General features: G+C 36.5%; 5 protein-coding genes across 11 annotated transcripts; 3 read left to right on the forward strand and 2 right to left on the reverse strand.

Annotated features, from left to right (window-relative positions):
- Positions 1 to 13645: 13645 nt before the first annotated feature.
- Positions 13646 to 32377, forward strand: LOC121256104 (ADP-ribosylation factor GTPase-activating protein AGD3). Of its 2 annotated transcripts, none has more exons than XM_041156746.1 (19): positions 13646 to 14337; positions 15033 to 15109; positions 15669 to 15769; positions 15975 to 16045; positions 17509 to 17571; positions 18343 to 18387; positions 19191 to 19256; positions 19365 to 19412; positions 19537 to 19632; positions 19713 to 19754; positions 27453 to 27668; positions 27776 to 27916; positions 28020 to 28247; positions 28509 to 28595; positions 28670 to 29008; positions 29856 to 30001; positions 30105 to 30198; positions 31032 to 31525; positions 31800 to 32377. In XM_041156746.1, the coding sequence occupies exons 1-19, from the start codon at positions 14293 to 14295 to the stop codon at positions 31912 to 31914; spliced, it is 2514 nt and encodes an 837-aa protein (XP_041012680.1). In that variant the 5' UTR covers positions 13646 to 14292; the 3' UTR covers positions 31915 to 32377. The 2 variants fall into 2 exon arrangements, with proteins under 2 accessions (XP_041012680.1, XP_041012681.1); XM_041156747.1 differs by having other exon boundaries at positions 27785 to 27916.
- A 2913-nt stretch (positions 32378 to 35290) lies between these two features.
- On the forward strand, positions 35291 to 38034 carry LOC121256106 (inactive leucine-rich repeat receptor-like protein kinase CORYNE). The gene is given in 3 exon segments (XM_041156754.1): positions 35291 to 37049; positions 37570 to 37673; positions 37676 to 38034. Coding segments are annotated over 3 exon segments (1179 nt in total). The 5' UTR covers positions 35291 to 36177; the 3' UTR covers positions 37879 to 38034.
- Positions 38035 to 42433: 4399 nt separating this feature from the next.
- Positions 42434 to 44282, reverse strand: LOC121256107. 2 transcript variants are annotated; one of them, XM_041156756.1, is made up of 7 exons: positions 44013 to 44282; positions 43805 to 43922; positions 43648 to 43691; positions 43440 to 43550; positions 43087 to 43179; positions 42890 to 42992; positions 42434 to 42762 (listed from the first exon to the last, which is right to left on the reverse strand). In XM_041156756.1, the coding sequence occupies exons 1-7, from the start codon at positions 44102 to 44104 to the stop codon at positions 42736 to 42738; spliced, it is 588 nt and encodes a 195-aa protein (XP_041012690.1). In that variant the 5' UTR covers positions 44105 to 44282; the 3' UTR covers positions 42434 to 42735. The 2 variants fall into 2 exon arrangements, with proteins under 2 accessions (XP_041012690.1, XP_041012689.1); XM_041156755.1 differs by having other exon boundaries at positions 42890 to 42996.
- Positions 44283 to 47752: 3470 nt separating this feature from the next.
- LOC121256105 (auxin response factor 2A-like) lies at positions 47753 to 53430 on the forward strand. 5 transcript variants are annotated; one of them, XM_041156752.1, is made up of 15 exons: positions 47754 to 48127; positions 48310 to 48425; positions 48591 to 48686; positions 48814 to 48888; positions 48971 to 49129; positions 49224 to 49308; positions 49485 to 49575; positions 49762 to 49926; positions 50972 to 51091; positions 51206 to 51281; positions 51356 to 51524; positions 51645 to 51794; positions 51894 to 52486; positions 52570 to 52757; positions 52894 to 53430. In XM_041156752.1, the coding sequence occupies exons 1-15, from the start codon at positions 48091 to 48093 to the stop codon at positions 53036 to 53038; spliced, it is 2265 nt and encodes a 754-aa protein (XP_041012686.1). In that variant the 5' UTR covers positions 47754 to 48090; the 3' UTR covers positions 53039 to 53430. The 5 variants fall into 5 exon arrangements, with proteins under 5 accessions (XP_041012682.1, XP_041012686.1, XP_041012683.1 ...); XM_041156748.1 differs by having other exon boundaries at positions 47753 to 48127; positions 51645 to 52486; XM_041156749.1 differs by having other exon boundaries at positions 47754 to 48181; positions 51645 to 52486.
- A 512-nt stretch (positions 53431 to 53942) lies between these two features.
- Positions 53943 to 59723, reverse strand: LOC121256108 (aspartokinase 1, chloroplastic-like). Its single transcript, XM_041156757.1, has 13 exons — positions 59069 to 59723; positions 58899 to 58981; positions 58728 to 58768; positions 58432 to 58586; positions 58190 to 58339; positions 57961 to 58056; positions 57671 to 57787; positions 56258 to 56377; positions 56080 to 56172; positions 55864 to 55980; positions 54883 to 54999; positions 54643 to 54705; positions 53943 to 54548 (listed from the first exon to the last, which is right to left on the reverse strand). Exons 1-13 carry the CDS (start codon positions 59495 to 59497, stop codon positions 54393 to 54395), a joined length of 1737 nt encoding a protein of 578 aa, XP_041012691.1. The 5' UTR covers positions 59498 to 59723; the 3' UTR covers positions 53943 to 54392.
- Positions 59724 to 68045: the final 8322 nt, after the last annotated feature.

The following is a 68045-nucleotide window of genomic DNA, read 5'->3' on the forward strand; positions in this document are numbered from 1 at the left end:
AAGTAGGAAAAAGTTCCAATTTAATAGAAAATTTTAGGACAATCAAAAATAAAAAAAAGACAGTCATCACAAATGTCTGGTTACCTTGTCCCTAGCTTATAACGAACTTTTTCAACTCGACTCGACTCACTATCGATCTAATCATTATAATTTTTTTTAAATTTTTAAATAAAATATAATAAAAAATTCAACATTTTCAAATCATAAAATAAAAATTATATTCTAACAATATTTTATTCAATTTTTAACTCTCATCTCAACTCGACTCGACTCACTATTCAAACCTTCCTTAATTGATCTCAACAATTTTATTTCCTCTATTATTTTCATATAGGTGACATGGTAGCACCGATGTAAAATAATATTTTCATATTATCAATATTTTCGTATTGGTAACTCACTTTGCTAATTATCATTCAGAATCCCATTTATCTCTTACTGCATGTCCATTAAAAAAAAGTAAAATATATTTTGAAAAAAAAAATCATTTTTATGATAATTCATATTTTCTTTATAGGAAATTTGTATGTCCAAAATTTATATCTAACAATACCCGCGAACGAAAAGCTGATGGACAAAAATTTTTGTTTCCAAGGTGAACCCATCAAGGGTAACCATAGCTCACAGCAGAGCTCACATGCAACCTATGGTGACACATTATAGATACATATGTGACTTTGGGAAGATATGCTAAGAACTAAGAAGATATAGCAATCATATCAGACAACACTGAATGCATAAATGTGGCTTTTGGGTACAACCATTGCTCTCTGAAGCATAAAGATAAATTAATTGCTCAGTTTGTCAAATCCAAACTCCATTACAATATATATATATATATATATATAATCTATACTTTGTGGGTTGAATAGATAATTGATTTGCTTTTTTTTTTTTTTTTTTTTTTTTGGTTGAAATCTGAAATGTGGTGCTTACTCCCACCAAAATGAGAGTATTACAATCATGAATCACAGTACCTGTTTGATTATAGAGCAGTTACCAAGTTCAAGTGATAAAACAGATTCCAAAAGATACGAGATTTATGAATGAAATCTGACGTGTACCATCATCACTTAAGCCCGTCTGAACTCCGAAACATTAGATTAACCTCGAGAAAGAATCATGGTCGACATCCGACTGGGATTTTAGGAAACCAACGGCGTCTCTCTATCTGCTAGGGGTGGGCAGCAGGGCCCCGCACCCCGTTGACCCGCCCCGCCCCTGCCCATGCGGGGCAGGGGTTTCAGCCTGCTCAAGCGGGGTGCGAGGGCCCCCGCCCGCACCCCAGGGAAGCTTCAGAGGCAAGGGACGAAGGGGGCGAAGCCCCGCTCCGCTTTTCCCCCACCTCGCTTTATATATATATATATAAAATTATAATTATAATATATATATATATATATATATAAAAACTCATAAGTAAAGTGAAACGGCGCCGTTTTGTCATGGACAAAACGGTGCCGTTTCACTTAGGGACTTGGTAAGCCTCAACTAAAAGTGAAACGGTGTCATTTCACTTTTAGTTAAGGTTCTCCCCCCTCCCCGCGCCTGTTTCCCTTCCCATTCCAAACCTTCTCGAACTCTCCTCTCTCACTCTCTCTGAGTCTCTTGCGCTCTCTCACTTCTCAGTCTCGCAGTGCCAGTCTCTCTCTCTCTCATTCGAATCTCCGTCTCGCACGAGTCCACGACTGCACGAGCAGCACCACTGCCGCCACTTCTCCGTCTCCGTCTCTCACTTCGAATTCGCCGCCATTCAAAGGTAAGAAATCAGAAACCCATTCTTTTTTTTTTTTTAGTTTTGGATTGGAGATTGGAGGAAGGTTGGGTTGAATCAAAAATGGAGGATGGGAAAATTGTGAATTTGTGTACTATGAAGAAATTTGTTCATGTGTTTGATTCATGTGTTTGTTTGTTTGTTTGTTTTTTTTTTTTTTTTTTTTTTTGTAGATTGGAACCCTAAATCAATTTAGGGGTTCAATCCAATACCCGAACCCCTAAATTGATTTAGGGGTTCAATCCGAAACCCTAAATTGAGTTAGGAGTTTCAATTGAAACCCCTTAATTTTCAATTTAGGGGTTCAATCCGAAACCCTACAATTTTTGAACCCCCTAAATTGAGTAAGGGGTTTCAAATCCCCTTAATTTTCAATATAGGGGTTTCAATTGAAACCCCTATGTTTTAAAAAAAAATAGATAAATTTGAAATTCACATTAAAAAGTCCATAAACTAATATGATTGCTTACTTATAAAAAATAAAAATAAAAAACTAATATGATTGTACTACTTCATTAAAAAGTATTTTCAATCTTACATAATTATTTTACTATTTAAACATAATAATACACCTATAGCTTTTTTATAATTCTTTTACTATTTAAAGGTCCATAAACTAATATGATTGATTACTTATAAAAAAAAAAAAAAACTAATATGATTGTACCACTTCAGTAAATAGTATTTTCAATCTTACATAATTACTCTTTATTTTAAATAGAATTATAAAATAGTTGTAAACTATTTGTAGGTTTATCTTTAATGGCCCAAAAAACGCATATTATAAAACAGTTATATATGAATATGGCTTGTTTACGTGAAGAAAGATATGTCTATTAACTATTAAGTTTATTTAGAAACCAATGTTAGTGGAAATAATAATGTGATTGATAAGTGCATGTTTAGAATTATGTCGTGTGTTGATTGATTTTATTATTTTTTATTGTGTTGTGAAATCAAGAATGTCTTCTCAAAGAGATTTCACTGATAGCTCTCACACCTCTACCAGTACCCCTGCCCCAAAACCTAACCCTACTCCAACCCCTGGGAGTGAGAATACACCTTACCCCGCCCCTAAGCCCCCACAAAGCAAGAAAACAGTTTCCGTAGTTTGGTCTCATTTTACCAAACTAAGGGTGGTAATCCCAATAACCCCCAAGTTAAATGTAATTATTGTGGGAAAATATATGGATGTCACTATAGGAAACATGGTACATCCCAGTTAAATGTCCATTTAGAGGAACAATGCAAGAAGAGTCTAATATTAAGATCCTTACTAGAGAAGAGTCAATCAAGACTAGAAATTGGACTGAAAAAAAATGACTGATAGGAGTAGTGGGGGTCCAACGTTGAAGGGGTTTACAAAGTATAATGCTGATGAGTGTAGAAGGAAGTTAGCTCGTATGGTTATCATAGACGAGCTACCTTTTCAGTTTATGGATGGAAAAGGGTTCAAAGAATTTGTTCAAGAATTGAAACCTAGATTTACGCTTCCTTCTCGCCACACTGTGGCAAAGGATATTAAAAAGATGTACTGGAAAGATAAAGATGTTTTGAGGGGCTAATTGGCGAGTTTGGTAGTTTGCCTCACTACCGATACTTGGACTTCTATCCAAAATTTTAATTATATGTCTTTGACTGTCCATTTCATTAATTCTAATTAGATTCTTCATAAAAAGATTATTAAGTTTTGTCAAATAACTGATCACAAGGGTGAGACAGTTGGGAATGCCTTAGAGGCCGCAATAAAGGAGTAGGGGTTGACACGGATTTTGACAGTTTCGGTTGACAATGCCTCGTCTAATGATGTCGCCTTGGGATATCTGAAGACTTATCTTAGAGAGGCAAATAAAACATTATTGGGTGGTGAATATTTGCATGTTAGATGTTCTGCACATATCTTGAATCTAATTGTGACTGAGGGGTTAAAAGATGTTGATAACTCGGTTGCACGAGTTAGACTAGCTGTGAAATTTGTGAGGTCTTCTCCTTCTAGATTGGAGAAATTCAAGATTGCTTCGAAGAATGTGGGCATAACATCAAAGAATAGTCTTTGTACTGATGTTCCTACCAGATGGAACTCAACCTTCTTGATGTTGGAGGCGGCCCAAGAATATAAAAATGCATTTCAATTATTGGATGATGAAGACATTCAATATGTCAAATACTTTGATGAGCATGGGGGTTTAGGATTGCCTAATGATGATGATTGGGAGATAGTTGCTACATTTGTTGATTTTCTCGGGCTTTTTTATGATGTCACGTTGAAGTTATCTGCTTCTTTGCACCCTACATCCTATGAATGTTGTCAACAAATATGTAAGGTGAAATAAGAATTAGACAATGTGTAGGGGTTCCAATCTAAGGATGAGGGGGATGGCATTGGCCATGAGGGTCAAATTTGACAAGTATTGGGGAGATTTGACTTGACTAAATATTTTGTTATATGTGGCTACTATTTTTTATCCCCGTCTAAAAATTTCAGGCATGTTATATGGTTTGAGACTTGCGTATGATCAGGCATGGACTGATCTTATTGGTGAGATGGCCCGAGATACCCTTTATAGATTTTATGATGAGTTTAATGCAATTAATGATGGTACTGCATCTACTACACCTATACGTATCTCAACACCTCCTCCAGACATCGGGGCAACAAAGAAGCGTAGATTTGCATGGACTAAGATCCTCGCACATAATCCCACACTAGTCCATCAATCTATAGAGGTGGTTTCAGAGTTAGACAATTATTTGTCAACGGATCTTATTCAAGATGATGATGATTTTGACATATTAAGATGGTTTAAGGCAGCATCAAAGAAATATCACATCCTTTCTAAGATTGCCCGTTGTATGTTGGCCATCCCTATTAGCACCATTACCTCGGAGTCTGCCTTTAGTATCGGAGGGTGCATATTAGATCCTTTCTGTAGTTCATTGTCTCCTACAACTGTGGAGGCATTGATATGCACATAGAGTTGGACGATGGGAAATGATATTTATGTTCCGGATGTTTTAAATTTTAAAGAGACCGACGAAGAGGGTGGTGATCAGTCTGGATCTGGAGCATCTGGTAATTATTATTATTATTTTATTATTTTAATTTATTTATATTCATTTCAATTTCATCAGTATTAATTTTAGTATTGATTGTTGTAGCAACACATGAGACGACTCAGACGATATTTACCTCCACTGCAATATGAATATGTGCTCAAGCCTCAAAAGAGTCAAAGACTACCCATCCGGCCGCCCCAAATGTCACAGTCAAAGACCCAAACAGCTCACCTTTTTTTTTTAGATTATTAATTTCTTAGAATATTGAATTTTGAATCAGATGTATGTATTATGTATTTGATTTGTAATTTTGTAATGTTGATACAATGTCCATTTGACACTTTATTCTTTGTAATTTTGTAATTATTTAGACTTTCCATTTTATTTTTGTAATAACTTAGTTATTATTATTATTTATTAGTTTATTAGGTAGTAGACTTGTAGTCTATAGTAGTACTTCATTAGTCTTAATTATATAAAATTGTGTATGTATATATTATTTTCATTCATGATTCATGTAACTTTTTTTTTAAAACTCTTTTTTTTAAAAAAAAAAAATTCTATTTTTATGGGCCCAAAATGGCCCAGAAGCTGTTTATGGGCCATTTTAGGCCCATTTCAACGATTTCTGGGCCTTTGGCCCAATAGGGTGCTGGGGGGCAGATGACGGACCCCCTCCACCCGCACCCCGTCATCCAGGACGGGGTCCCCCTCCCCCGCACTCCGGGGGCGGGCGGGGGCGGATTACCAAATTGACCGGGCCCATGCCGGGGTGGGGTGAGGGCTACCCTACCCCGTAGGGAGCGGGTAGCACCCCTACTATCTGCTGCATTTTTGTTTCTAATTGATCCTCGTCCACCTTCCATTGCACCAACTTCATGTCATCTATGGATTCTGAGGAAGTCATTGTAATTTTTTGTTTTAAACAACGTCATTGACTCGTTGTAATTTTGAGGCTCTACCGTTTGCGTGCGATCCTTTAAATGAGCCAAGATGGCACTGCACACTGCACATTTTCGCTTGCCGGTATTCTATGGTTTCCGCGGGATGTTGTGGTATTTTGCATTCTTGGGCCAGCAAGGCCTTTGTTTAGAATCAGATTGGACCCAAAGTGTTTAGGAAACCCACTAATCGGTTCAACATAACTCAATTCATCTCAAATCAATTATTGATAGAACCATTATTTTTTTAATTTTCTATAAAAAAAAAAATTAAACTCATCTCAACTCATTTCATATATTTCAATTTAAAAAGTTAAACTCATCTCAATATAAAAATTTAAACTCATCTCAAAGAGATCTACAAAATATTATTATTCATAACTCAACCCAACTCATCTCAATATCTAAATAATAATTAGACTTTTATAATTTTTTATTTGCCCCAAAACTTTACTTTAATAAATTAAAATTTTATGAAATTTGTGTACGGAACCTCTAATCTTATATTATGATTAATTCATTTCGAATGTTTTAAATTTTAAATATAATTCATTGAGAATTAAATGAGAGAATGAAAAATTATCCCTTATTTATATGGAAAAATAATTTATACAACCATGGAGTATGTAAATTTTGCATACTCTCTTTAAAAAAATTAAATAAATATGAGAGTTATAAAAAAAAACTCATTTTTTAAAATTAAATTTTATTTTTTAAAAAAGAATGCGTAAAATTTACACACTCTAAGAGTGAACGTAATATTATCCATTATATTATTTCTCCCAACCCTTCTAATCCTAAGAATTATACCCCCTTAAATTCAACTTTAATAAAAACAAGATTAAAAAAATTAATAAAAAGAAACAAACAAACAAAACACCAACCAACAGTTTGGCAAACTTGTTTTTTTCCCCTATGATACAGCAATGCATTTTTGCTGATCGAACGAAACATCAACATCAATCAACCTCTCAATTCGCAATCGAATTTTAATTCAAGGGAAGAAAGCCGATCTCTCTCTCTATTTATTTTTTTCGAAAATAATTATTTATTCCCTTATCAGGCATTGTAGCCTTTGCCTCGATAGGTAGGTGTACTGTCCGAATTAGCAAGCATCTCACACCGCCGGCATAAGCGGGAAGTATGAGATTAATAAACTAAAAGCAACTTCTTCGCTCCTAAGAGTAAAAGCAAGACAAAATGTTTTGCTTTAGCTCCTCGTTCATATGAGGTGTCTCTGTCTGTCGGTCCTTTATAGTTTCTTCCTTTCTTTTTTAACTTTTCCTATTTTCCTTCTCTGTTTTTTTCTTTGTTTCCTTTCCTTCTCATACTGAATAGTTTATTGTAATTTGCTCATCTACTGATTTTTTTGGTCTACACTGAATCTTTAGGTCTTGGTTGTCGGTTAATGCTCCGCACGTGTTGTCGAGTTCCTTGTGCGTATGCTTGAAACATTAAAAAAATCAAATGCTATGAATATAAAATCTCATTATTCTTAAAAGATTTAAGGTTATTAATAAAATTAGAATTATCGTCTTTTCAAAAAATATAATCTCTTATGTCAAGCATACGTGTGTAAAAATTATAAGAGAAATATTTTAATTACAAAGTAATTATTAAAAAATAATCTCACAAATTGACGAACTTGATATTGTTTGTCAGATTGTAAAATTATTTTTATTGTAAAGTAAATATGACAGATCATATAAAATCACATTAATTTATAAAATTATTTTTATATAACCATTTCGTGACTATACACCTCAAATTGTAATATGGTGGGTGAAATTCATTGGTCAGAAAAACAAAAAAAAAAAAAAAAAAAGTAAATGAACAGAAAGTTGTATGGTTAGTAGATGGGGGACTCTTGCCAAAAGAGTGGTGCATGATGGAATCCAACATCATGTGCACAGTGGATACTTGGACCACTAGGCTGATACAGAGCGTCATAAGTATAGTTCAACTTTCATCGAAGCCACTATCCACAATTGCAGCCCTGTGGAACTGGCTGTCGTACCAAAGATTCCAAAAGTATTTCGTGTGCTACAAGGGAGCTCTTGCGTCCCAGTTTGCTGGAGATTTTCGATTTTTTTTATCAACTTATCTGGTACAACTTTTATGATAAATCTAGCTGTATAAAAACTCAACCCGATTTAATTAAAAACTCGATTTCACAAATATTTAGATGTGTATTCTTAAATTTTACATCGAAATATGTTCTAACAAAAAAAAAATTGAATTTTAAATTGTTTTAAACTGCGTTTAAATGTTGAGGTGATCTAGATAGTTTGAGTCGATATGTGAAATAGTAGTAATTTTGTGAGTCTCATTAATATATATTTAAATGTAAATAAGTTGAGATATGTTGTTCAGTTTTCAAAGTTGTTAAGCAGTGTTCTTGAATCTTTTATCAAGCCTTCTATGATTTAGTCTGAGTTTTGGCATGAAATTTTCAAAGCTGAAATCATCGCTTGGGAGTCACCTTCAATAACAATGCTCTTCTATTCTTTTTTCTACTGCCAGATAGATTCCTATGAAGGCTGCTAATACCTATCCACAATTTGAGTTGCAATTTATTGTAAATTTAGTTACACATCTAACGATTTTTCCTAAATAATCCTTACACAATGCAGTTGACGTACTGCCTGACTGTCGAACTGCTACATCCAAAGACACTGGGACCTAACCTTTGGGAGAGGGATTCCACATGAGACTTTCAATATTGTTCTTCATTTCCCAAATCCTGCTATGTTCTTGGTAAAACCTAAGGACCTTTCCCACAAACTGATTTATAGGAATTGATTGAGATCCATGTGTAATTTGATTTCTATAGAACCAAGACTATGCATTGTTAGAATAACAAAAAATTGAAAATTTCGGGATTCACGAGGAGGAATATACAATTTAGTGACTGGTTCCAAAATAGCCAAAATCCAATTAGAGATATCCTACCGTACAATGGTTTGAATGTCTAAGGGCCACGACGATTGCCTCTAGAGAATTCTTGAGTATGGACAAGTTAGAAAGAGATGAGAGATTGTTTCCTTACAAGAATGACAAATTGGACAAAGGATTTGGTCCTCACTAAATGAGATGAACTGTTTTAACAAGAACCGAGTGAGAAGAATATTGTTTAGCACCTTCTAAGTAAATAGCTCAAGACGATTCTAAATGTGCAAGGACCACAGATTCTTCCAGGTTTGAAAAGATTGATCATTGCCTTGATTATGGATTTGAAGAGTTAGAGTAGCATAGGCAGGCTTAACGGAGAAATTTCCCCTTGAGTGATGGAGCCACTTTACACTATCCCTCGAATTATGAAAATTATAATGGGCAATGGGAATTTTTTCAAATTTCTTTGGTCATTTTCTCAAAGAAGAGGGCCTGAAACATAAGAGTATTCAATTTTCTTGGCTCTCAGAGACTCTTAGGATAGGATCTTTATAAATATTCGGAGAAGATGAAATAGGGATGGGTGGAGATAGAGAGGGGATCCAAGAGTCATTCCATAGAAGAGTACTTGCTCCATTGTTAATCTGATGTCATAGACTAGAGGCAAAGAACTTTCTTTGTTTTGCTATCCCTTTCCAAATTTTTGAGTCGCTCAATTTGATTTGAGCATCTAACTAAAAGTTATTATTCAAATATTTGTTTGAAAGAACCGTTTTTCAAAGGCTCGTGTCATTGTATGAATGTATGAATTAAATTGAGATGAAGTTAACTTTTTTTATAAAAATATAAAAAATAATAAATTATATTAATGATTAAGTTGAGATGAGTTCAACAACCAAACATAGCTAAAAATCAAATGAAATAACATCGAGACTATTGTGTAGATGATCAAATCCTTTAAAAAACAAATGGAAAATAAATAAAATGTTGAAAAAATAATAAATACCATTAATGATAGATTTGGGATGGTCGAACTCACTCTAACAACCAAACATAGCCTAACCATCGCGTTGATAGTCAGATGGATGTGCCTTCCACACCCAACCAAATAGATAAATAAAAGATAATTTAATTGCAATTTTGATGGTTTTCTCTTTGGATAGTGCTAGCGGGCCGTACCGCTAGTCTATTTTTTCCTTTCTTTTTTTTTTCAACAATTTTTTTATATTTTTAATCATTAACAAAAATTAAAAAATTAAAATAATTAAACAGTAACCTTGAGGGACTCAACTAATATTTTCCTTTTCTCTTGATACAAAGCAAACTTTGTAACATTATAAAAAAATTAGAAAAGATATATATAATGTGAATTATAAACCACCGTGTAATCATTTTGAAAAAAATAAATAAAACATGAAATTCATATGAAAAAAAAAAATTTAATTGTGAACCCTATATTTTTTAAAAGTGATTACGCGACGTTTATGCACTTCACATCTATATGTAAAATTACTCTAAAAAAAATCCTCTTTTCTTAGGTAGTTGTTTTATTCATGCTCCTAATAATCACACTCATCCTGTGTCCACTTACCCCTTGGATACAAATTGAAAAATTGCCATTTTTTCCTCCGACAACTAGACGTCAATACCAAAGAGTCGAAGTGGCAATAGTTGTAGAATATGCCATTTCAGCTCAATGATTCCTTACTTTACAAATAACAACGCATGCCCTCCCCCTCCCTAAAAGGTGAAGGCTTGGCCAATAAATTTTGTTGAGGTTGCAGAGATAAAGAAATCACAATTGCAAACAGTCAAAAAGTAAACGACATTGGCCATCCGCCATAGGCATTAGTCGTCATCATAAAGTTAAAGTTCCTTCTCTCTTCGTTTATTTCCTTTTCCACTTTTTCATCTAATCCCCAGAGCCCTTTCCTCTTCTTCCTGATCATCTACATTGATCTACGTACGTGCCTCCATTCTTTAGTCTTTCCTTTATCTTTTGTCCAAGGAATTTGCTATGCATACATACGTGGCTATTGCTCCATGTCCATATTAATTTATGTCTGTCAACGTCGAATGCCAGCTTCTACCTCAATAAATATACTTAACTAGAATATGCGTTTCTATTCCTTTTTGGGAACGACCGGAGATTGATGCGTGAATAATCAAAGACATCCCTAATACCGAAGAGCAAAAAAGAAAATGAGGGGAAAGGAAAATAAAAGATAAAAATGAAACAGAGAGAATGAAATACTACGAAGGGGAATGAGAGTTTCTCACCCTTTTCCCCTCACACCTTGTAAAAGTATTGGTAAGTCTAAATTTTGATTAAAATTTGAGGTTTTGGACTTTAGCCAAAATTTGTGAAGAGGTAATTCATATTTGATTAGTCATTTTAAAGTCAAAATAATAATATAATATAAATTTTTTTAATTTTTTTATATTTTACAAAGACATTTTATATATTAATTAATAATTTAATTTTTACTGTCTAAATAAATTATTTAACATGAAGAATAAATGAAGATAAATGAAGAAGAAAGAAAGAAAAAGGGAATACTTTTTAATAAAATATTCTTTTGGTTGGTGAATAGTAACTTATTAAATATGATTTTGATTTTCTATTTACTGTAGCTCATAACTTGACTTGAAATGATTTGACTAGTCTAATGCAGCTGATTTTGAAAAAAATTAGTCAAAATTTAGATTTAACTAGACCAATATCAATGCTTAATAAGGAGAAAAATAGTAAAGCTCTTGAAAGGGATATCCATTTCACTAGATTGCTTTCGTTTTCATATGATATATAAATGTGAGTACTTGGGTTAAGTCTGTACATTATTATTTGTTATTCAAATCTATTTATGGTTAAATTATTAGTGCTTTAAATGTTAGTTTATCTCCCACCATTAAAACAAAATTTCACCTTTAGTAGAAAATGTATACAAATAACGAACATCTAAGTTATCTCTCAATTGGATAATAATTCCATCATGACTTGATAATATAGAGGAGTGTACCTTTTACGAAAACAAGTTATTGAATTATTAAAAGATTTTATAAAATAAACTAATGACATAGTTTGATAAATAATTTTATAATCTCATGTGATGTATCACAACAAAATATATTAGTTTATAAATTTATTCTTAAGAAATTGTTTGGTGACTAAAATATTTTTCACTATAGATTTTTTTTTGTTTTTTTTTCTATTCATATTTTTTTAATATATTTTAATATATTTAAAAAATAAAAAAATACATCAATATATTTAAAATTACTTTCTTAATTACTAAGTGAAAAAAAAAGAGTACCCGAGCGGTATATTTAAGCAGTATACTTGAAAAGGCAAAATAACTTCCCTTGTAGCAAAATAATACCTCATACAATCGGTTTGAAAAAAAAAATATTTATTAATAAAAAAAAATTTTTTTATATAAATCTCATATTTATTTAATTTTTTTTAAATAAATACTCGGTTACCACTTACCACCTGTGACTATCATTTCTATTCGTAGCAAATGACACGACCAAGACGACAGATGAACCATGATTGTACTCAGACCCAGGTGCTGAGGAGCATCCTCAAGGACCTGGGCATCAACTAGAAAGACTTCAGTTTCAGGTCCCACCCTAGATTTTTGTTTTCTTTTGTAGTAACATTCATGAAACATTATGGACTTTTTTTTTAAAGATATATAATCATATTTTTATTTTACTTGTTTTTTTTTATTACCTTTAAATTATTCATTTATTTTTTTAAAAAATAATTCAAAAATTAATGGGTAATGCAACCTCACTAGGAATGGAATGATGATGTAATATATATAATTTTCTATTTTTTTAAATGGTAAAGAGGTCATAAACAAAACCTTAAAAGTGATATAATTTGATTATAATTCTCTTTAATTGTAAAATAATCTGACATATGAGAATTTATAAATTTCTTGGGTAAGCTATATCTAAAACATCTTTAATTAATAAAACTTATAATGTTTTTTCTTTATATGTTTTTACTGCAAGACGGTACACTACAGTCTACGGGGCAAGTGACCACCTTGTCTAGTGGTGGGGTATGGAAAATGGAGGGAAATTTTAGTTTGGGCCCACTACAGAAGGTGCTTAGTAGGCGTGACAGAAGCATCTCTCCGATTGATTTCCAATGTCGTCCACGCGCTGGAGCAGCGTCTTTTCTTATCCGTTATGCTTTTATTATTGCGTATTGGAGGATAAATATTGAGATATTTATGAGCAGAAATCGAGGGAGATGAAACAATTTTATTTTATCTAATTATAATTAATAATTTTATTATTATTTATAAATTATCCTAAATTATTTTCTCTCATTTCAATCTTAAACATTTAAGTTAATAAAAAAGTTCAAAATATTTAGATTATCAAGAGAACCCTTAAACGATACGTTGTATTATATAATAGACTTCACATTTGAAGTGATTATGATCGATTTAGATATAAAAATAGTTTTATTTTACCTAAGGTTATTATTATAATTTTTAAAAATTTTTATATAAAATATAATAAATAATTTAATTTTTTTTAAATTTTATAATAATAATATTAAAAAATAATATTCTAATTATAATTTATTTAATTTTTAATTTTATTTTTTTTAAAAAAATCTTGATGTCATCTCGTTATCTAAACGTCTTATGTATTAATTGATGTCTATGATTGATATTTTTGCAGGCGCGCCGAATAACGCGGTGGCAAGACTGGTCTTCCTTGCTTCTCAACATCCTCTCCAACAGGCAACGTCTGTTACAGAGACTCCAAAAGAGTGGGTTTCTGTACTAAAATAAACACCGTTCCGCATAGATAGCTCCGTTCCCTAGTCCGTCCAAAATCAAGTACGTCAGACGACGTCGTTTCTCAGTGGTTCCACCTCAGATTTCTGTTACAGTGACTCCTCCCGTACACAAAAGCAAGTAAGGTAAGGAGAAAACTTTGAAAAAAAAAAAATCATAGAAAAGAGAAAAAAGAAAAGAAAAGAAAAAGAAAAGTGTTGGGTGCGGGGGTGGACGATACAGGAAAAAGGCTCTCTCTCTCTCTGCGTTTCACTTTTATCTATGTCTGTGCCTGTCTCTCACACACATGGTTTCGACATTTTCATGTTAATGAGAAATTTCCTACTCGATGTCCCCATTCAAGTCCCAATAAACACTACCTACTAATGTGCAGCTAATCCAAGCTCCATGTTTTTTGCCCTTCCTAGGGTTTCTTATTCTGGTCATTTTTATCTCTTCTTCTAGGGTTCCAAAACCAACAAACTGGAACGATTTTAAAAAAAGAAGAAGAAAAAAAAAAAAGGGATTTGGCCCTCCCGAAGCTTCTTTTCTCGTTGGCTTCAGTGGCCGTGAAATTCATGCGAATCGAAGTTCATATATGTCTCAGGGCTGCGTTTCGAGCGTTGGAGGTGATTTGTTTTATTTACTATTCTTTTTGTTTGTTTCTGGTTTGGATGGCGAATAAGATGGGAGTAAAATGCGAGATCTCGCTCGGATTCGCGCTGCTTCGTGTTGGTTATATGATTTGACAAGCGAAGATCGAACTTTGGATTTCACGGCAAATATATAATTTGCGCCGAGAATAGCAAGAATCGTGGTCTCAAAAATGCATTTCGCAAAGCTCGATGACTCTCCTATGTTTCGCAAGCAGGTCCTTTATCTCTATCCCCCGTCTGTCTCTCGTTGCATGTTCAGCTGAATATATTGAATTCTTTAATTGAGAAGAGACCATCCCAATCTCTGTTTGGTTGCTAGGAAGATTCGAGAAAAAAAAAAAAGAAACTTTGGAATCTTCTCTTAATTGAAGGGTAGCCGTATGCCTATGGTTTAAGAATTCAAAAGTTTGTCGGGAAAGTTTTATCAATTCGACGGATAGGACTAATGTGAGAATTATGGCTGAAGAGTTTTTAGTTTCTTGATATTAACTATGGGTAGTTGCCAACTTGTTTAGCAATTTAAGAAAATTTGATTTTCATTTATTCGTTTGTGAAGTTTATAATTATATTTTATGATAAAGAAATATTAAATGCTAACGATTTTAGGTTGAATAATATTTTACTTCTTTGAAGCTTCAAATACTATGCAATTTGATTTCGAGTTGGTTAATTTCCTTGTACATTTTTGTATACTGGTAACTTGGTCCGAGTATTGTGGCTGACCCCTGTGGCTAATATTAACGTTTAGCTGAGGAGTCGAGTCCACTGTGTCGAGGAAACACTTTTGATTGTGAGAGAACGAAGCAAAAGACATATGACCTTTGTGCCATCTTTCCTGTTTGTATTGCTCCACACTTGAAGCAAATTGTTAATGATTACTGTGGCTTATCTGTGAATTCTTTGTAAACAGATACAAAGCTTGGAGGAAAGTGCTGAATCATTAAGGGAGAGAAGTTTGAAGTTTTACAAAGGATGTCGAAAATACACGTATGTCTACATTTACATATGTGTTTCTATAGTTACTTATCAAAAAAGTTATCCCTCAATCGTTTAATTCCACATCTGTTTTCACATTTTAGAAAGTTGTCCAAATTGATATATTTCTAGCTATTGCTAGCATTTTGAATTACAATGCTGGAGATGTAAATTAGAATATCTACAGTGATTATTTTATGGAGGTTTTCACTTCTTTGTGAGTGAAAGATTTGTACCCAAAAATAGGCCTCGTTTGTTTTCAAGAAGTATCTCAACTCAACTCATCTCATCTAATCATTACAACTTTTTCAAATTCTTAAACAAATACAATAAACAATTCAATTTTTTCAAATCCTAATACAAAAATAATATTAAAAAATAATATTCTAATAATATTTTATTCAATTTTCAACTTTCATATCTTCTCATCTCATCTCATCTCAACTCATTATTCAAACCTCCCCTTAAGTAGTTTCTATGACCATTTATTTTGGCATGAAATCTGTCCATGTTATCCTATGGACCTTTAGTTTGTGAGGAGTTTCAATTGTCTTTTTTTTTTTCCTCTCAGTGAAGGGCTCGGGGAGGGATATGATGGGGATATTGCTTTTGCAAGTGCACTGGAAAATTTTGGTGGTGGGCATAATGATCCCATTAGTTTGGCTTTTGGAGGTATGTGAATTTGTTCATGCTGGAAGTTATTCTATCTTTGTTGCAAAATGGTGATTAACTTTTGTGGGTGCCAATTATCTCTTGTTTCTTTTGATGACGTTTAGAAATTATGCTTGATGACTGGAGTATGCAGGGAATTCATGGCTCTCAAAATGCAGATTGTGGTGTTTACTAATTTTTAATGAATTTCTTTCTGCTTCTACAGGCCCTGTTATGACCAAATTTACTATTGCCTTGAGAGAAATTGGGACATACAAAGAAGTTCTTCGGTCCCAGGTAAAAATTCTAAAGGATTTGTTGCTCTATCATAATTGGTTTCCTGTTAGATCAAGTCATCGTTGCTTTGTCTGCCATTGCCAGAGTAAAAGTTGACCGATGTTTCTAAAGAACTAATCCTAGCTCCTTTGTTTCCTACTGGTCCGGCCCACAGGGCATTGACCAAAAAATGCTACCTCATCTCCACCTCTTGTTCTATCTATTTTTGTAGTTTTAACTTTGGGAGAGCTAACTGAACTCCAAAGGGTGTGTGACTACAGTCCATACCCATTGGCTTATATTGTCTACTATTTTCTTATGCTCCTCTTTGACTTTCATTAAGTCAGTGGAAAGAGAGGAAAAGATTCATAATTTTGCAGCAGCACTTCAACATCAACGGGTCTTGTATTGAACACCTCTAGCTTTCTTTGTTGCATATGATTCTTGCACCTTTTATTGTTATATCATGATATAGGAACTATTTGAGAGGTTGTTCTACCATTCTTTCTACTTATTATTTGTGTTGGTCAAATCATGCTTAACTGCAAAGGCCAAGGCCAAAAAGCTTCACAGCTATTTCCCCCCACTTCAATCTTATTTGAAGATTGTTTATGTCTAAAATAGAAATAGAAATTCTTTATGCTCCCTCCAAGGTCCCTTGGCTTCACAGCTATTTCCCCCCACTTCAATCTTATTTGAAGATTGTTTATGTCCAAAATAGAAATAGAAATTCTTTATGTTCCCTCCAAGGTCTAAGGTTCGAATTCTCTTGGGTGCGAACAATCTCTAGGGTTTCTAAAATGTATTTAGGTATTCTTTTGTATACTTCCTGTGTACACGGGCTATGCCTATTTCATTCGTATCAATGAAACTTACTTTTTACCTATAAAAAAAAAAAATTTCTAGGGGCCATTGGACTAGGGGATTTTGCCCTTGAATTACCTGAGGTGCACTTGCGGGAAACTCCTTGCCGAAGGTCTGTGCACCCCCAGGATTAGTCGGGACGTTGTTCTCGGACACCCCATTCCAATAAAAAAAAACTAAAATAGAAATAAAAATTCTTGTATTTGATCTATTGCCAATAGAGTCCCTTATTCCATAATTTTTTTTATTCTAGTCAATTAACTTACCAAAAGCAAAACACATTTACAAAAGTTTACATTAAGCAGGCTTAAAGCACAAAAACACACTTTTGCAAGTCTTGAGACTTGACCTTTAAATATAGAAAAAGATAAAGGAGTAAATGTTTGGTGGTTCTACCAATTTCAAGATATTTGTGACCACTCTGATATCGGCCTTATATATTAATGAGCTATCTTCTTGTATTTTTTTAATGAGTAAATATTTATAAGCTATCTAGGAGATTCTCCCTCCCGCCCTGTGTGTGTGTGTTTTCTCCCCAATAGGTCAGTGAGCAGTTCTTATCTTCCTTTTTTTTTTTTTCAATCAGTAACAAGTAGTTGGTGACATATCTTCCTTCTCAGGTTGAGCATATGCTGAATGAAAGATTACTTCAGTTTGCTACTATTGATTTGCATGAGGTCAAGGTATTGTGAATCGCTCAAATTTACTTATAAAATAAAGATAAATGTTATCGTAACTTTTTTGAGCTATTGATTCGATATGATATATTACTTAACTTAAGGTCAAGAATATAAATTTCACGTCAAAATGGAAATTGATATTAATTAGTCAGACCTTTTTAGCTGTTTATTATAAGGACCTCAATCTTATTGCTTTCACCACTTATGACCTGCCTGTGTAGTAATGTTATCACATCTGCATCACTGTTGATTATTTGGACTGCAATTTACCTCCTTTGGGAGGTGGGGGTGGGTATATGATGGTTAATATTTTTCAATTTTCCTTATAATCTTCTATGCTAAAGGGGTGGAGAAGAGTCTCATGAATACTGGCTTGAAACTTTTAAAGTTTGTACTATTCTTTTATTAATAAGTTTGAATGTAAGGGCAGCTGTTTTGTCAGCTTGTGCACTTCATTTGTAGATTCTGACATGCATATATTCAACTTGCCTGTTGAAATGAAATTCCTTGGGTCTTACTTCATTTGAGAAGCCCTAGGTCCATGCAGAGAATGCCTCCTGTTAAGCTGTGGCAACCATTTTTTCCATATGGTATTGTTTCTTTATACCCAAAAAAGTGATTTATGCAATGACTTTCGACTCCCCTTCTAAGCATGTCACTTATCATCTTAAGATGTCCTTCCAAGTGTTAGAGCTGTGTCAAACAGAATGTCTGTACTAATCTTTAGTATTTGTTGTGGAAAAGTTGGTTCTAAGTGGTCTTCTCTTAGTGCAGGAAGCACGGAAGCGTTTTGACAAGGCCAGTATTGTTTATGACCAGGTGCTTCCCTTGTTTGAATATTTTTTTTGTTCTCGTTGATGCCGTATTGATGCATCCCGGAAAGGCTCCCTAGTTATTATTTGTTTAATACAATAAGTATATGTTTATATGGCTTAAGGTTTGCCTAAACATGACTTTGTAACTCTAGTGTCAAACTGTCACCCACAAGTCTTGAGTATTGATTTTTTCATTATGCTAATACTCAAGTAAAGAATGAGGTTTTTAAGTAGGGGTGGGCAGTGGGGCCCCACACCCTGCTGCCCTGCCCCTGCTCGCCAGGTGCTGGTGGCCCCGCCACCCACCCCGCATCTGGTCCCCTAGCGGGGGCAGGCAGGGCCCAACCCCGCCTCCCCCCCCCCCCCCCTTATATATTTATATATATATGGATAAATATATATTTATATTTTACAAATTGTGTACATATAAATATATATATATATTACAATTTGTTAGACTTGTTCACAAGATTGTACATGTATTGCATTGGCGGGGTGAGGGGAAGGGGTGACCCCGCCCCTGCATATGCGGGTATCGCCCCTATTTCTAAGTTCTGATTTGGGGTTGTGCTTTTTCCTACTTTATATTTGCATCTTGGATTAAAAGTAGAATGTCTAAACTTAATAGGTACTGATAAATATATATATGGATCATGCATATTGATAAAGCAACAAATGTCTAAAACTGCAATTTTCTTTCAATAGTTTGACCATGGTTCTGAATTTTGATGTTTTTAGATGAATGATCCATGTAATATTGTTATGTGGAATGACGTTTACTTTGTTATACTGCTCAAAATGCCACAGGCTCGTGAAAAGTTTCTGTCACTGAGGAAAGGCACAAAGAGCGATGTAGCAACTGTTTTAGAGGAGGTACCATGCAATATTAGTTAGTTTATGCACCACTTCTTATCTGAAGAGTTGTCGTGGTACTGGAAGGCTTCCGTCTTTAAATTCTAATATGGTTTTGAGAAATTTCAGGAGCTTCATAATGCAAGATCTACATTTGAGCAAGCTCGCTTCAATTTGGTAAGTTAGTTCCTGGTCTTCTCTGTTCTACCAAAAACTGACTGTTTCTATGACTGCTGAAACTCAACTACTGATCTTGTGATTGTGATGCCTAGCCTTTTATGATTTTGGTCACTTTGTCCAGGTAACTGCACTTTCAAATGTTGAATCAAAAAAGAGGTTTGAATTTTTGGAAGCAGTCAGTGGGACAATGGATGCACATCTTCGTTACTTTAAACAGGTAGATTATTTGGCTTGAACTTTCTGCCCTTTTCACAAGCTTTTTCATATCTATGCTCATCTTGAATTTTTCACATGTAGGGATATGAGTTGTTGCATCAAATGGAACCGTACATTAATCAGGTTTGTTGCCTACATTTGCAATCTATCGGAAGAAAATATATTAACATATTAACGTTTATTATAGTCTATTAAAGTAATTGTGAACTGATTATTTTTCCTTCTGAAAGACCTACTTATCAAAAAAACTTTCCATCTGAAATACCTGCTTTGGTGATGAGTCCTTCAATGTTTTGAAGGTTAACGGAAAACAAATCATTGACATATGGTCAGTGCTGTCTTAACAAATTGATATAAGCATCTCTCCGGATTGCCCATTAAAAATAAAAGAAAAACTTGTGCTATAGATGGTGGGATTGCTTTTTTTTTTTTTTTTTTTTTTTTTTTTTTTTTTTTTTTTAAGTAAACGGTAGTATAAATAAGAATAGGCAAAGCTCAAGTATACAAGGAGGTATAAAAGAGATAGGACCTATCTAGTTGCTAAAAAAAGAAAGAAGAAAATCATGTACATTTAGGCCATTGAAATCTACAGCACTAGCGAAGTAAGGTGTGGAAAAATAAAATTCTAAGATACTCTATTGTCCGCTCCTTATTATCAAATGTCCGCTCATTACGCTCCCGCCATAAGCACCACATAATACAAATAGAAACCATCTTACACACAGTTTTGATTTGTGGAGCACCACCTGGCATTACCTAGCAAGCCAATAACTCTACCACTGTAGCAGGCATGACCCAATTCAACCCTATTCGAATGAACACATCGCTCCACAGTGCTCTAGCTGTCTCACAATGTAGCAAAAGATGATCCACTGTCTCGTCAGCTTTCTTGCACATACAACACCATTCTAGAATAATAACCCGACGCTTCCGCAGATTATCAGTGGTCAGAATCTTACCTAGAGCCGCTGTCCAAGTGAAAAATAGTGCTTTTGGAGGTGCCTTATTCCTCCACAATCCTCTCCAAGGAAAATGCGTCTGGAAGCATAGTAAGGGACTTATAGAAGGAGCGAACCGAAAAAACACCCTTACCTGCCGGATTCCACCACAGTTTATCTTCTCTCAATCCAGACATCCTCGTAGAGTACACTCGACTAAAAAACGGCTTAACACTGTTAAGTTCCCAGTCTTGAACTGCTCTACTAAAGGTGACATTCCAATGGAGTTGACCTCCTGAACGAACCATGAGATCTGCCACGGAAGCCTCTTGATCACATGCCACATGAAAAACGGAAGGGAAGGCGTCCCCTAGAGCTTCCTCCCCACACCAAATGTCTCTCCAAAATTTTATACGAGTGCCCTCCCCCACCAAAAATTTAGTATGACGAGAAAACACCCCCTAACCACGTCGTATGTGCTTCCAAACCCCCACCCCATAGGACCCATTCCCCTCTCTAGTACACCAATCCCCCCCCCCCCCCCCCCATCTTACCATGTTTGCAATCAACCACTAATTTCCATAGAGCTTTTGGTTCCAAATTGTATCTCCAAAGCCATTTCCCAAGCAATGCCTAATTAAAAGTTCTCAAATTCTTTATCCCCAATCCACCTTAAGGAATTGGTCTGCATACCTTATCCCAACTGACTAGATGAAACTTGAATTCGTCTCCCATCCCACTCCATAGGAAATCATGATAAAGTTTTTCGATTCGCACTGCCACACTAGCTAGAATTGGAAATAGATAGAAAGTAAGTTGGTAAGTTAGAGAGAGTACTCTTGAGAAGAGTCACCCGACCTCCTTTCGACAAATAAAGTCTCTTCCACCCAGCCAATCTTCGTTTTATTTTCTCAATAACTGTGTTCCAAATAGACAAAGCCTGTGAAGCAGCCCCCAATGGTAACCCCAAATATGTCATAGGAAGAGAAGCGACCGTACATCCAAGAGTGTTAGCCAACTACCGAGAAATGCTGACGTTCCCAACAGGCACTAACTTTGATTTATCGAAGTTAATTCTCAACCTGATGCTACTTCAAAACAAAAAAGAAGCGCCTTCAGTGCCTTAAGTTGATCTTGCTCTGCATCATAGAAAATTAAAGTGTCATCTGCGAATAATAAGTGGGAGACCGAGATAGGGCCCCTCTGTGGATCACCCACTGAAAATCCAGCCATAAAACCATGACTAACCACAGCTGATAATATCCTACTCAGCCTCCATGACGATAACGAAAAGCAGAGGGGATAAGGGATCACCCTGTCTTAAGCCTCGAGAGCTATTGAAAAAACCCTCTGGGTTACCATTGATCAAGATTGAAAATCTTGCCGTTGAAATGCACCATCTGATCCATATACACCACCTCTCCCCAAAGCCACATCTCTTCAGTAAATACAAGAGGAATTCCCAGTTTAAATGATCATATGCTTTTTCCATATTTAGTTTACAAATAATACCTGGAGTGCCAGACTTTAATCTACTATCCAGACATTCATTTGCAATTAAGACCGAGTCCAAAATCTGACGACCCCTTACAAAAGCATTTTGTGGCTTTGAGATTACTTTATCAATTGCCACCCCTAATTTGTTAGCTAGCACATTTGAAATGATTTTGTATATCCCATTAATGAGGCTAATGGGACTAAAGTCCTTCAACTCCACAGCTCCAGATTTCTTCGGGATCAAAGCAATAAAAATAGCATTCAGGCTTTTCTTGAATTTTCCAGCCAAGAAAAGCTCCTGAAACACATTCATAATGTCATCTTTTACGACCTCCCAACATGTTTGAAAAAACCCCATCGTAGAGCCATTGGGACCTGGTGCTTTATCCTTTACCATCTTTCGAATCACATCTAATACCTCCTCCTTCTCAAAAGATCTTTCCAACTAGGATGCTGTCTATGGTTCTATGGATTCAAAACTAAGTCCATCTAGTTTGGGCCTCCGGCCCTCATTTTCTGTAAATAGATGATCATAGAAATTCACTACATGTTCCTGGATCACAGGGGCCTCTGTGCAATCACTATTATTGATTTTCAGCATCTCAATAGAGTTAGTTCTCTGATGATAGTTAACCACTTTATGGAAGAATTTTGTGCTTCAATCCCCTTCCTTCAACCAAAGAGCTCTTGACTTTTGTCGCCAAGAGATCTCTTCTAAAGTTAAAACCTTTCCAACTTTGATGCCAACGCTATCTTACGTGAAGCTTCCTCTGGAGTAAGAGTCATATCCTCAATAATCCTTTCAAGATTCTGTAACTCCTCCATTAGAGATTTCTTTTGCTCCCCAATATTTCCAAATGATTGGAAATTTAAAAGCTTTAAATCTTTCTTTAGCGCTTTTAGTTTGCCTGCAAGAATATAAGAGGGGGTACCATAAAGCTGATAAGAAGGCCACCAATGCCTTACCATCTCCATGGAGCCATCGGTTTTAAGCCACATGTTTTCGAACTTGAAATAATGACGACCTTCTTGAATACCACCTCCATCTAGTAATATGGGAAAATGATCCGAACAAAGGCGCAACAGTTGCTTCTGACATACCTCCAGATAATGGCTTTCCTAGTCCGGCGATATTAAAAATCTATCCAGCCGGGACCAAGTTTGACTGTTAGACCATGTGAAGAGACCGCCAACTAGAGGGAGCTCAACCAAATTCAGGTAAAAAATGCACTCTAAAAATTAAGCCATGGCTAGATGTAAACGGGTGCTTCCAGATCTTTCACTAGGGAACCTTACTACATTAAAATCTCCTCCTATGCAACAAGGAAGTTCCCACCCACTATAGATAACAACCAGTTCATCCCACAAATGACTTCTAATATTGTCAGCGGTTGGTCCATAAACACTTGCAAAAGCCCACAAGAAGTTATCCTCTACCATCTTAAAAGAGCAAGCCACTGTAAATTTCCCTACAAACTCATCCATCTTCTCCACAACTCTTTTATCCCACATCACCGAAATACCGCCCGAGGCCCCCTCAGAAGCAAGATAGGCCCAATCTGCATACGGGCAACCCCACACATTTCTCATGAGTTTTCTGTTTACCAATTTCAGTTTAGTTTCTTGTAAACATACGATATCTGCCTTCCAATCCCGAAGTAGATTTTTTATGCGTAGCCGTTTATTAGTCTCGTTCAACCCGCGAACGTTCCAAGACACAATTTTTAGCTTCATAAAGACACAACCGTCCCCCACCCTTTGGACCTAACGCTGCTTGAGCTACCCTCATTCAACGACCAATTAAGCCTATTAAGCTCCCTTTTCTTCTTAGAATCAGCTTTCTTGGACTGATTATGACTCGCCTCAATGGACGTGAGGAGGGCCATAAACTGTTCTTCATATCCCATACATTTCATTCCCACAACCTGTTGGATGTCCTTTACCGTTTGGAATACCCACTCAGAGAACTCAAAGTCATTTGGTAACAAATAGTACAATGGAAAAGGCTCCCTTACTACTGCGTCTCCCTCCCCCCCAAACAGATTGTTTCCTTTCCATTCTACTACAATGCCCACTTTGTCCACTGCAAGAGAATCCGAGAAGTCCACATTAACCTCCAAGAGTCCCTGCGATAACCCCCCAGCTTTATCTTCCAAGAAAACCCCCCTCCTTATTTCCCCTTCTTCCGATAATACCTCCAGATGGTCATCGTAGGTAGAACAAAGACCCAACTAAAGAAATGAGGGTTCTAAGTTATGGATCGGTGATTTCTAGGAGTCAACTTCTTGAAAGCTACAGAACGTAGATGGAATCTGCGATTTCTCCTCCTCGCGCGACGGTAGAATTTGATCTACCACCCTCTCCGGCGTTACCTGAGTCGAGACGATGTCGGCGACCACTGTTGGACATGTCTGTAAAGGTCCCACAGCCAAAGGAGGAAGAGTTCCCTTGATTTGGCTCGAACCAGACCCTCACGCTTTGGAAGAGGACCTGTCGGCGTAGTTGCCGTCGCTGATGGAGTGATGGCCTGCGGTGAGACCATCGGCGCGATCACTTGCGGCGGGATCACCTGAGGCCTCATCGGCGATATTAATTTGGGCCCACAGACCAATGGGTTAGCAGCGGCCTTTGGAAATCTCCCGACGAAGTCAACTGCTGGGTCGAGAATGACCTTGGGCTGAGGCCCATCTACTGGGCCCAAGGCCTGTCCCTTTCCTAAGCCCCTGTGAAGTTCCGTATCCTGCCCCAAAATGCTGTGTTTCAACCAACCAACTAAATCATTTAGTTCTCCCAAGCATGTTTCGATAACAGCGAAGGCCTCTACAAAAGTTTCCTTATTCGAACCAACATCATCCCTGCCATCAACGACGTTGCACTGACCCCTCACCAAAGATGGAACACCACCAGACTTGGGCAATCCTGTCATCTCTGACCCCTTTGCAACCCAAGACCCTTCATGTCGACCTACTAGTGCCTCTTTGAATGACGATGGAAGAACTCCATACGAAGGTTTCGTAGGTGCCGACAAAACAACAACAGCTCCTTTAACAGTGTCCTGCAACACCACCATTAGGTTCCTCCAGCCCATACCACCTCTGCCTCTTGGGATAAAGATGAAACTCCTTCTCCCACCACCTCCATGCTCTGCCAGAACCATGCAAGTCCTTCGAGCATTGGAGTAGCTTTGAGTAGAAGCCCCTATCTATAGTCTTCAGACCACCCTCCAGAGCTCTACAAAACCACCTAGCAGTCCCCACCCCCACTCTCATATTTTTCACCCCTTTCCGCCCTTTCTCACTCAAAAATACATAACGCCCATCCCTACCCACCTCAAAAAGCTTAGCCTCAATCACAACACATTTCATGGAGGGCATTATCCAATACAACAATACACTATCAAACACCCACAGCCACCAACGTCAATGAAAACCGCAATATTCCTACGCCATTAACAGAAAGCTAACGACGAATAAACACCAGCTAGGGTTTCAGTAGTAAGTACATCGAATCAGAACTGAATCGGACAGGTCTAGGAGAATGGTAACCCAAGCTCTGACAAGATGACGTTGATTCAGCTGTAGTTTGACCAGAACTCTTGATGGTCATGAAGACGGGACGGCGATGAAGGTTTTTAGTTTTCAGGGTCTCTCTCTCTCTCTCTCTCTCTCTCTCTGTGTCCAATGTGTCTCTGCGTCTATCTGTATCCAACTGTATGAGTCTAAGGTCATGTGAATCTGCCTTTAGGCGCAAATTCACAAGAAAATTTGAACGTGGCCAAACCATATAGTGGGGAATTGGGCTGTGGTTGATATGGTGAGAGAATTCATACATTTCTCATGTTAAGTGTTGTCTTGGTGTAGTTTATTAGTGGAATTCAAGATAATTGTTGTTTTCCATTGAAGTACCTTGGTCTTCCATTGGGGGCGTCTTTCAAGGCGAAGCCTATTTGGGATGGGGCCGTGGAGAAGATTGAGAAAAAGGTTGGCGGGTTGGAAGCGGCTTTATTTAACAAAAGGGGGTAGAATCACTCTCATTAAAAGTACCCTTTATGATTTTCAAACTTACTATCTTTCTTTATTTCCATTGCCAGTAGAGGTGGGAAAACAGATGGAAAAAAGTACATTCTTGTGGGGTGATATGGGTTGGGAGATGAAGATTCATCTTGTTGGTTGGAAAAAAGTTTGCTCTCCTATTTCAAATGGAGGTTTGGGAATTCGGAATTTGAGTAGTTTTAACAAGGCTTTGTTGGGAATATGGTTGTGGAGGTATCAAGTGAGGGGTGTCGTTGTGGAGGGAGGTTTTAGATCGGAAATATGGGTGTAAGCGGCGCCCCGGGCGCGGGGGGGGGGGGGTGGTGGTTCTAAGGAGGTTAGGACCTATGGAGTGAGTCTTTGGAAATTTATTAGAAAGGGATGGGAGAACTTTGTAAAACATACAAATTTTGTTGGTGAGGGTACAAGGGTCCGATTTTGGCTTGATACTTGGTGTGGTGATAGGACTCTTGTAGTGTGTTCCCTGCTATGTTTCATGTAGCATCTAACTGGCTTGCATCTGTTGCTGATCTGTCAGTAATTTCGAATGGAATTTTGCAGTGGGATGTTGGTTTTACGAGAGCTGTTCAGGATTGGGAACTTGATGAGGTGTCTTTCTGCTTTCTTTATTCCCTGCGGGTTGGGGGTGATGAGAGGGATAAAATTTTATGGAAGCATATGGGCAGCAAAAAGTTCTCGGTTCTGTCTTACTATAAGGTATTGACTGTTCAGCAGTGTGATTTCTTTCCTTGGAAGTGCATTTGGAGGTCTCATGTGCCTTCCAAAGTTGCATTCTTCATTTGGACAGCTTCACTTGGAAATATTTTGATGATTGATAATTTGAGAAAGAGGGTTTTGTTATTATGGAATGGTGTTTTATGTGTAAGAAGCATGGAGAATCGGTGGATCATTTACTTTTGCATTGTGAGGTGGCTAAGGCATTATGGGATGGAGTTTTTAGTAGAGTTGGACTGGTTTGGGTGATGCCGAGGACAGTAGTGGATTTGCTTGCGTGTTGGATGGGGCTTCGCATTCTAAACAAGTGGTTGCGCCATGGAAGATGGTTCATTTATGCCTTATGTGGTGTATTTAGTGGGAAAGGAACGAGCAATGCTTCAACGATAAGGAGCGCACCTTGGAGGAAATGTGGAAATTCTTTGTATTTACTTTATTACAATGGTTTTCTGCTATAGGTCTTGATGCAGCTTCTGCTCATGATTTTTTGTTTTCTTTTTCTTCTGCTTAATAGAATGTAACTAGGTGTTTCTTTTGTATACTTCCTGTGTACACGAGCTTCGTTTATTACATTCGTTCAATAAAATTTCATTTTACTTATCAAAATTGTTGTTTTCCAGGTCTTGACCTATGCACAACAGTCAAGAGAAAGGTCTAACTATGAGCAGGCTGCTCTGTCTGAAAGGATGCAAGATTACAAAAGGCAGGTGGATCGAGAGAGTAGGTGGTCTTCCAATGGTACGAACGGATCTCCCAACGGAGATGGTATACAAGCTATTGGCAGAAGTTCGCACAAAATGATAGAGGCAGTTATGCAGTCTGCTGCAAAGGGAAAGGTCAATATTTTGTAATTTGTCAAGAAGCTCTATTTTAAGACTATCTTTGTATTAGAAATTACATTTTCTCATCTTTCTAGTTGTCTGTATTTCTATAATGTTGGTAGAATTCTCAGGTTCAAACCATTCGACAAGGTTATCTCTCAAAGCGTTCCTCAAACTTAAGGGGTGACTGGAAAAGAAGGTTCTTTGTTCTTGATAGTCGAGGAATGTTGTATTACTATCGCAAACAGTGCAGCAAACCATCTGTAAGTATTTTGTTTATAGTATAAATCATTCTGTATATGGTTTCAAGTCTCTGCCTACCATCAATTCTTACCTTTTATGTTCGTGTCTGGTTATATCTTTTAGGGCTCTAGCAGTCAACTTTCTGGTCAGAGGAATAGTTCTGAGCTTGGTTCTGGACTGCTGAGTCGGTGGCTTTCTTCTCATTATCATGGCGGTGGAGTACATGATGAGAAATCTGTCGCTCATCACACTGTGAACCTGCTTACATCAACTATCAAAGTTGATGCTGACCAGTCAGATCTTAGGTTTTGCTTCAGGATCATTTCACCAACAAAGAACTACACTTTGCAGGTTTGAATTGAGGAGTAGCATGTCCTCTTGGCTTTAGGTTCCTTTGTGTACTTTTTTTTCCCTGGTTAAATTAAGATAATTTTAATCAAAGTGGAAAAGGGGCACAACCCAAGTACAGAAGAAAGAATACAATCTTTTATGAACTCTAGGATTACAAAAAACCAACTTCTGTCTTGATGATTCTGACAAGAAGATGTACTGTTGAGGGTTAATGTTTGGTAAAAGATCCTCAATAACATTTATTTATGCTTGTCAGTGCAGGCAGAGAGTGCCCTGGATCAAATGGATTGGATTGAAAAGATCACGGGGGTCATAGCTTCATTGCTTAGTTCTCAAGCTCCTGAGAGGGTAATTTTTTTTCATGATTGTAGCCAATTATATTCATCGTTCTTTGGATGACCGAAGGTTTTACCATATTACAGTGTCTGCCTGCTAGTCCGATGGGAAGCGGTCATCATCGGTCTGCCAGTGAGAGTAGTTCATTTGAAAGTTCCGACTTTGATCACTGCACAGTTGAGGAATATACATCTGAGAGGGGCCTTGCTACTGCACATCATGAGCGCCCAATAAGAAGTATGCAAGCACAACGATCTTGTGTCAAAAGTGAGAAGCCAATTGATGTATTGCGAAAAGTTTGTGGAAATGATAAATGTGCTGATTGTGGTGCCCCTGAACCTGATTGGGCATCATTAAATCTTGGTGTTCTTGTTTGTATCGAATGTTCTGGTGTTCACCGTAATCTTGGGGTACACATATCAAAGGTAAATTGTATTAGTTCTAGTAGTTGTCCGTTTAACATGTTCCTTCTATGAGCCAGTTGCTTCTTGTACAAACAAGGTGCTGCTGACCAAAGGTTCTATTACTCTATATTTGTAAAAGGTTTATCTGGATGCTCAAAGACGAACATAAAGCCATACAAGTATAAAATGAATTAAAAAAATCTATCAGATATCGCTTAGTTATATGACTTAAGTTTCAGTGCAAGAGTTACAGAGGTCATCTTTAGAAATTGGCAGTACTGTTCTGTGATTTGAGTGCAGAAATTGAATAACAAGTTGGGGTTCATCCAAAATATTTTTATGCTTGCCCAAAATTAATGGCCTAACTTTTATCGTGTTACTAGAAAGGGTTATAAGTGCTCATAGAATTTAGACAACATGGTTCATCAATTAGCAGTTGTAACTGAAAAACAGGTTTAGGCTTTTGTTATTTTATTCTGTCCTTTGCTATTTCTTTTTCACCCATGTGCATCCCTCCTATCACTGTTCTTGTTTTTAGATACTCTGCATTGACAGTCTCAGATTCTTAGGAGTTAGATCTTTTAATTTGAAATTTCTAAAAGATAACTAATATTATCATTTTTTATTTGTTTACCAAATAATTTACTCTTTAATTATTTTATGGTAAAAGGGAGAGTCAGAGAATATTGAGTCTCATTTGGTGGGAATTGTTTTGTTTTTGGTATTAATTGGGTGATGCTTTTGTTTAATTGAATGGTTGTGATGAGCACCACCCTTTGTTTCCTGTTAGATTAGCTTCTGTTTGGGTCAATATCTTTCTACCGGTTGCTCATATGTGCACATGTTCTTGTGCTGATTGATATTGCAGGTAAGGTCTCTTACACTGGATGTCAAAGTGTGGGATCCTTCTGTTATAAGTTTGTTTCAGTCTCTGGGAAATACGTTTGCCAACTCAGTCTGGGAGGAACTACTGCAATCAAGAAGTGCGTTCCAGCTTGATCTCGTCCCTGCAGGGTAAGGAATCTCCATAGTCGTTGGGATATGTGTTTGAGCTCTACATAAATATGTTACTTTTGTTAGGTGTGGCTAACACTCACTTTTTGTTCTGTTTGTGTAGCCTTTACAAGTCCGATAAATCACAGTTGATTTTTCTCAGCAAACCTAGTCATGCTGATTCTATATCAGTGAAAGAAAAGTTCATCCATGCAAAGGTGTGACAATCTGGTCTTCTGTTCTGGTCTTTTCATTTAAGTCGTTCTCTTTCGACTGAAGATAATTGCCCATGGCTCGCAACTAAGATATGTGCAGAGATTGTGTTTGCTTTTGCCATGGAAAGTCATATGTTGTTGGTGACAATTTTTTCCCTATGATGGAAACATGTGCATGACTGGAATTAGATATTTTTATCTATGGTAACATTTTTTTTTTGTTCTTGTTGCATATTTTAGTATATTCGATATTTTTAATTTGACTATTTATGTTTTTATTTAGGGAGGTTTGCGAGAAAATTTGTTAGTTTTAAGAAATCAACTGTTGATCCCTTAAAACTGTTAAGATAAGGAATTAATTAAGAGATGTTAAATGTTAGAAAGAATAGTATACTTATAAAAAAAAAAAATAGTATAATATTATGGTCCTACTTCAGCTTGTCTAGTTGTTTTTGCTAAATGACTGATTTGCTTGAGATGCAAATCATCTGTGCAAATTATAGCTGCAGATAGTACCAAATTTCATTTAGTAAATCTGTCAGATGATTCCAAATAATTTGGATTAGGTTCATCTGAGTTCATCAGTAGAAAAAATTAGGGACGATGGATGTTGTTTCCTTGTGGAGGGAGGGAGGGAGAACAGTCCGTGAACAGAGTGAAAGAAACTCAGCCGGATAAGTGATAATCGTAAAAACAAGGACCTCAAAACACATGCTGCTTGCTGTTCCTCTCCCTGGAAATCTCCCTGCAGACTCCTAGATGCAATGTTGATATTTGAAATTTCTCAGACTGCTGTATAAATGTTTTAAGTGGCAGATGTTTTCTTTTGATCACAGTATGCGGAAAAGCTTTTTGTTCGCAAGCCAAAAGACAATCAATATCCTCACCTAGTGGCACAACAAATCTGGGAGGGTGTGCGTGCTAATGACAAGAAAGCTGTATACCGTCACATTGTTAACTCTGAAGCTGATGTGACTGCTGTATACGATCAAACATCTTGTGTCTCCTCTTTAACCCTTGCCAAAGCAATGCTATTACAGGAGCAGACAAGTCACGAGCATAATAGCTCTAGCAGCTTAGCAGGGGATTCATTGGAGAGGTCCTCCACTAGCTCTACAAATTTGGCAGGTACAAGTGAAGGCCAGAGCTTGGAGGATCTAGATGGGTGCACCCTGCTACACTTAGCTTGTGAAACTGCAGACATAGGCATGATAGAACTCCTCCTACAGTATGGTGCAAATATAAATGCAACTGATTCGAGAGGTCAAACGCCACTCCATCGCTGCATTCGCAGATGCAGAACCACATCTGTGAAATTACTTCTTACAAGGTGAAATGATCCTTGCTTTTCTCTCTCCTTTTTGCTTTTGTTCGTTTTTTGTTTTCTTTTGGGTTGGTGGTTTAATAATTGGTGTTATATTTGCAGGATTCTTTAAGTAGTTTTTTTTTTTTTTTTAGAGTTTGCCAATCTCTCTCTATTCGAATTTATGCATAGAAGTGCTCAATTAGTTTCATTTGCTTTGTTTTATTCCAATTCATTTTATTTATATTTAACTCATCAATGCTGATAGAATTCTACTGAAGGTTTTCCAATGCATTTACAGGGGAGCTGATCCGCGAGCCATAAACGGTGAAGGTAAAAACCCTTTTGAGATAGCAGTAGAGTCAAACTTTGATGAGAACGAAATCCTTGCTTTATTAGCAGACTCAAATGGATAAGATTCTCTCGAACAAGAAATTAGAGAAGGCCAAATACATCAAAAAGCTGGGTAGTCTAAGAGAAAGATATGATGGTATTGCATTTGGTGTAATTATATCTCATAGAATTACTGAGTTGACTCTCCATTGAAGAGTATGCCACCATTGTTTTTTTGAGGATTTAGAGTGGTAGGTTGGCGTGCCTGCCCCATGGGATTTAGTGCAAGTCAGTCCCCGGGTTTGTAATTTAAGTCGGCGGCCTTTGGTCGGAGTCAAGAGCACTGGCGGCTTTCAGCCAAGGGCTTTGTAATGTTATGTATTTTTGTTTTATTCAGTTTGTTTGCTCCCTCTTGGGTGAAGCTGTGATGATTTAACTTACAAAAAAAAGGGAAGGAAAAAAAAAAAAAAAAGCAGCTATGAAGAATTAGTTTTAGCTAATTGTGTATTTGTACATTGGTTTCTTTTAGTGAAGCTTTGTTATGGATGTAAGTCTCTTTGGATCCACAAATGTTATTTTATAACACTCAGTTTCTATATTCACCACCTTTAACTGTTAAATGAGATAAAGCAAAGATTTCAGTAACAGCTACCCATGTATCTCGTCTCACCTATCAGTTGTATTTTTGCTGCAAAGGTAAGAAGAACCCATTGCTCCATTGAACCTATGAAGTAACAACTGAGGAGAATAGAATTACAAAAATGAAGGACTCGTTCGGTTATACGGTTTATATGAGATGAGATATTTTGTTAAAAGTTGAATAAAATATTATTAGAATATAATTTTTATTCTGAAATTTAAAAAAGTTAAATTGTTTATTATATTTTATGTAGGAGTTTAAAAAAATTATAATAATAAGATGATTTTATATATTTAAACCGGCCGAAGTGGTAAAAATTGTGGTGGTTTGCGCAGAGGATTAGGTGTTTGGAACATTTACAAAAACAATGGCATGAAAAAGAAATGAGAATTATGGAGTTATTTGGATTGGGTCTCTTAATTCATATCATTTTATTTAATTATTATAATTATTTTAAATTTTTTATATAAAATATTATAAATAATTTAATTTTTTAAAATATTAAAATAAAATAATTTTAAATAATATTATTTTAATAATATTATATTTAACTTCGTACCTCCGAATTCAATCATTTCTCTTAAATATTACAGTTCGAAGATTTATTTGCATGAAATGTTTTTAGAGTCGGGCAGAGCAGTCCGCTCATGTTTACTGTTTTTGTGTTTTGGATTTTTTTATTTATAATTTTTATAATATATTTAAATATTTAAAAAAAATTTTAATATATTTAAAATCACTTCTTTTATTATTAAATAAAAAAAAATTTGTGTCAAGCTGCTGTACAAATGAGAAGACAAAAGTGTTTTCCATGTTTTTATAGTTAAAATATTTCGAAAATAAATTAGTGCTTAGAAATTAGTGCATCATAGGGTCTAACGGGTGTGGGACGCGACGTCATTAATCATTGTAAAAGGTGAAAAAAAAAACATAGAGAGAGAGAGAGGGGATACGAGAAGCACTGACCGTGGGCCTCGAAAAAGCCCCGCACGTGAACACGTGTTGGGCTTTCACTTGTTACCATACCCTACAGTATACGACACGACGGGTGTTTGGTCCAGACACGACACGCAGAAAAGATAAAAGGATGAAAAAATCTCCATAACTTCCTATTATTCACATAATTTTTATATACTATATTTTTTTTAATTTTAATTTTTTTCTTTTATTAAATATTTAATATATAAATAATAAATAGAATAATTGAATTAGTTTAAGAAGAATAAAATTTAAAAAAAATTAAAATTTTTTAAAAATATGGTGCATTGAAGTTAGAAGATTGCGTGCATTACTCTAAAAGGATTGCTAATATTATGAATCATACATTTTATTTAATTTTTTGAATTATGCTATGTATTTTTTTTCCGAATCAGAATTATGCTATGTATATTTTCTCATTTGAGTTTATTTATATTATGACTTTGTATTATTTCCCCTCCGTCATTAAATTTCGTTTTACTTTTTAAAAGAAACTTTAGTTCTTTTTTTATTTATTAATAAAACGAGTACAATACTTATATAAAAGTTTATCATATCAACTACAATGAAAATATTCATACTTTTAATTTTTTTTAACAATAATAATTATACAAAAGTAATGTGTTTTGTTAACGTCGTATTTCATATATTTTTGGGACAAGTTTAACGATTCAGGTCTTCAAAATTTGGGCCTGCAAAAATAAAGAATAATACAATTGGGAGAGGGTGACCTTAAAACCAGAGAGTCTCTGATATCAAAATTAGTAAATTATCTTAAAAGTGTTGTAAATAAATGAAAGAATATAGGAATCAGAAAGAGTTTCTTGTATATGAGACTTTCTATTTATACCACATGTACGGGGGAACAAATCGTATCTGCCTCCATGGAGTTTGTGCCATTCGTACTGTTGATTTTGTCATAATTCTTTAATACTGCGTGGCTCTGCGACGGTGTCATTAATGTGGCATGTAGTTCGGATAGAAGTGTCATTAATGCAATGTGATTTCTCAATTTTCCACACCCTGCTGGTATTCTTAGTGGTCGGTTAATGCCTCTCATGTTAGAGAATCGTTGGTTCCCTGTACTTTTCGCCCATTATGCAGACAAGTACTTAAGAACTGGATAATTTTTTAAGGATCTCCAGGTCGACGAGTTTCATCCCTTACAACATGCTTCCTTATGCAGGTAGCGTCTAGAGGAGCCTATCCGTAGGCTGAGTCTACTTATTTTGAACTAAGTATTTACTTCTTGTCTCCTTAGTCACTCTTTTCAGGCCCATTGAGATAGAAGGGGAAAAACCCCTTCTACATGTTTACTGCTCGAACTTGAAAGCAATAAGATTATTTTTAAATAAAAAATTTAAAAGTTTGTGAATAATATTACTGCAATATAATAAAATAAGAGGAATACGATATAGTATATAGTATTTTTATTGTTTTAAGAAAGAAAAAGAAAAAGAAAAATCTTAATTTTAAAATTTTGGAAAAATCTTAAGAAAAGAGGATGGGAAAGCAATTATTCGATGAAATAAAAAAGGAAAAGCGAGAAACTTCACTTGATTTCCCACGATAAGTCAGTGGCAATTCTATAAGCACAAAAGGCCACACCGCATAAATTCTTGTGGCTTCCCAGTAATCGACGATCCTGGTCTTATTCTGTACCGAACCAACGGTTAGGATCCTCACACCTTCATTTCCCGTCTCAGCACACAGCTCGCAGTCTCTCGCTTTCGCTCCCCCTTCGTGACAGCGACGCCAGCAATGCTTCCTCCAACGTGGCACTGGACCGGTGGACCCTACTTATCGTACGGTGTCTCTCCTTAAGGCGGGAACCCAGTTTTGTCTGCAGAGGACTGGTCAGTCATAGACCGCAGAGATAGAGAGAGAGAGAGAGAGAGAGAGAGAGAGAGAGGACAAATTTTCGTTGGGCCTTTTTATTTATTTTTTGGTATTCGGGTTTTGAAGGTCAAGGACAATGGAGGTGGTAGTGGTGGTTGCTGAAGATGACAAGTCGCTCTGTTAGGTCTACTTACCCTGTATCCCTGTGACTTTGAATCTGCCGAGTCTTTGTGCTTTTGCTAATTTCAACAGCAAAAAAGAAGAAAACAAACAAAAAGGATTCCTGTGTGTGTTGTTTTGTGGTTTGCTAATTAATTTCAATGGAGAAAAGAAAGTATTTTTAGCGTCTTCTATCTGGAGAATGGGGCTAAGAAAGCAACCGGACCTCTTCGATGGTGAATGTTAATGGTATTCGCGAGGACGAGGAGGGCAATTTTTAGAAGTGTAAACTTGCAGATTCACATATGGGGATATGGGGGCAGATTGGTAAAAGGCCGGTTTTTCTTGTTTGAGAGAGAGAATAAAAGAAAGCTGGGAATCGGTGACGAAATTATTCTTTGCGTTTTTCTTGTGAAGATTTATCGGTCAAAATTCGTTTTTTTCCCTTTCTTTTTAATCTGATATACGCGCCAGTCTCGAGCACTTTGAAGCTACTCTGACGGCGGTTGAAGGAGTTATTTTTTTTAGAGATTTCCATGCCACTAGATTAGAGGAGAAGCCCCATAAGAAATTTTGTGAGCCTTCTGTGATTTTCCCATTTTCATTTTCAGGCTCCTGGGTGGCTTAAAAGCGATTTTAATTAAAAAAATGGGGCTTTTTATCTGTTAAGTACAAGCTTAAGCTCTCTGTCTCTCTCTTGGTTCTGAGATTTGTGGCTTAGCACAAAAAAATGGAGAAAGGAGGAAGATACACCCTCTTATTTTGCTACAAGCAGCTCTTTACTCTTATTTTGCTGCTGGTCTCGTTCTTCTTTCCCTACACCGCTGCGTACTGCCAAGAGAAAACGACTAGGCACATCTCCTCTCAGCCTCCACCACCCAAATTCCAAAACGGGCTCAGAAGAATTCTTCTCAGCATTGCATTAGGAGCACTAACAGGTTTGCTTGGTGCCTTTCTCTTCGCTCTCATAGTCCGCAGTTTCGTCCGGTACCTCAACCGGACCCCACTTCTCAAAGGCCCCGTCATATTCTCCCCCAAAATCGCTCCCAAGACGCTCCAAGCTGCTCTCGCCAATGAGAACCATCTATTGGGGTCGAGCCCAAATGGGAAATACTACCGTACCGTGCTCGACAACGGGCTTATCATCGCGGTAAAGACGCTCGAGCCGTTTCAGTCCGGTTCGCCAGAGAAGTCCGTGAAGAGAAAGATACAGCAGGAGCTGGAAACGCTTGCTAGTTTGAGACACCGGAATTTGATGAGCCTAAGGGCTTATGTTCGCGAACCCGGTGGTGGGGTTTCTTTGGTTTACGATTATGTCCCTACTGGGAGTCTTGATGATGTAATGCATAGAGTTAGGGATACTCAGTTGCAGCTTGGGTGGGAGGTGCGTCTTAGGATTGCGGTTGGGGTTGTTAAGGGGCTTCAATATCTTCATTTTGATTGTGATCCTCAGATTCTGCACTATAACTTGAAGCCTACGAATGTGATTTTGGATGCAGAGTTTGAACCCAGGTTGGCGGATTGTGGGTTGGCTAAGCTCATGCCCAGTTTGGATAGAGCAACTTCTGGCTACAGTGCTCCAGAGTGTTTCCGAAATTGCAGGTATTATATGTGAACTTGCAGAATTGCAAAATTTTAAATCCTTGTCTTTGTAGCAGGGTATTTTGAGCGGTAGTGATTTTTGCGTAGTTAAAAAAGTTATCGGTTTTTATGTTAGTCCTTTCTCATTGTGTTCTCACTGTGACTTCTGGCTATTGACATTACCAACATAGATTGCGACAACCACATTGAAATTTAACTTGTTTTTGTTAAACTTGAAATTGAACACGTAGTAAGCTTTTAATTTCTTGTCTTGCACTTTCAGTTGTTCGTGTAAATTCAAAACTATCAAGTGGTATTTTAGAGGCATTCTTGGTTTGTTTGCTCGATTGATGCTGGGAGGATTTCTGAATTGTACCGACTATTTTCTTTTTACATTGGCAATCTTACGTTTGGGGTTGAGGACCTTTAGTTATCCATAATCTTATATTTTGGTTGCAACTGAACGTTACCATGTAGGTTGTTTTGTTTTGTATCAAAATATGCTGTCCATTGATGGTGCATACATTTTCATTCCAAACAGGTATACGGATAAGAGCGATGTTTTCAGTTTCGGGATGGTATTGGGCGTCTTGTTAACTGGTAGAAATCCTACAGATCCATTCTTTAGGGAACCTGCTAGTGGGGGAGTTTGGGGCAGTGGCTGCGACATTTGCAACAAGCAGGGGAGGCACGAGAAGCACTAGATACGAGTATTCTAGGGGAAGAAGGGGAGGAGGATGAGATGCTGATGGCAGTGAAAATAGCTGTTGTATGCCTATCAGACTCTCCTGCAGACAGGCCTTCCAGTGATGAGCTTGTTCATATGCTAACCCAACTGCACAGTTTTTGAAGGAAATGTAAGTAAAAGTATTGAATCGTCTTCGGTGTTCTGTATATGTTTGGAATATTGGGAATGTTTTTGCTTGAAGGGATCTCGTTTGCAATCCAATTGGGGTAATACTCCAAAGTGATCGTGGTGTTGTGGCTGTGATTGCTGCATTCTATATTTGTTTAAGCTTCTTCTTGCCTCCTTTTTCAAATCGTCTGTACATAACTGATGTTTGATAGTGAGCAAGCTGGTATCCAAGAAAATGTTTGCGCCAAGAGGATGACTGTTTGAACAGATAATAATGCGGAGACATTTTGCATTATTACGCTTTTACAGCCTTGATGATTGTGGGGTTTAGTTGGCTGTCTTTATCGGACAATACTTGTTTGGAATCACGGCTCCTTTTTAACTTAAAATTAGCCTGCAATTCCCTTTATATTTTCTACCTTTTGCTTTATTGCACTGCATTAGTGCATTAGGACCAAACTCCTCTCGACTTTAGTAGATATACCAGAAAGTGTTCTTGTGATTTGCGATACACTTGAATTACTCCATTGGGTTTCAATAGCTATTGGATTGGGTACACTAATCTTGTTGCGTCATTTTGTGACCACTTATGGTTTTCGGGCGTCAGTGTTTTAGCATCTAATCATACTACCAATTTGGTGTGGCATGTATAAATTAATCACTTAAATGAAGATTGAGATGATAAAAAAAATTAGACTGTCTTTTCTTTTAATTTTTTGAATTTGGCTGTGAGTTTCTGATCCCGAAAGGGCTGGAAGAGGCGATACTGCTATTATAATTTTGTCTTTGGCCAGCCTAAAGCGTGTGACAAAATGTGTTATCATGCGGTATACGTGCCTAGGGATTATGAAAAGACTCAGAAAAAAAGGGTCTTGTGGTGGGGATGCCGAGTTGGCTGAGAGAGAGAGAGAGGTCATGCATGATGCATCTGGCACCATAAAAAGTAGCATGCTCCAAAAGATTTGAGTTAAAAATAAAAAAAAGAAAAAAAAAGGGCGTGAGGTGCAGATATTTAACTGTCAGTTATACCCCCTCCCAGCTGTGAATGTGATCGCTCACCTGAAAGTGCCTTCTTGTATTTGGTGTTCACACTTCAGTCTCATATAATAATTTCGAGACCATCCATGATCATTGCCTGGACACTCTGGAGAGTGGAGACTGAGATTGTGTTTAAATATTAAAATGAATTGAGTTGAGATGATAAAATATTATTAGAATATTATTTTTTAATATTATTATTATTTTGAGATTTGAAAAGTTGAATTGTTTATTATATTTTGCATTAGAATTTGAAAAAATTGTAATGATGAGTTGAGATGAATTGATGATCCAAACAAAACCTGAGAATGGGGGCATTTACAGTCCCTCTTCTGTTCTTGGGAGTTTAACAGCCTCCAATAATAAATTACCAAATCTTAATGAGACTCATCACATGATAAAATCTACATGTGAAAGAAAGAAAAAGAAAAAAGACCGTGAGCCTGAAGCAAAACTCTCCAAACTGTCGGGTGACAGCATATTCCATTGCTGCCACTACCGAACAACGGTGTTGCCACACCAACTTCCGTTACTGCATGACACCACACAATTTGTACAGCCACCAAGTTCCATCAGATTCGAAACAGCCATCGCCCTTGTCTTCTCCATTTCTATTTTCTTTAGCTTTGATTTCACATTGAAAAATTGAGACAAACCCAAATTACCTGGACAACCGTTTTGAATAAACCCAATGATCCATATCACCTGGAGGAGGGGATGCCATTTCTGCCAATATAATATCATTGTTCACTCTCTTCACAAATCAAAACACAAAAACTCAACCACCCAATAATAAATCCCAAGCAATCGCTCACAACAAATCCATGAATTTCATTTCTTTCAACTTAATTTCTTTGTGAGAGAGAGAGAGATATATATATATATATACATATATATATATATATATATATATATATATAAGAGACAAAATCGAGGTTAAAGAGAATGATTATTTCCATTTTTATTGGATCTGATCTTTTTATTTCCATTGGGAGGGTTTGCATGATTCTATGTTTTGGGAGGGGGCTTCGTCTGGTTGGTTTCGAGAGAGGGGAAGGGTCACTCTAGTGGAGTTGTAATGAGAGTTTATAGCTTATAGTGTAGTTATAGTGGAACTGAAATGGGAGACCTACATGTCATTTATTTATTGAATGGCTGTTATTAGGGAGATAACAGACCGATCAACCATAAGTTTATCTCGGACATTTATCCTGTTATCCAATGCTGACTCTTTTTCTTATACCAAATAGAACTAATATCTTTGTTCAATTATTAAGATTTTTATTTTATTTTATTTACATCTCTTTTACTTTTCAAAAGCAAATTTAAGGATTTAATTTTAAAGGGGCATTCTATAATGATTTCAAGAAGTTTTAATTGTGACTAATTCTTCTAGAATATGGATCCAAAAGTGGCTTAGGCTTAGGGCTAAGCATCGATTTTGTCAGAGTCAATATCAAGAAATTTGACTCCAACTTAGTCAGAGTTTAAATCTAAACTCTGATTCCGACTCCAACTTATCCAAAATCCGATCCTCCTCATGATCCGTTAAAATGGATCGGAGTGGTTGCGGAATCGCATTTGGACTTTTTTTCCACAGATTCTTTGCTCACATTCTTAAACATGTGCTAGGCTCCATGTTTAACCCAATTTTAAACAAGACTTTATATATTATTAGATCATATTTTTTGGGCTTCCAAGTTTGAATTTTACTAAAAACATTAAAAAAACAACTTTTAGATATGCAAAAACAAAAAAATATAACTAAAAATATTTCATATGCTATGCAAACTTGAAAAAAAGAAGTTTAAAAGAAAATATGAGAAATGATATTTCTAGTCCTAGAATATGTAAATTATGCGTACTCCATTTGAAAAAAGTAGTTAAATCTGAGACTTACATGAAAAAAATTATTTTTTAATAGTGGATTCCACTTTTTTCAAAGAGAGTACATGGAGCTTGCATTCCCTATGATTGTATCTAGCATTACTCTTTAAATATATAACATCACTTTTTGGTTATCATTGATATACTATCCTTCATATTAGAGTTTCAAACTCTCAAATCAACTAAAAACAATAAAAGGATTGTACAACCATCTAATTGCATGTTATATACTATAGTATTACATCTTATTAACTTTAGGAAAATGCTTGGGCCACCGAGACATTATCCCAAGAGTTTCTACCGATTGTTTTTTTTATTTTTTATTTTTTAACTTGATGGTTAAGGGAGTATTTTTTAATGAGTTTGTGATTTTTTTTAAATATTTAAAGTGATTTAAAAATGCTTTGGAAAAAAAAAACACAAAATAAAAAAGTGCAAAATGCACTTATTGGTAGGACTCTCGGGAGAAAGTCTTAGTGGCTCTAACAGAGTCCTTAAGTTTATACTAGACTATTACATATTACTCACTATTAGTTAGTCAAAAATATTTGACTATGTATGATAGTAATACTATAATGTTTACCTATACTAGACTATTAGTTTATTTATAATATATTATAACCATATTATTCTATAATAACTAACATATACTAGTATAGTATTGAATTTAACTATACAAGTTCTAGACTTTTGATATGAGTATATATGATCGATATATGAATAATACATATTTTTATAACCTATGTATGTTAATATCAGAGTCGGAGTTGGATATCGGTGTGGAGTTGGAGGCTAAAGTCAAAGTCAAAGGTTAGCGTCGGAGTCGAAATCGGTCAGAAAACAGCTCCAACTCCGACTTCGACTAGGGGAAAAAAAAAAAAAAAACTCCAGCTCCAAATTCGATGGTGTGGAGTCAGATTTTCGAATTTTTGCAAAACCCTAGCTTGGACCTTTTTAGGATTGTTACAAATGGTATCAAAGGTGTTTGAACCATGCCACCTATGATGGGAGTGGCCTGACAAAGATGTTGAGATTTTAAGACTATAGGAAGGTAGTAAGGGTAATTGTGATTTGAGCCTTCCTTAGATTGTTACAAAAAGCCTTATGCTCGTCGAGTAGATGGCAAAATCCATATATTTCTAGTGTACCTAAAATTCACAAACTCTGTGTTGATCCTAATATCACACATAAAAATCTAGGCAGCAAGGCACCTTGCTTCCCATGACACACACAAAACCACATGTAGATCCATACCAAGACTAGAGTCTTCCTAATGTCCTCCAAACAAAACAACTGCGGTGGCATATGACCGTTTCGGCAGAGCGAATTTCAGTTACATGACCTTCAGAGGAACACGTGTCCAGGACTCCTGATTGATCAATATTAGTTCGACTACAATGGTCCAAAGACAATTTCACTTGTGAGAGCACCAGAGTATATGCTCTTGATAATACCCAGAATCAGATGCACAAAAACAATTTGTATGAGATATGAGAAACGGTTCATGGCCTAGCTAGTAACAATGTGTCAACGGAAAAGCCAACAAAGAAATTGATTTCAGATGTTATGTAGACCTGATCCCTAAATTTTTACTCCAAGGATACCCGATCAACCTATGAGCAAATTTGAAACACTGAAATTCATGTCATTTCTGGAAGAAAACATTCTAAAGTTTAAGTGTTTATCCAGGACTATAACTTAAATTGTGAAAGAAAAGCTCGAAACTGATAGCAACATGGTATAATCGCATACTTCAGTTCATTCAGCAGAGTAATATTAGGATTCTATTTCCATAGACAATCTAGAAACAACATTACTGTTCACTCTTTTCAGTGATCCCCTCCAATGTCAGATGCTGCAGAGCTATGGAGTACTTTGCAGTTCTCATCCTCACAGAGCTGCCAGTTACCGAACTACTGTTGCTTTTCAGAACAAACGATCCCAAGCCATCACCTGCAGCACGAAATCCCAATACAATCACGTAAATAACAATGAGGTTTACAGGAAACACTAAAAAGTGCATAGATAATCAAGGACAATCAGCTTTCACGACCAAAAATGATTGTTATATAAATCAAACCTTTAATTGTGAAAATGGCTGGAATCCATCTCTTATAGATAAAGAGCAACCTTGGAGAGTCTCCATGGTGTGTGTCGGACAAGAGAAGCTTGCAAGGACCCGTCTTACTACCATACAAGAAGCAAGTCTTGTTACCGTCTCCCATAAAATAAATTTAGGTAAAGCAACTTTACAGAAATGGTCACCTTGTCACTCACTTTGCATGAGCAATTGCATTGTGACATAAAGCTAGAGTCCGAACCATCGCCAAGTCTCTTCCACGAGGATTATTATATTTCTCCTGGCAGCTCCTTCGAGAATTTAAGGACAATGTCAGGGAAGAGGAAATACATAAAAAATTGAAAATGGAATGTTATGCATTGATATAATATGTTGGAGCAGCAGTGTTGTACACAACCACTCGCTCGTGATTATTTGACCCAGACTTAATCATACTCACACGTCTATACTTAAGGAAACACAGCCCATCAAAGGCTATATTCAGAAACAACAGTTCATCTATGGTAATAATTGGTAACTAACGTGTAAATCTGATTGAATAAAAATATACCTTTCCTCGAAGAAGTCTCCAAAATCGTCGATAACAACTGCTGCAGGAATTGTATCATGCAGGTGGAATGCGGCAAAGTAATTTTTAATTCCTTCATCTTCTTCCACATATCTTCAACAAATATTAGATTCTAGAGAGAATTAAATAACTCTATCATGATTTTAATAACATAATCATCATTGTTCTTCGCCTGTTTTGTTTTACATACTTCATTTGTATACGCTGAAAGGTGTCCGAGGACGGATCGATTCCCTGGAATTTTAACGGAAGAAAAGGCGAGCGGTTTGTTACCTTAGAGAGAATAATATACGGTACAAAGGACATTCTTGAAATGTAATAGGAAGAAAATGTGTGTGAGAGCATACCTGAGAGAGATAGGGAGGTTTGCTTTCTAGCTTGCGCCGGTTGCATATGAACACCACTTCATGGCTGCTACCTACCGCGGAGTTGAATGCGAACTGGAATAGCAACGAGGTCTTTCCGCTGCAAATTCACAAATTATCATATGAAGTTCGAAGCCATAATAATAGAGAGAGAGAGAGAGAGAGAGAGAGATGAAGAGCAATTACGTACCAGGAAGGAGGGCCGGAGAGAAGCATAATTGGGTCGGAGTGGTTGTGGTTGAGGAGCTCTACTTGCCTCACCGAGAAGAATCTCTCTACCATTTTCGACTAAAAAGGTTTTGCATAGCGTCAGCTGCAAATGCTCAAATACATAATAACGCCATGGCTAGCTATGGTTCATGGATGATCTTTTCTTTGTCCAAATATTCAATGCTCGGGTCTCGACGGAGCGTGAAGCTGGTTGCTTTAACATTAATGTTTTAGAAGCGTATCAACATTTTTTCTTCAGTACGCTACGGGTACCGAATTCGGGACTAAAAAGTGTTTCGAATAGCGTAAATTTTTTTTTTTTAGGTATTTTTTTAATCATTATAAATATTTTTTTAAAAAATAAAAAATTTACAATATTATTAAAAAATATTTTTTAATCATTTGGTAAAAATAATAAATAAAAAAATCTCATCTGGGATATTTTTTAGGTTTCGAATTTGAGACCCAAAGCATTTCTCTTTCTTCTTTCTAAGCATGTGGCCATCGATATACATCACTCTAGATAAAAGGCTGCCTATATTTTGAAAGGAGTAGCATTAGATATAATTTTAGGTGTATAATTTTTTTTTTAAAAGTGATATGTATTATTATTATTATTATTTTTTTATTTTTTTACGGATCTTAGATTGATCTAGTTTTTTAAAAGGGAGTAAGATTTGCACAATCTAGTAGGGCTATATAGAAACTGACGAGGTTGACAGTCACTGATTAGAACCAATTGAAAACGATGAAGAACCAGTCGGTTGCCGATAAAAAATGGTAGAAACTGACATCAACGGTTTGGTCCCGATTTGAATCAAGCATCACTTGAACCAAATTCAAATTGTCGAACTAGTCCATATAATATTACATATATATTATGTAAAACAGTACCGTTTCACTTAAATGAGTTAAATGACATCGTTTTACAACTACGGTCTAGACAAAAAATTTAATATGAAACTACGTTGTTTGGTTTAATACACCTAACGTCATTGTTTTGAGTTAGGGTTTAATAACCCCACTCCTCCCCTCCCTCTTCTTCATCCCAATTCTCTCTAACTTCTCTCTACTCTCTCACACATGCAATTGTAGTGCCGCACAAGCTCTCTCATCCTTCACGCCGCCAGTGAGATCCATCTCATTCCGATGTTATCTATGTATCTTGTGTCCAATCTCTCTTTCTCTCTCGGTGAGTCTCTCTCGATTAGTATGATTTTGATTTTTGAGTTTGCTTCCAACCTTCTATATCTATTTATTATTAAATTCTACACTATAAATCATTGAATATGTAGTATATTTTTGAAGTTTTCCATATTTGTTGCTTCCGTTACCAACTCGCGATCATATAATTGTTTTGGTCGTTTTCTGAGTTTGTGTTTATGTTTGCAAAACCGATTTGAAAAATGCCGAACCAATTAGAACCGATTGGAACAGTTTCGGCCGGTTTTCTCTCACTTAGCCGGTCAATTTGTTCGGTTTTATACATGCCAAACTATGGTTGGTTCGGTTTCGATTTTGTATTGAAACTAAAATGACAGGTTCGATTGTTCCTACATTCTTGTACTGCAAATTATCTTTTAAAAAAAAGTTTAGTTTAGAAATAAATCTTTTTAAAAGGTAAAAATCAGAAATTAATGTGGTATAAAGTCTTTTTCTTACTATAAAAGAAATCTAACGTATTATGTTTAATTACATCAATTTATAAATACTGTAAGGTAGATTTAACACTGAAACCTATCGAGGCCATCTTCACCTGGTGGCCACTTTTACGTACGTTTAAGCTAATTTTCTTTGATTGTAAATAACGACAGTGATTATATTTAGAGTGAACGTTGATTTGTTGAGTATCATGTATCAATCTTTCATGCCACCGATGTGACTTGTGACGGACCGACGGTGGCCAGCTTTTAGCTTATGAATTATTCTCCTAATTCATGATGAGATGGGGATTATATGATTTAAATTTTAAATTTTAAAATTTATCTTTTAAATTAAATTATGACATGTAATAATATGTGATATAAAAATATTAGAGTAGCTATATTTTTTTAACTTATTTGGTGTACATTAATAACTTGAGTTTTGTTATAAATTAACAATTGTACACATTACACATCTTATATATGACGTGAAAATTTATTTAATTTTTCATAAAATATGAATATATTTTTCATAAAGTGTGGGAGTGTTTTTATAGGGTGTGAGAGTGTTTTTATAGGGTGTGGAATGATAAATAGTGACTGATGAAAATAATTTTTTTTTTATGAATAATATTACTCATCATCTTAATTCTTATCATCTTTTTATCATCTCATTATGTGCTATTAAATGATTGAAGATTATTTATTATATTTTATTTATGAATCTATTATCTAATGTTATATCATAGATAATGATGAGCAGATGATAAAAAAATAAATGCCAAATAGGTGTACTCTTTTCTAATAACTTGCATCCACTCATACTCCGATATGCTATTTCCTTGTTCATTCGGGATGATCTGACGGGCCTCATGGGCCTGTCCTTACAAATATCGGCCCACAATATACGTTTGACCTTTTCTTTCTTTCGGAACACAATCCAATTGTTTGGGCGATGGAAAACACGTATCATCGCTAGTACCCAAAAAGAAAGGTGTAGCAGGAAATGCGAATATTGGCTTCTTATAATGGACAAACAGAGATCAAAACTAATTGAAAAGTGGAAGATATCCTCGTAACCATCGTCGACAATAAACCAAATAGAAAAAAAAATGTAACCGAAACTGATATAATCCTTTTGCTCTAAAGTCTAAACAATGTGCGGATAAAGTGAGGATATTTCCAAATCCAGATATTCCTCGTCTGAACGTTGATCATGACGAAACGTCAGGGCTAGAACTAGAAGACGAATCCCCGAAGGACCCATTTTATTTAAAACAAACAATCTTTGAGTGAATGCATGCATGGGCCACCGCCCCTTTTTTGGTCAATTATATATGAGCCTGAGCCTGAGCCTGAGCCTGAGCCTGAGCCTCCTCCTCAGATATTGCATATACACTATCCGACTTGGGTTCCATTCCACAATGCTTGCTACCCATACCTTATCCTTATCTGATGTCCTTTTTCTTTTCATTTTTATTTATTTATTTATTTTGGTTTTATATAAAATAAATATTATTTTTTTATAAGCTCGAGCCCTATTAAATATTATTTTGATGAGCTGAGATTTGCTTACAACATAAAATGATTTTAATCACAACACTGATCCCGTGATCCGGATCACCTCCGAACAGTGGGAGAAGCCTGACAGACATTTTTTTCACTTTTAATTTGTGGGTGATATGCTAAGCAGGTGAGATTATAATAATGATAGACTCTTCTTTGTTATGATTAGATAAATCAAAGCTCCGCCACTGTAATTCTGCCTGTTAATAACAGGACAAACCCTCTTTACCCGAAATCCTCTCACAACAAAGGTGTGTACTCCTTTTCGTTCAGTCCCATGGGGCAAACGTTGTCACTTGTCATTGTGCTGGCTGATCAAACCTCGACACGTACCCCGTAATCTTAACGACGTTAAGGCGGGCACTGAACGGTCACGTTCATCATCACGGTTTGCCGCTCTACTAGAGGACAAAGCGGTCAGTATGGTGTAGTAACCGGTTGCCCAAGCAGGACAATAATTCCGTTTCCGTTTCCAAAAGGGGTTAAAAATCGGACGAGCAAAAGTAAAAAGTCTTTAAAAAAAACATACAGAGAGAGAGAGAGTCACACTGGCTCGAAGAAAACGAAAAGAGCGTGAATAAAGGTGTGGTGCTCTCCGCAGACGTACGATTAGTAATGGCAGCGAGCAGTGATGCCTCAGAAATGGTCTCAGAGGAGTCAGAGAAAAAGGAGGCAGACGATGAGAGGCCAAAGACATCGCTAGAAAAGCGGGTTCTTGAATCGAGGAAATGATGTGGTTTACTCCTGCAGAGTGACACCTACGCTTCTTTAGTTTGCCCCTAATATAGTCTTGCTTCTTCTTTTATCGTTGTTGTTGCTGCCTACCAAGTTTATTTTTGAGTGTTTTGGATGCTGATGATCTTCAATCCGTTGAGGCGGGGAAGAGGTTCGTGTTGAGAATTTCTCTGAGAAATGGTGTCTTCGAGTTTTCCTGTAACTGGTAAAGTCAAATCCGATCCCGAAGGATCTGAATGGCTTTCTTCGTTGAATCATTACTGTGTTTGTTGTATGAAGCAATCAGGAGTTTTAAATCAGTTTTTTTTTCCTTCCTTGTTGTGGATGGCGTAGATTCTGAGGAGGATGCACTATACAAGGAGTTGTGGCATGCATGTGCGGGACCTCTGGTCACGGTGCCTCGCCAAGGCGAGCTGGTTTTCTATTTTCCTCAGGGTCACATCGAGCAGGTACGAGATAAATCTCTTCGGACTTTCTTCAATTTCTCTTGCCCTCCTTCCCCATTTTTGATTTGGAGGTGCAATGCGTTTCTTTATATTCTTTTGTTTGTGTCTATGAACGTGTGTGGTTGTGCGTGCACATACGTATATGCAAATGAATATGCGCGTGTATAGGTTGAGGCGTCGATGAATCAAGTGGTTGAGCAGCAGATGCCAGCGTATGATCTTCCGGCTAAAATCCTCTGTCGCGTGCTCAACGTTCAACTAAAGGTAGAAACTTGCAAGTTCTGAGGCGCTCTTTTATTTTCGTTTGCTACGGTTCTTCTGATCACGCTATTAATTACTAGTTCCCCTCTCATCTTGTCACCGAGCTCAAATTTAAATTTGTTTGAGGCAGGCTGAACCAGACACCGATGAAGTGTATGCCCAAGTGACTCTGGTTCCTGAACTCAGAGTATGTGATTCCGAAAGTGTATGTGTGTGTATGGAATTAGGAAATTGAATTTAAAAATTACAAATAACAATGATATGAATGTCATGTTCCTTCTGAACAGCAAGGAGAGAATTCGGCAGAGGAGAAGGGGACTCTGGCTTCCTCCACTCCTCGGCCTCGTGTGTATTCCTTTTGTAAGACCCTCACGGCCTCCGATACGAGCACTCATGGTGGGTTCTCAGTGTTGAGACGCCATGCTGATGAATGCCTGCCCTCACTGGTTAGTAGATTGCTTGGTTTATTTTGAAATTACATCATACTATTGGTACTCATTTGAGCTCTAAGAAGTATGGCGCTTGCCGATTCTTTTACAGGACATGTCCAAGCAACCTCCAACTCAGGAGTTGGTTACCAAGGATTTGCATGGAAATGAATGGCGTTTTCGTCATATTTTTCGAGGTAGTATTAATTACCATCAGTCAGATTTGTTTGAATCTTGAAGAAGTAATTGTTTGATTCCTTCGTACAATACTTGTTTGCTAAAGCTTCCATTATTGTGAAATGACGACTATTAAATTTATCCACGCATTGTATTCATTAAAAAGGGGAACGTGAATTGTTAAACTAAATGCCAGGTCAACCAAGGAGGCATCTTCTTCAGAGTGGTTGGAGTCTTTTCGTCAGCTCCAAAAAGCTTGTTGCCGGGGATGCTTTTATTTTTCTCAGGTCTACTATCATCTTCATTTTCAACATGATTCCCATGATTGTAAATCCCGGTTAAATTTGTCATTTGGTTCATTAATGACTACAGATTGTACCGTGTTGTAACCATAGGGTAAATGACATGTTGATTAGTTGATTTAGTGAGAGATCATTCCTGTCTAATCAGTTTCTAGATCCTTTTGCTCTCAGAGGTGAAACCGGGGAACTTCGCGTTGGCGTAAGAAGAGCTAAAAGGCATGCAAGTAATATTCCATCTTCTGTCATATCTAGTCAGAGTATGCATATCGGTGTCCTGGCAACAGCATGGCACGCCGTTAAAACGGGTACAATGTTCACTGTCTACTACAAGCCAAGGTGTGTAATCTTTTCTCCTCATTCACTTCTTTGTGGAGCGACTTGATTTCTAATACCACACACATAAATGTATTGCAATTGAATCCATAATGTAGCAATGAGATAGTGAGGTCTTTGTTAAAATCCAGATTCTATAAGATAGTTGACATATCTATGCACTTTATTGTTTTGGGTTTACTAATTTTGGTCTATAAAGCTTACTCATCAAAAGTAAATAAATTTTGGACATATATAAGAGCTAATACATAACCAGGATATACGACAAAACAAGAAAGTCATGGACACTTAGTTTGTTAAAATCTATTGCCACTGCCTAAAGTAACAATGTGTTGAAGAAGAAAGCTTTAAGCTCATCCATTGTCCGCTCGTGATCTTTGAAACTTGTCATTTCTCTCACCAAAATATTGGAGCCATTTTCCATACAGCTGCAACATATGGATTGCCTTGAAAATAAATAAATTATGGTCTAAAAAGTGTTATTGTGTAATAGTATTGCATTGCATTCTTTTTACAGTTTACCATTTAAACTGAACCATATTCCCTAAATCCATACAGCTGCAACATATGGATTGCCTTGAAAATAAATAAATTATGGTCTAAAAAGTGTTATTGTGGAATAGTATTGCATTCTTTTTACATTTTACCATTTAAACTGAACCATATTCCCTAAATACCAGATAGAAAGAAAAAATTCACTTTCTACTCTGATAACAGGAGTTTGTGTCTAGAGCGTTGCTGCTGCCAACTTCAGAGTGGCTGAAGTAGTGAATTGAATATTGTTGATTGTGACAATCACGTCAAAATTATATTATACGTAAAATAATTGTCCGTCTGTATTATGTTAGTGTATGGTTTTTCTGGGAATTCTGGTCTCCCGATATGGTATAAAAAACGTATGTATCATCCTTGAATACAGATTTATTACGTACCATGCAAATTGATTGTGTATGGTATCATACGGTGGATTTTATCTTCATTTATATATATACACACTTAGCATACTGCTTTTTTCAATCCATGAATTCTTGTAAATGATATTTTATAGGACCAGCCCTGCTGAGTTTATTGTTCCCTTTGATAAATATATGGACTCCGTCAAGAACAACTGCACCATAGGGTTGAGGTTCAAGATGAGGTTTGAAGGTGAAGAAGCTCCAGAACAAAGGTATATTTTTTCTTCAACCCTGCTAGTCATTTTCTTTTCAAATCAAACAAAAAAGGGGGGAAAATAAGAAGAAAATCTGGTTGATTTGCTGAACTACCTACCTGTATTGACTAGATTTTCAGGCACTGTGATTGGAGCTGAGGATGCTGATCCTGCAAGGTGGTCTGGATCAAAGTGGAGATGCCTGAAGGTACTAACTTAATACTGCATAGGTCTGTACAAATACATGGTATTTTACATACAAAACCTTGTGTTTTTGTGCAGGTTCGATGGGATGAAACTTCTCCGCTTCATCATCCAGAGAGAGTTTCCCCTTGGAATATAGAAGTTGCTCTCTCACCTACTCTCAATGCCCATACAGTGTGCCGTCCAAAGAGGCCTCGTGGGAACATGGCACCATCATCTACTGATCCATTTTTCCCTACAAGAGAAGGTATTGTACAACTTGCAGATTCATGCTTCACAACTCTTTATTCTTTCCCTTCAATCATTGTTATACAGTGCTTGTAGTTTGTTTGACACTGTTATTGAGCCCCACCATTTATATTATCAGGTTTGCCTAAAACTACTATAGACCTTTCACCAGAAAAAGGGTTTTTAAATACTCTGCAAGGTCAAGCAAAATCAACCATGGGAGGTATATTTTCTGAGAGTAATGATTCAGAAACTGCTCAAAACCCCACTTTATGGACTCAGACACAGAATAAGAACCAAACTGATTCTAGTTTTGCTCCAAGAGTGGGACGAGATGACTGTGTTCCTAAATTGATGAATGAACTGAGCAATAGGAATTCAATGTCAGGTTCTTGGACCCCCAACGGATTCAGTTGGCCCTTTATTGATCAAAATGCTGACAATGCTGATTGGATGAAGAAGCATGTTTTATATCAGGATCAAAGATCTAACTTCCTCGCAGGTTCCCAATCCATGATGCATCCCTCATTTAATATGATGGAATGCAGCATGAAACTTCCTGTGGCAGCAGCTAAGCAGCATCCTGGAAACAATTTGTTACCTCTGTTGCCCCCGACAAGTATCCCAGATTCTCCGTATCCTACATTGATGAAACCACAGACACTGTTTTTGCAAAAAGAAGTGAAATCTAAAGGAGTTGGCAGTTGCAGGCTGTTTGGTATATCCCTCACTAATAGTTATTTGGCCACAGAACCAGCACCGCCACTGGCAAATTTTACAAGTCAAGATGGGCAAATTGCTTCTTCATCAGATCAGTTGCAAGGCTTGGTGTCTGGCCTACTGCCTCAGAAAGCGGAGTGTCCAAAGTCTGCAGGAATAGTTAGAGATGATGAACAGAGGAATCCCCTTCAAGCCTTAAAGACACGTTCTAGGACCATCCAGGCAAGGCCGGATAGCAGTTCAACCAGAAATCGCATTAAGGTTTCCTCTTTCTGGATGGGTTAATGTAAATTCTCACTTGTGTTTCCATCTAGAAATCATTTTTTTTTTCTTTAATGAAACAGGTCTACAAGCAGGGGGTTGCTGTTGGGCAGTCTGTGGACCTTACCAAATTTGATGGCTACAGTGAACTGATAGCAGAGTTGGATCGTATGTTTGAGTTTAATGGTGAATTAATTGCTCCCAAGAAGTGGCTGGTGGTTTTTACTGATAACGAGGGTGATATGATGCTTGTTGGAGATGATCCCTGGCGGTAAGCACCCCAACTTCTGCCTTTTTCTGTTCTTTTCTCCTCTCTTTTCTTTCAATCCTTGAGAAATTGTTTGCTCTATTCAATGAATGTTTTCTTCCATGTTTACTCCAATCCTGTTTGTCTTTGCACCATGCAGAGAATTCTGTAGCATGGTCCGTGAGATCTTTATCTATACTCGAGAGGAGGTACAGAAGATGCGTCCACAGCCCTTGAATCCAAGAGTCAATGAAATCTCACCAGTTTCTGGTCAAAACATGGGTCCAAATAAGGTGAATGATTGACGCATCTTCAGGAGTCCCGAAAACAGGTCTACAATCAGGGGGCTGCTGTGGGGCAGCCACAAAATGCCTACCCTTATGTTTGGTGGCTGATGCCTGGCAGTAGAACCTGTTTACTGCATAAAATTTTGTTATAACGGCAAATAACTGTAGTATATAGTGTTTTGTGTTTGGTTACTTTCTTTGTTGGTGGATTTGTCCAGAAGCTTTCCACACTCCCAATCCGCTATGTACAGAGAATTACTCATATACCTCTTTATGTTCAAGTAAATGGCATATGCCAGAGCTAGAAAGTAGGTAAGAATTAATATCCTTGTAATGCTCTTTTCTGCTACTCATATTACCTCTTTACGTTCAAGTTAAATAGTATATGCCAGAGCTAGAAAGTAGTTAAGTAAGATCCTTGTAATGCTCTTTTCTGATGCGTCTATGCTATGATTCTGTTGTGTCTTTTGATTCAAGACTCAGCTTTCTTCTGTTCCATTTCTTTTGATTTTGACTTGGCTTCGTCACATTATATTAGGAGATTCAGGCCAATTACTCAATAAATGAAAAAACCATATTTTGCATCTTCGAACAAGTAAAGATTGCATGAAAGATTTAGAGCCTGTTTGGATTGAAATGTAACTTATCTCACTATTATTCACAAATTTTAACTCACAAATCTCATTACTATTTACAAGCTATTTCAACTCCTCTTTTCTCATCTCATTTGTCAATAGGTTTAATGCATATTTTAAATTTTGAAATAGCTACTTAGACAGATGGAGGATGCACATTGAACCTTATTTATAGTTTAAAGCGTATATTACTTGCTACTGAGACCTATTGGTAGTTTGGAATAAAAGGTAATGGTTTTCGCAGTTTAATAAGATGTGCATAAATGATAAAACTAAAGATTTAAAGAGAAAAATAAATGGGTAAATCTAATTAATTGTTTTAAAACAAGTCCAAAAAAAAAATAAGGGGCTGCTAGACTCTAGGACCAATATAACATTGAACTGATAATGGGCTGGGTGGCCCATTAGAATAGCCTGCCGTATTTGGAAGGTGAGTTTCATACGCAGGGCCAGGTTTAGTTAATAGGCTCCATTTTAGTTTTGGGGGTGGGTGCTAGGGACAAGATTTTTGGCAGAACGAAAAAGCACGAGTGTTACCAACCGGAACTCCTCCAGGGTGCTTTTGAGATCTGTTCCACAGTCAATACATGATTTAAGGAGGCACAAAAAGGGACCGAACATTTCCGTTGATATTCAAACACACCCTCGAATAGATGGCGATGGCTGATAACAATGTTTGATGGGAAATCCAAAAAATCATTGTGAAGGAGAGTAGACGAGGATAAGCCTAAACGGAGTCAATGCTTTCCAAACCGCAATGGCAAAGCTGAGCCATTCCCAAATTCAGCATCCAGTATCAGTTCAGATTGATCACCACTCTCAAAAAAGCTGCAGTGAAGGGCCTTCACACATTGTTCAGCTTCACTGTCATTTACTATCAATGAAATATTCACCTGCTTGATACCCACCATATTTGTGTTGATATAAATACATGTATGTATGTATGAGAAATGTCTCAGTAGTTAAGAGGAACTACGATGAAGATACCTTGGATGCCCCTTGTGAGATCATCTGGACATTAACTCCATTGGCTTGAAGAACATGAAATACCTGCAAAAAATGTACCCGTTTATCTGATATCAAAGATGGAATGAGAATCTTTGTGCAAATGACTGAATCTGAAAAGTCCCTAGGACTCATAAAGGAATATAACTCGTAAGAACATCAAATTTTGAAAGGTATATAGCTCTGGATAGTTTCGACTAAATTGCACAAGGGAAAAAACACCTTCTCCAGTATCAACGACGAACGCTGAGCATTTCCAATAAGAGAGATGATTGATCTGTGCTGCAGGAGATTCACAACTGCAATCTTCTCAAGCTCTTCCATTACATGGTCCAGTTCCTGGTCAAATAAGACAAAGGAGCCAACCGATTTAATGCTAAATCCAGGCAATCTGATGGGACTCAATTTAGATGAAGAGAGAAAGAGACGCGAGCGCACAAAACTTTCAACAGCGCAGGTATTTGCATTTATCAAGTATGTTGAGAAATAGTTTTTTTTTTTTTTAATTGGCACCGGGCGTCCAAAAACAGTATCCCGACTAATCCCAGAAGTGCATAGGCCCTCGGCAAGGAGTTTCCTGCAAGTGCACCTCGGGTAATTCAAGGGAAAAATCCTCCAGTCCGATGGTCCCTAGAGATTGTTTGCACCCAAGGGGATTTGAACCCTAGACCGGGGGTAGATGCCCCCAAGCCCAAGGCCTTTTACCACTTGAGCCAACCCCAAGGGGTTATGTTGAGAAAGAGTTTGACCACAGTTTTATGCTGCAACTTACGAATGATCTTTGCATGACATTGAACTTAAGAATAAATAAATTTAGAACATGGCTTGCTGAAACAAAAATGTTGATACCACTTTAAGTTGGTGGTGCATTCATCCTACAACAGTTGCACTTAATTATCTGTGTTGAAAACTTAGTCACAGTGCTCTATCAAAATTGAGTACCACAAAAATACTAATAATTATAGGTACCTTCAAGAGGAACTATCCAAATAAGATATGTTTCTATTAGTTGCTCGATCACGAAGTATTTTTCTGGCCTTTGTCGTACTAAGTGCGGTCAATTAGTTCCCCATTAAATATTCCCACAAGCACAAATTGCCCAGGAGGTTGCAAGCACCTCATCGATGGGAAAATTAGAGCAACATTACGTAAACTGCAAAGTATGAAAATAAATAACATAAGAATATGTGACCGTAGACTTGCCTGCTGGATCAGTTCTCTGCTCCAAAGTTTAGAAGGATCTAATGTCAAAGATATACTAACTTCGCTAGTAGCAACAACGTCCACAGATATGCCCAAATCTTCGAATATTGAGAACACCTACTTTGAGAAATACATAGAATGAATAACATTACAACAAGCATAAGCCATGAAAGCAACAGGTGGCAGAACAAAATCAAGTCGAAGAAAATTTCTGACCTTTGCTAGGAAGCCAACTTGACCAAGCATGCGGGTACTGACTATATCCAACATGGTAACGTTCTGCTTCAAAACTATGCTGGTCAGCACTGCCTATAATTCATTTACATGAAGAAAATGGTCAGTATTGTTGAACTACTCCACACACAAGGATGAAAAAGTTTCACCTGCGACAAACCTTGTCCATATCTCTTGTTTTAGTGATAAGGGTACCGGGAGCTTGAGGGTTGTATGAATTCCTGACTCTAACAGGGATATCACCCTCTCTGGCTGGTCTCATGGATTGTGGATGTAGGACCTGCATACATGGCATAATATGAATATTTCCTGTGTGCCCTTGTTCTCACCAAGAATAAAAGTACAACATCCCAAATCTTTCTCTTAGATTCAACATTTTGGTTTTTTAAAAATGGTATCTGAATCTCAATAATCTAATACATATATAACTAGGGATGTAAACCAGTCTGTCTGGACCGGAGAAACCGACCGGTTCGGTCCGGACCGGACCGGACCGACCAAATGCATGGTCGGTTTCGGTCCAAATACTACATAAATTTCGGTCTTCGGTCCGGTCCTGGGGTGGAGATTTCTCGGACCGGACCGACCGAATAAAAAATAAAAAAATAAAAAATATTATATATATTATTTATATAATAATTGTACAATTAACAATATAAAATTTTAAATATGTTATTAATACTTATTAATATTCTATAAATTAACAATATTTTATATATATTTTCATCTAATCTATCACTATTAACAATATAAAATTTTAAATATGTTATTAACACTTGTTAATATTCTATGAATTAACTAATATATAATATCAATTAGTTAATTATATAGTAATTATTATCATTGACCATATAAAATATTTTTTTATTGAGTTTGTTACATAATCCATATTAATAAGTCACTTAATTTAATTTAGTATTTTAAATAATTTTTTTTATTAATTGATTTAAAAAAAAAAAAAAAAAGGCCGGACCAGACCGGACCGATAACTACCGGTCCGGTGATGGACCGGACTGGACCGGACTGACCGGTTTACACCCCTATATATAACTGCAAATAAAAGCATAACACTGACATTACCAACCACTATGGTTGTCCAACGAACAAACCCAACCCAAAAATCATCTGCAAAGCAATTATTCCCATTCGGTACTTTAGGCACCAAAGCCGGGGTTGGGAAAAATACGTTCACGAAATAATGCAATATGTACATGTTCAAAGCATATTTATCCTTGCATCCAGAAAACCCCAGAACACATCCTTATGCACTTGTATGCGTATTTGATTGACGTGTTCGATACATGGACATTGATGTTAATTGAAAAGAGGGGCCCACAAACTAAGCTTCTTTGTCTCTCTCGGGATCCAAACTTCATCCCAATATAGAAACTGGGTATTCTAAGCTGTGGATCTCTCTCTAGAACCAAACTCCTGCCTGATATGAATGCTGGACCTTTTTATTTTTTTTTGGGTGGGGGGGAGGATGCATACTGGACTTTCAACCAATTGGTCCAGTCCACCTCGAGTCACAAACAAACAATTTCTAAACAGAAAGAAGTAACAGAAATCTAACCTGAGCACCAAAGTATGCAAGCTCTGCTGCCTCATCAAATGTCAAATGAGGGACAGGTTCTGCACATGGATAAATACTAGGGTCACAGGTCAAGACACCATCAACATCTTTCCACACCTGTTAAAATTGTTAATTAAACCATCATATAAGTTTGTTAATATCAATCAAAAGAGGATTCACATAAACTCCCAACTAAAAGTGCTACTAATATTAGATCAAGAGAGAAAGTGGAGTATGAATACATGCATGTTCTGCCCGTGTGAGCAAATGAATCAGGGTCTAATGCTGACCTGAATTTCCTGCAAGCCTAAGGCTTTGCCAATGGTTGTAGCTGTCAAGTCACTACCACCCCTACCCAAGGTGGTGATTGCTCCAGATTTCCAACCCTACAATAAGAGAAAACACATATTATCCTTGCAAAACACTCTAAAATTAAGATCTGACTACTAGGCAGCGAAATGAATTCAGCAGCAGTTTAGTAGGACCTTTCCAACTTATCAAAAAAAAGTTTAGTAGGACCTTCCCAAGGAAACCGGTGACAATGGGAATTGCAGGATCATTAACCCAATCACCATGTAATCTCTTGGCAACAGCTGGGTAAGTTGCTTCCAAGATGTCCGCATTCGTGAAATCATCTGTGGTTATAAAACCAAGATCAAATGCATCATACTGCAAAAATCACATAGCAGCTTATAGTTAGTTACGGCAGAAATTAATGGTTGGAAAACAAGAATACACAACTGGTGAAGAATAACACGTACTTGGCGTGCTCTAACACCAATTGTATTTAGATAAGCCGCAAAGATTCTTGTGGACATGCACTCCCCGAATGAAACTAAGTAGTCTTTCGTGCGGAGAGTTAACTCTTTCATCATAGCTATTCCTTTTAGTAGTTGCTCCAGTTGTTCCAAGAGAGCTGTAAAATGTTGGGCCACATTCACGCACCAGGAAAAACACTAATTAGATCAAAAAATCCTGTCGCACTTTCAGAACAAGTACTTGAATTACATAAACAACAAAGAAAGACTAGGTAATAGCTTAAATTAAGAATCCTGACCAGAGACAACAGACCGATCAACTCCAAGTTCATTCACCGTCCTGAATGATCAAAAGCCATACTTAACTGACTTTCATAATAGCTATAGAACGCCGTTTCAAATCTCTTGCAACATTCATAATTAAAAAAAAAAAATTGAAGATAGGAAGAAATTAATCATAACCCTCAAACCTAAGATGCAGCTCCTTTACAAAGCTCAGTTCCTCGATTTCCGATGCATTAGAGATGCCACAACTGACAGCCTTCTCTCCAGCCTTCATTAGAAACATTCAATTCCATAACTATCTCTCTCAATATAAAGAATAAAAATGAAAAAAAAAATAAAAATTTGTGTAAATTACCACAAGAAGTTTGTTAGTAGTTTTGCCCATCGCAGAGAGAACAACGACGGGCCGTTCCTCAGGGAAACTGAGAATTAGAGCGGCGATCTCCCTCATCCTCTCGGCCGATGCCAGCGACGATCCACCGAACTTCATCGCACACGTGAAATTCTTCCCATTTCCATCTGAGAATCGCTTCTCTATCTTATCCTCTTTAAACACAGCCTCCACTCGTCCTCCTCCTTTCTTGTCGCCGATTTTCACTAGCTTCGTCGTCGCTCTCCTAGAAAAATTTCCACTTCCCGCATAGAATAATCTAGAACTCGAAGCGATGGAAGTCGAGAACCGGAGCAGGTGCAATGTGAGGGGCACGTTTGACCATAATTTCGAGTTCCTAACGAATCCGCGACCCGGAGTTTCGACACCGTGCGCGTGGAACGAAGCCGCCATTGTTGCGGAGTGGATTTATCAGTTGTAGTGTCGACGAATTACGAAATCTAGGGTGTCCAAAATTCAGAGAGCACAGTGGATTTAAAAAAAGAAAAAACAAATACAAAGACGAGCTCTGGAGGTATCTGCGTCTGAGCTCAGGGAGAGTGGCGAGGAGGGAAAGTAGACCATTTTTGTCCGTGGCGGCAGGAAGTCGTGCCTTTGGTATACGAGGCCTTGTTTGTTTTCACGTATGAAATTTTGTTTATTTTAAAATTTAAAAAAATTGAATTATTTATTTTATTTTATCTAAAAATTTGTAATTATTAGATAAACAAATAATCTACTCAACTTCCGGTTCCTTAACCACACGCCACACTCCTGACTTGGCCGAACTCGGTTCTTTCCCACGTCACAGTTTATTCTCCCTCAGTCCTCTCACCCTTGTTCTCCTTAAGACATCTCCTTACCCTCATTTGGTAGCAAACCTCTCAACTCTCCCTCTTCTCCCTCTCCATCTCGCCCTCGTTTGGTAGCAGACCTCTCAACTCTCCCTCTTCTCGCTTTCCTCCCTCAGACTCTTCTCTCTCACGCCTTTTCGTTTTTACCACAAAGCCCTCACCGAATCCTTGAAAAATTCATGCTCTCACTTGACGCAGCATTAAGCCCCGAGCCGCTCTCAACTCTCCATTTTCTCCCTCTTCTCCCTCTCCTCCCTCAAACTCTTCTCTCTCACGCCTTTTCTTTCTCACCACAAAGCCATCACCGAACCTTTGAAAAATTTCTGCTCTCACTCGACGCATCATTTAGCCCTGAGCCGCTCTCAACTCTCCCTCTTCTCCCTCAAACTCTTCTCTCTCACGCATTTTCTTTCTCACCACAAAGCCCTCACCGAACCCTAGAAAAATTCATGCTCTCACTTGAAGCAGCATTCAGCCCCAAGCCATTGGACCGATTTACCACATTTGAAGACCCATCTCCCTCACCCCCTTCAGTAGAAGAAATCTTCGTCAAATGTATGTTTTTTTTTTTTCAATTCGTTTTAATGGGACTTGCTTCATCAAAGGTATGTTTTTTTTTCCAATTTGAATTTTTACAATGAAAAAGATCCACCTATCTAGTTCCAATTCGTTTTACCAACTAGAACTGCTCTCCGAGAATTGAATTTTTTAACTTCAATACTTGTTGTTTGCATGAATAAGGAAAGGTAAAAGATCTTAGATAGAATCTGAATTTTGTTGGAGATTATTGTTTTGATGTTTTGTTTCCATAAAAGGTTTTTTTTTTTGGGAGGGGGGGGGGTTGTTGGGTTTGATGTATGAAGCTAATGTGCTCGATAGTGGCTTGGATAACTTAGGGTTATTTTTAAAACAACATAAATCATAGCTATCACAGAGAATTGATCTTCTCTTTAGATGGAGCATTAATAATGATGTGCTCAGATTTTCGAAATGGTTCTGCCTAATAAATTGGCATCTTAGACACTTCTTCACATTTATAACACTTGTTTGGATTTATATGCCTTGTCAGCATCTCTTCAATACATGCTTGTACAGGAGCAATGTTATAGTGCCCTTTTTTTTAAGGAGTATAATTCCATAGAGGTTTTTCTTGTGCTCTTTTGATTTTTCTTGATGCATGAAAAACACAGTAGATTAAGAAAGACAAATTGATAAAAAACATTTATACATGTCGATATTGCCTAAATACGCAAATTGTATGGTGATAAAAAACATTAAGACATGTCGATATTGCCTAAATACGCAATTTGTATGGGGGTACTTAATCTCAATTGTGTTGGCATTTAAAACTTCGAAGTAGATGAGGAACTTGAATATGTGACCTAAATTAGAGGTGAGTTGGTCATTGTTGGGATTTTTAAATTAGAGGCTTTATTAGAATAAGAAATTGACTATTTCATATAAACCTAAGCATTTATAAATATAGTCATTTGCATGATATGAAGCATGTGATTGTTGATGAGCCTTATCTTTGTTCAATAGCTTTTGTTATGGTTAAGAACTTCAAAATGTTAGCATTGAGGGGAGATTTTTTGCCCTTATGTGAAGGAGAGTGTTAGAATTAACTATTCTTATCCACTTAACTTTCAGAGTTAGTGACAATTAATCAATATATTTTCATGGTCTATTTGGATATATTCAATCCTTCTTTTCAAACTGGAAACCAAAGTGGTTCCAATAATAATATTATGTGGTTATTTCCTTTGGTGCACCCTATTTTCAATATGCTATCCTCACACTTTTGGACTCTAGCTCTGTGTGCTTCTTACTCGAGGACGCTTAATCTCAGTTGTATTTTCTTAAAATTTCCCATTTATCTAATTTAGTTAGACTTAAGTTGTGTATAGGTACAAAACAATGTCCGAGGTGATCTGTTTATGTTGTGTAACATTATTGTGTTCAAAGTTAGAATTTATTAGGTTATTGAGAGTCAAGACTCTTGTTTATGATCTTTGCCATTAAACATTCTTTAGTTAATATAAATCTAGCCTTGCGATAAGACATTTTTACACTTTCATGAAGAGAGCTCTAAATTTGTTTTGTTTTCATTGTTTATATTGATATGCAATCTTGGTAAATGCAGGCTCATTATCATTTTACAAGATAAAACGTATGTGTATGACATAAATAAAGTAAAAATATTGGACGCTATTGATATAGTGCCAAATCTAAAAGGTTGGTTGAAAATACTTTCTTTTGTTCCTATAATGTCATTCATAAATTGTTCATCATTTATAATTTTTTTCATAGAATTCTGGTCATTGTTTATCTTTGTCTTCACTTTTTTTTTTAAAAAAAAAAAAAAAAGAAAAGCGTTCTGATTTTTGGTTGGTAACTACAATTGAAGTGGAATCCAACCTGAAGAGTCCTTTGGGATGTGGAAATCAAAAGGTCCTTTGGGAGTTAAAAATCGAAGGATCTTTTATGTAACAAATGGTCATTTAAATTGTAGGGGGAGTGTAAGAGATGGGTAAGTGAATGATCACAATGGGTGAAGTGAAAATCTTGACATTGTCGTTAAAAGAATAATAAAATTACGTAACTGATTTAAGAGTGAAAAAATTAAGGTAATTAGGAAAATGATGAAGTGGCTCAACTAGAGTAAAAAAAATGCTTCAAAAACTATATAGGTCATAAACTCAAACATTAAATAAAATTCGGAAATGCTTTTTTTTTTATCAAATTATCATTCATTAGTTCTATAGGGACGAGAGTAATTTCTGTGGATACTTGGAGAGTATCTTTATCTGTGGTATTTTTCACATGTTTCCTTTAACAATTCCTTTGTTATTTGTTTTGGAGTTGATTGAATATTGTATAGATTGAAAATATATGGGCTTATTTTGGTATACTGCATCTATCATGAAGCATATATAACACTTGTAATTTAGTGTTACTCTTCCTGTAAGCCTTCTTATTTTTAAAATAAGTCCTCGTGCTATGTCAGTTTTTGTGGCCATGACTATCAGGAACAAAGGCATGCCTTTTCAATTTCTGACTTTCTTTCCTTTTAATAGAATTTATTTTGTAATTTCAGAATCAAAATCATACATCTTCATCAAATACTTATATTTCATAGCATATAATAGTCACATATTTTTGATAAGTAAGTTAATGACATTATTAAAGAAAAGCTATAAGGGTGCTACCCAGATACACAGGAATGTATAAGAGTTGCACCTAAAAGCATCTAATGGTTACATAAAATAGAATCTCTAGAACTTTATATGTCACACTAAAATTTTGAGTTCTGCAGACCTGGCATCATGTTAGATGCTTAAATTTTGAAATGTTGTCAAACAATAGAAGCACCCAGATTTGTTGTTAGCTTTTTAAACTGCATCTTAACTGCTTTTGGATAGATTTATACTTAGTTTGAAAAAATAATGATGTCAAATTAATGTGAACAATAGATGCACCCAGATTTGTTATTAGCATTTTAAACTGCATCTTAACTGCTTTTAGATAGATTTATACTTGGTTTGAAAAAAATAATAATGTCAAACAATATATCTACCCAAATTTGTTGTTAGCATTTTAATGCTATTTTGCTTGTTAGCATATAACATACATCTAAACTGCTTTTAGATAGATTTATACTTGGTTTGAAAAAATAATAATGTCAAACAATAGAAGCAGCCAGATTTTTTGTTAGCAGACTCCTATTCTATCTGCAAATTGTTAACATAATATTGTTCGTGGTTTATATGATATGGAATATTCTGCTCCTACCTTGTAATAATTATGATAATGAAGTGTGTGGGTAATAATTTATTGTTGCACTTAAGATAGTCATCTGTCAATCATCACGTAGATCAACTATGGCATCGAGTCAATCATCATCATGTGTAGTTAATGATCTTGAAATAGAATCACCGAGTTGTTGGTGTGGTTTGAAAGCGCCATTAAAGATCTCCCACACCTACAAAAATCCTGGAAGGAAATTTTATGCTTGTCCGAACTATGGAACGGTAAATAATTTGTCAATTTTTTGTATTGGTTTTGAATGCATGTACCAAATTATTTATTTACATGAAATTTGAAATTCTTGAATTGTACACAGGGAGAAACAATATGTCAATTCTTCATTTGGACAGATATACTTCAATCAGTATTATCAGAGAAAAACCTGACAAGAGAGAATGAAATTCGGAAGACGGAGGATGCTTTGTTGTTGCGTAAGTATGAAGCTAAAAAAGAAAAGGACAAACTAATAGAGAAAGAAAACGCTTTAGAAGCAAGAGGACGACCTTCACAGAAGGATAGTAGAGAATAGGCTTGTACATATATTGTTGTGTCTATATTGTATTGTATTTCTTGTAATAGTTTTTGGTTGGTTCTAAATGTAGATGTATCATGTTAGTTTTAAATGAAAATAAATTGATCGGATCCTAACATGTATGATATATTATCTATGAATATAATGACAGCTTATATAGATATTAAGTTCAATGTTCTGCATGTGCAGTTGGCATAGCCATTTTTTTAGTGATATTTGGCATTGGCAAGACTTTTTTGTATTAGATATTTAGAGTTGGCAATATTTTTGGAGTTGGCTTTATTAGAGGAAAGGTACGCACGTTTTATCCATGACGTTCCCATATAAGAAGTGATTTTGTTTCTATGGCCAATATGGAAATCCTTCATCGACTATTTAAGGAAAAATAATTGTTATAAGCAGATTGATAAATGATTCTAGGTCCTCCCACACATACGATCTAGTTGCTTCGAAATGTAAAAACAACTAAAATGAAGACATCAATGTATGATCACAGTCCCAGTTAAAATCAACGACCATAACATTGCAATTACTCAAGACAGGTCCAAGAGTTTGTTACAAATTCACAAAAACATCTCCAAACTGTACTCGCTCTCGTTTCATCCTCTATATGATAGGCACAATACAAGCCAGTGAATGTTGTCAATGAACGCTAAAAAGTATGCAGTACTCGTTCGGATCACCCAAATTCGTTGAGAGTTCTACCAAGCTTTCAATGTATCCCCAGAGCACAGGGACTCAGCGATGCTGCATGTATTCTTAGCTAGAAAAACGTATGCAAAAGGCAGGAGTCATAGGCTTTTAACCTAGAATAATAAAGAAGAATAAGTACGTAGTTATGGGGTATGCAATTTTGGTTTCAGAGATGCCAATAAACAAAGATCTGAACTAGGATTCAATACAAATATTTCATACCTTTGTTAGTAGAGATTTTGCCTCCCAGCCAGCCCTTCTTCTTCATGATACATAGGGCAAGAAAGATTAAAGATACTACCGCAACCACTGTCCCAACCACTATTATTAAATACTTTTTGTTGTCACCATTTGATGGAAGTTTGAAAGTTGGAAGAAGGGGAAAATTTTCCAATCAACCAAATGAAAGGAACAACTAGATTCATTTAAAGGCAAACAAAAATGGTCTAGCCTCATAAACAAATCCCAACCTTAGTGGACCTTTACTTTTGGTTTCAAATTTAATACTCACTAGTTGTACACCTGTGCAATTCATGAGAAATTATTAAGTTTTTTATTTTATTTTATTCCCTTACCTCTCTCATAGTTGGGGCTGTGCATCCGGATTCGAATCCGGATATCCGGGAACATCCGGATCCGGATCCGGCTTTTTAAAACCGGGCGGATATCCGCCCGGATAAATCTGGTCAAAATCTGGGTGGGTATCGGATTTAAGCCCGGATACCCGGATTTTAACCAGATCCTGATTTTTTTTGTTTTTTTTGCATATTTTTTTAACACTTTTTAAATGGTTTTTTTAAAAAAACCTTTTTATCACTTTCTAAAAACAAAAAGCTTTTGGCACTTTTTAAAAGGATTTTTATTTTAAAGATATTTTTTAAACACTTTTAAAGGCTTTAAAAGAAAATCTTTTGAACACTTTTTAAAAGGCTTTTTTTAGTAGGTCATTATGTTTATTATTTTTTATACGCATTTTTTATATAATCAATATCTTTATAGGCATTTTAAACTTTTTATTGTCCATTCAAATTTTTATAAAAGAAAAACTATTAATAATAGATATCAACACTCCCAATACACTGCATATTACATTGTTGTTTACATCATAATGCTAACATCAACTTAACAAAGAACAAATTTGAAATGCCTCCCACAATTCAGAGCCATCATCCTGCAGATTTGGAGGTAGCTCTATTGTTTGAAGGATCTCTTTGTAAGAACACAATTTTGTATGGATTTAGATTGCAACTGAAGCTTCTAGGTAGAAGTGACTATAGAAAAAGCTTGCTGGGTTGTCTGAAAGAACACATTTAAATTTATCTGTGACCAGGGGAATGAGTACAAGATTATGCCCTATTTCAATCAAAAGCATATATATATATATATATATATATATATATATATATATATCCAGTACTGTAAAACCAATGGAACTTTCAATAGTTCCTGAAGACGAAAGGTAGTATTTATTAGTGACTCAAATTCAATATGAAAACAAAATACAACATTCTATTTAAATATCAAAACATTATGCTGGAACTTTATTTTGCTCTCACTTGTTCAAAGAGCAATTAAGAGCTGTAAATTGTGAAACAATCTGACAGAAAGGCATCCAAAGCAAGCACTTGTAATCACTTGACATGGTTTAAGATATTATAAGAAGTTTTTTCCAATGTCAGCTTATGAATACCCAAACAGAATACCAAACAAGTAGTGAGTATATAATATTACCATGTTATATGCTTTCCATCTTCGATAGTAGCATGTTTCATTGTCTGATCTGATCCTCGAGCACCATAGACAAGTCACTTCAATATTAGCATGTTTCATTGTTTGAACATAACTCAGTGCAAGAAATTTATAGAAAAAATACCCATAGACATTTATCGAGAACTCAGATCTGGGCACACAAAACCCAGATATGGGCAAACTACATCTAGAGCCCAAAAGATTATCTAGAACTCAGATCTGAGCACACAAAACCCAGATCTGGGCAAACTACATCTAAAACTCATGTTTTTTAGAAAGCATATTGGGCGGTTCATCACATGGGTGTATGGAAAACAACAATAAGATATGGGAAACAGAGGAAATACCCACTAAATCTAACGGCACAAACAAAACCTAGACAAGAAATTAGAGGTCCAAGATAAAGAAATCAAATAAAATGGGAAAAATAAAGGGGAGAAGACAGAACTCGTGTACATCACCAAGAGCACAAGTAGGGAATCTTAAGATGAATCTTAACCTCTGCAATGCCCATATATTTGGTTACTTGAGAAGCACAAAGTGCTTGAACCTCTCTGTTTTGAGGAATTTTTCAGGGCACCATATGCAAGCTTCATCTTCTTGAAAGTGTATCGGTTGACTGAGAACCCTTGCAGTCGTGAACCCCTCCAAGCTTTATCTTTATGAGTTGGTCGTCGACGAATCTGGACACCGTGCCATGCTGGGTCTGTGCTGATGACTCTAAAGAGTGGGAGAGACGATCGAGACTGAAGAGAGGGAGAAAACAACTCAGCTTTTGCCTTAGGGTTTTGGCCAGAGAAAGCAAGGGAGTGAGCGAGGAAATCACAGGAGGCGAGGACCTAATGATCTAATGTAGTTTTTTTTAAATAGTACGGTTACGGGTAACCGCATGGCCAAACCGGATCCGTGTCCGGATCTGGGCGGTTATAATTTATTTTAATCGCCTAGTAACAATCCGGGCTGTTACCCGCCAGGATCCTACCAAATATCTAATTTTCGGACCAGACCGGATAAAAATCATGTCCGGATGCACAGCCTTACTCATAGTCATGAGAACCTCGACATACTTGTCAATTTATACATAGAATGGGGGGTGTGGAGTTAAAAAGAGAAATGAACCATCATGTTGCTTATCTATGTTGGTCATTGGACTTGTTGTGAGCCATGGTTCATATTTTCCCTTTATTCTTCCATCCAACCCTCATCAATATAGGCTGAAATATAAACTTCCTTTTTCATTTACTGCTCATTGCACCTTTTATACTGCTGTTCAACTTGCTCATTGCACCCCAAAAGGTTAGAAGAAGAGATACTCGAAATAAATAGC

The sequence above is a fragment of the Juglans microcarpa x Juglans regia genome, chromosome 3D (genome assembly GCF_004785595.1).
Source record: "Juglans microcarpa x Juglans regia isolate MS1-56 chromosome 3D, Jm3101_v1.0, whole genome shotgun sequence".
NCBI lineage: Eukaryota > Viridiplantae > Streptophyta > Magnoliopsida > Fagales > Juglandaceae > Juglans > Juglans microcarpa x Juglans regia.

Excerpts from the sequence above, each read along its gene's own strand:
- LOC121256104 (XM_041156746.1), top strand. The coding sequence starts at position 14,293 with ATGCATTTCGCAAAGCTCGATGACTCTCCTATGTTTCGCAAGCAG. Across the intron at positions 28,596-28,669 it reads GTTCTCAAGCTCCTGAGAGG|TGTCTGCCTGCTAGTCCGAT; the intron begins GTAATTTTTTTT and ends ACCATATTACAG. Across the intron at positions 30,199-31,031 it reads AAAAGTTCATCCATGCAAAG|TATGCGGAAAAGCTTTTTGT; the intron begins GTGTGACAATCT and ends TTTTGATCACAG.
- LOC121256107 (XM_041156755.1), bottom strand. The coding sequence starts at position 44,104 with ATGGTAGAGAGATTCTTCTCGGTGAGGCAAGTAGAGCTCCTCAACCAC. Across the intron at positions 43,551-43,647 it reads TTTCAGCGTATACAAATGAA|ATATGTGGAAGAAGATGAAG; the intron begins GTATGTAAAACA and ends TATTTGTTGAAG. Across the intron at positions 43,180-43,439 it reads GGAGACTTCTTCGAGGAAAG|GAGCTGCCAGGAGAAATATA; the intron begins GTATATTTTTAT and ends AAATTCTCGAAG.
- LOC121256105 (XM_041156748.1), top strand. The coding sequence starts at position 48,091 with ATGCTGATGATCTTCAATCCGTTGAGGCGGGGAAGAG. Across the intron at positions 48,889-48,970 it reads GAGTATGTGATTCCGAAAGT|CAAGGAGAGAATTCGGCAGA; the intron begins GTATGTGTGTGT and ends CCTTCTGAACAG. Across the intron at positions 49,576-49,761 it reads GATGCTTTTATTTTTCTCAG|AGGTGAAACCGGGGAACTTC; the intron begins GTCTACTATCAT and ends TTTTGCTCTCAG.
- LOC121256108 (XM_041156757.1), bottom strand. The coding sequence starts at position 59,497 with ATGGCGGCTTCGTTCCACGCGCACGGTGTCGAAACTCCGGGTCGCGGA. Across the intron at positions 56,378-57,670 it reads TTGCATACTTTGGTGCTCAG|GTCCTACATCCACAATCCAT; the intron begins GTTAGATTTCTG and ends CCATGTATGCAG. Across the intron at positions 54,706-54,882 it reads CGTCGTTGATACTGGAGAAG|GTATTTCATGTTCTTCAAGC; the intron begins GTGTTTTTTCCC and ends CATTTTTTGCAG.